Source organism: Pyrus communis, chromosome 12, assembly GCF_963583255.1.
Source record: "Pyrus communis chromosome 12, drPyrComm1.1, whole genome shotgun sequence".
Taxonomy (NCBI): Eukaryota; Viridiplantae; Streptophyta; class Magnoliopsida; order Rosales; family Rosaceae; genus Pyrus; species Pyrus communis.
In genome coordinates, this window is record NC_084814.1 from 16400850 (window position 1) to 16472938 (window position 72089).

Here is a 72089-nt window from a genome sequence, read left to right on the forward strand (position 1 = left end):
AAAGCCCAGTTCCTCGCAGATTAGGCCAAGAGACCCAAAAGCCTTCAGTTAGCTCAGCCTTGAAAAAGACCATTGTGGCTACTTCTAGGAATCCCGATACAAACCATCATGCACCTAGTTATACCAGGGTAGCCGGACTCATCCACGTCTGGATATTCGGAGTGTAAGTTTATCCTCCCATCTTGGAGATCAGACCTATGTGGGTGTCGGAGAATTAGTTTACCCTCTTGCACTGAAGATCATGGTTGGTCCCTCGAGAGATGCAATTTCTGTGATAAATTGTTGTAAGCATGCAACAGAGCCAAGTTATAGATTACTTCTGAATTCTTTATTGAAAAATGAGTGAAACAATCAAGAACTGAGCTGTAAGGTAACAACTGCATAACAAGTGGATAGTCCTTAACTTGTGAGGTGGTGCACCTCGAGCTACTTGAGTCTTTGGGCTTTGATGTAGCGAGAAGTCACACATGGTACTTCCTCAAATTGTAGGCATTCCATTGCTTTTTGATCTCTTTGTCGTTCATGGTGGCGAGGGTGTAATTTCTTTTGCCACCTACTTTGCTGATCTTGTACGGACCTTCCCTGATGGGATTCATCTTTTTGGAGCTTTCTTTGCGGGCAATGATGAAGGTTTTCCTTAGGACTAGATCTCCGGGCTGGAACTGTCGGATTTGGCCCTTTTGTTGTAACTAAAGAGGAGTTACTGCTAGTAGGCTATGATGCGGGTGATGTCGTGTTTCTCTTCTGCCAGATCTAAGTTTGTGGACATCTCCTTACTGTTCTGCTCAATGCTTGGCAGTTGAGTGCTGATACTTGGCACGATGACATTGGGAAGAATGATCATTTCTGAACTAAATGCCAAAGAGAAAGGAGTTTCACCGGTGGCTCATCGTTTGGTGGTGTGATACGTCCACAAACATCTGGGGAGTTCATCTGGCCATTTTCTTTTCTTGTTGAAGAGGGACTTCTTGAGGCAGTCGATGATCGTCTTATGGGATGTTTTAGCTTGCCTATTACCTTAAGGATATCGGTGTGGACATGTGTTGCTTGATGCTTCTTGATGCCATACTTTTGGAAGAACATCACCAAATCTTTGCCTACGAATTGCAGGGGTGTTGTCTGTGATGATGGATTGAGGGATGCCAAATCAGCAAATAATGTTCCTCTATATGAAGCGTTTTATGTTCATTTGTATCGTCGTAGTCATAGGCTCTGCTTCTACCCATTTGGTGAAGTAATCGGTTGTCACGATCGTCATGCCTTTGCCCCAAGTAGTGGGCAGCATTGGCTCTACTAAGTCGATTGTCCACTGCAAGAACAACCAAAGACTCATCTGCGAGTGTAATTTTCTAGCAGGCAATACTGGTACTGACTTGTAATGTTGGCAACGATCGTACTTTTGTACTAACTCCTTAGCGTCTTGGTGCATAGTAAGCTATTAGTAGCCTGCGTTTAGAGCCTTCTGTGCTAAAGATCGACCTCCGGAGTGATTTCCACAAATGCCTTCATGGATTGAGCTTAGAACCTTTTGGTCATCGGGAGACACTAGGCAACGAAGATGTGGTCTAATGTAGAATCTTCGGACGAGAATGTCGTTCCACATATAATAGCGTGTTGATTATATTTGGAGCTTTCTAGACTCCAATCTTTCCATGGGGAGTGTGCCATTGGCCAAGTAGTTTATAATGGATTCTTGCCAGTTTGGAGTTGTACTAACCTGTGACACCTCGATTGATGGCTCCGCCTCTATGCTTGGTTTGTCTAGATACTCCACCGGAATAAGGTGTTTGAGTTGGTGGTTGAGGGCAAAGCCTAGGCCTGCTAGTGCGTCCGCGTAAGCGTTGTGGAACTTGAGTGAGGGTGTAAATCTGAAACGCTTCAAGTAGTCTGGCTAGTGATTAGATAGGAATCAAAATGAATTGCGAGCTTTTTCATTGCCAAGTCTTTTACCATTTGAAGGCCTGCTAGTAGAGCCTCATACTCTACTTCGTTGTTGGATGTTTTGACACCTATAGTGATCACTTGTTCAGGCATCAAACCATCTGGGGTGACAAGGACCACACCTGTTCTCGAACCTTTGTAGTTGGATGCGTCGTCGACATGCAAATGCCAGAAGTCTTTATCGGGTGGAGCAGGCGTAGCTAGGGCATGTTTGGCTACCTCCGGGGCATCGTTGAACATCTCTGTTTTGACACATAGGCTAGGTGTGAAGGCGCAGTAGGGAGCCGTGGAGCTGGGGCCATGTTACACGCAGCAGGAGATGCTCAACTGCTGGTATTGGGCTACTCTAGAGTTGAATTATGGAGTAAGGGTCGGCTGGAGCCGTGTGACATGTAGTAAGAGGTGGTGTTCAATTGCCGGTACATGTTGCTCATATGTAGAATTTTTTGGGGTGACGAGGACAAAACTTGCTTCCGAGTATGTTGTTCTAGTATTCGTTTGCCCTTGGCGTGCCTTTCGGGCTGAGTTGTTGTGTTTGTCAAAAAACTTTGCATCCGCTAGTGTTTACGCCTTTATCATTGCGCGTCTGGATTGGGTGGAACAGTGCATTATGAGGATGATTGTGTACGCTTGAAGGTATAACTTGAGCTTTCGGGTTGCAACAACTATCGCCAAAGTTAGCTTATGAATTTATGGTAGCATCGAGGAGAGCTTTTGAACTGTGGAATATAGATAGTTAAGCATCTAGCTCTTTTCGTACGATGGTAGAGCTTATTGCTGCCTCATATACCGTCAAACATGCGAATAAGTCCTCCCCTGCTTCCAGTTTAGATAGTAGGGAGGTGATGTCGGGTACTTCTTCAAGTCCTTGAATGCGCATCGGCAAGCCTCGTCCCAAAGTGCATGCTTCTCTGCCAAAGCGAAAGAATTTGCCAGAGTTAAATCTTCTTTCATGATCAATTCTCCTAACAGTGGGTGGTCTGCTAGGAGTCATTTTGGAAGGTTGCGCTTACTATCGAGTCGTCGCATCCAACTATCTTTGCCTTCTCTGCTTTGAACATCTTCATAAGTGGTAGGACTTTTTCTTTATCAAGCAATATGATGAATATTCTTTGGTGAAAACCAAAGAAAATTCGTCAAAACTCTGGATAGATTATGGCGGCAGGGTGTAGAACCAATCTTGCACCTTGCCTTGTAAAGTGATGGAAAATATTTTGCACATAAAATCGTTGTTGTTTCGATAGAGGATCATTGTGTTTTGGTAGTGCTTCAAGTGTCTTTCCGAGTCTCCATCTCCTTTGAAGGATGTGAAATGTGGCATGCTAAACTTGCGTGGGGACTCTGCTTGTTCGATCTCGTCAATGAAGGGTGACTTGCTTATATTGGCTATGTCTCGTCATAGTGTTTCGTCGGTGACCTCGTTACGTTGGAAATCGTGCAATTGCTCAGTCAAGAGTCTTACTACTTCTTCCCGAATTTGCCTTTGTTAGGGTAGTGAAGCTCTCGGCTGCCCCCAATCGTGACTTGTTGGTCTACGCTGCTCTTCTACGTGCTTGGATAGTATATGCCGCGACTGCGGTACAGGTGGTTTATTCCTAGTAGGCGAGGGGATTCTTCGCTGGCTGCTGGTTGAGCTTAAGCCAGATTGAGTGACTACTTCTCTCAGTCCGTCGTGTTGCTTACTCCGATGTGATGTGGAAGATGCTTCTTACTAACTTAGTTGTGAATGAACATTTCTCTTGGAAGGCTGCTCATGTTGATTATTAAAGTATAACCCCAACCGTGAGTGTATGATTGTCTGTGGGCCTAGTCGAGAGTGCATGCTCATTCGCGCGCTAAGACAGGAGTATACGCTATCTCGGGGGCCCAATCAGGAGTGTACAATGCCCGAACACTTGGTTCGTCGTTGGTCGAGTGGCTACTTGCAGGGATACTGCTGGAGAGGTTCTTCATCTGCCCTTGTCCTACTTCGGGACACCTCGTCTTAGGCACTTTGCATCTCAGTGCGTTACAAGAGCTGATTCACCAAGGTCGTCTGTTGCACGAGAGCCCTTGTCAACTCTATGACTTGTCGAGACAAGTGTTATTTGTCATTTGGATTGGAAGAGCTTCAAAGAAATGCATCTCCTTGAGCAGTGGAAGTATGGTAGACTCCGGGCGCGAGATTTGAGTTGGGAAATGTCAAATCCGTCGATAAATGCGATGAAAATGCCCCCGGTTTGATCGTAGGCTCAGAAAGTTGAAGCCGGGATGGTTGAACTAATCTTCGACCGATTTGGGCCACTTGGAAGGCCGCAAAAGCAGGCTGGGCCACGGGAGTGGGTTGCTTGGCATGTAGTGCACGTGGGTGCGAGGATTGGGCTCAGCTTGGTGACGTATTGGGCTCGCGTTGGGTTTGGGCGGCATGGGTTGGCTCGACTAGGGCTTGGGCCCTTGAAGGTTAAAATGGCATGGCTTGGGTCGCGGCTTCAGAGCCATGGGTTTTGCCAAAGGTGGTTGTCGTGGTAACCACCACGGTGGTGCCTTGTGGGGGTGCTTCTCCATTCACCGCTATGTTGAACCTTGTAAATCGCCGCAGTCCTAATCTTTGAATGTTGGAATTTCCATTCATCAAGGTTTCCGAATCTCTTGACATTCTACTTTTCTTTTATGTTTTATCAAAGAATTTTTAGAAATAAAAATTCCAAGAATAAGAGCGTACGAAAAATCTACAAATAATCAAAGAAACAAAAAACCTTGGATACGAGAGTCTTTTACGAACATGTGACTCAACTCTCAATGAAATCACCAATTTGTGGATGCAAATTTCTTCCTCCTTGTTCTTGGACAAAATTGCACCTACAAAACAAATAATACCTTAGGTCAAGGCCAAGAGCCTCATGCGCCCATGATTAATTGGGGGGGGGTGCTTTGGCCGAAGAACCTTCGATGCCAAAGTTAGAATTTCAAGAGAAAAGTGTTTGAAGAATTTTGAGAATTTAGCAAGAGAATTGGAATTGAGTTTTGGAGAGAACGAGGGGGTTTATATAGGGGTGTGGCCGGCCAGCTTGGGAGGAGATGGACCGGCCACTTGGATGGTTTTGTGGGTGAAGTTCATGATTTATGTTTAATTAGCAAATTAATTGAATAATTAATCAATTAATATAATAAAAAAGGAATGATTTAGGGGTTATCTTGTAGAGAATATATGATGAGGGATGGATGAAATAGGTTATAAATAAATACCTATTTGGGCACTTTTGACTTGATTGAGGGATGATTGTCCATTGCTCGCGCGTAAGAATTCCGATGTGCTTGGAAGGTAATTTTGTCATTTTCACCCAAAAATCCACGTGTTGCCTCTTGATTATTTTTGGCTCCACATTATCGGAACAACAACATAAGATTAAACAGAAAGAAAAAAAAAATCAATGTCTTCATATGGAGAGACTTTAGGAATTTTAAAGGGATATACACATTGGCAACATAAATGTGAAGTTGTGAACAATGGCATATTGGCAAATTTAATTACTGGGTCAGTTATTAAAGCATCTTCAAAGAAGATATTAAAATTTAAGATGAATTGACATCAAAAGTCTCTCCAACCAAAGTGTTATTTGCTGATTGGATTTGAAGACTTTGTGATTTAGAGTCAAATTTGACATCAATGTCAAATTTATTTTTCATTGTGGGTCCCTTATTACATTAACATTTCAATCAATAAAAATTTTGTTTCAACATTTTTTTAATAACTACAACCATTTAAAGCTCTATTTAAATAATAAAATAACATTTGACAATTCGGTTGGAGAAGTAAAAAATTTGACATACAACTTCAGATTACCACATCAGTCATCAATTATAATTTAACTCTTATAATTTAACATTTCCTTTAGAAATAGTTTATTTGAATTTTGGGTTTCTTTTGGATGTCTGACTCTAAACATTGGTGGTTTTTGTCTAGGAATTAAAAACCGTAAAAGTTTATCTCTGAAGAACTCATAATATTATTGGTTTCTTTTCAATTGTGTATTCAAGCTTCTTAGCCATAAAATGATACTAGATTGGATCCAAGGCTTAAAATATTTGACAACGTATTAAAGTAAAATAAGAAAATGAGTTTTTTAATGTTTCATGGATTTTAAGTTAGTTTTGTTTTATTAAATTTTCAAATATTTTAAGTATTTAAATCTGTATTAATATAATTTTATGACTAACATGTATTTAGATCCTGAAAATGAAAACTTTAAAAAAACAGGACTGCCTTTTGTGATGTATACACTAGAACCGCCACAGTTCATGTACGATCGATATTTCTTGATGGATACGTCCCAACTCCTAAATAAATTATACAAATTTTATTACTAATCAAGTCCGTAGATATTCGTTCTTAGCTCCACCAGACCTTGGCCGGCCCACTTGGGCGATCATATTCCGCATGCCACCAAAATGGACTAATTCAAGCGTTCTAGTACGCCCGACTTTTCGCTCATTTTAATTTGGCTAATAAAAATATCTAGGTATGAGACGAACTTCTCTGCCATAACGGGCATATAATTTTAATGCGACAACAACCAAGTGGGATAAAGACTTGTTAGGGGACTCCAAGTTTTGTCCATATGAGAGAATAAAAACAAATGAATTCGCCTAATATCACTGTTTGATTCACATGGTAGACAAGAATCAAACTTATTGGGACCACTAGAATAGACTATTGGATCAATAGTTAGTTTTCAAGAAAAAGTAATGAAACGATTATAAATTACATTTCAACTGTAGAGTTGATAAAAATAAAATATCAATGATATATATCATTAAAAAAATATACGACATAACTACAAATTGAAAGCTTTCCACAAAAAAAAAAAAAAAAAAAAAAAAAAAAAAAACCACAAATTGAAAAAGCTACTCATTTTTTTAATAAATGATATTATCTACAATAGGAAAGATGGTGGGCTTAGCCTCATAATAGGCTAATAATAATGTGATTCAAGTTCACCTTTAGCCAAAGTCAAACATAAAACATCTCATTTACAAGTGAAGAGGAATATCACTAGACGATAGTACTAAGTGGCAAAAGCTACTCATTTAAGCAATTGTAATTTTTTTTTTTAATGAAAGGAATTAGATATTTGAAAACTAAACATTCTGGCGAATTTTTCTAATGGTTAGAATAGTCTGTAGGTAACTTAATATGTTTAAGTATTACATTTTAGGCTAAATTTTTTTCGTGGTCTTTGTGGCGACGCCACACTTTTAATGTGATTCTTGTGCTAAAAATGTTATTAATTAAACACTTGTAGTGAGCTCCGTTAGCATTTGAGTTCCAAAGTTAAATTCCCGTTAGTATTCCAATAAAAAAAATAACAGGATGTGTCACGTGGATATGTTAACCCAAATTCTTGTGCGCGTGAACCTTAGGATGGAAGTCCAAACTGGAAAACTGATCCCATCAAAGCTTTTATGGATATAATAAGGATTCTCAACTTTATATTTCAAATGCAATGCACACACATTTGAAGTTTGAAGCTTATGCAATTAACCTGTTAGACTATCTTCAAAGGAGATGTCACATTTTAAACCTAAAATTTAAATTTGACAGCTTATGTGGCATTTTGATATATTTTCATGTTTTGCTCTTCACCCGATATGTCAAATTAAACTATTATTTTATTACATTATTTTTTTTCCTTAATTTCTGTCTTATTTTATTACATTATGTTTTGCTCTCCTCCGCCGACTCGCCTTCTGATCCTCTTATGCGCAAGCTCAAGGATGCCATCCACCAGATCATCGTTCGCTGATCCGCACCCGATTGGCTCCCCTTTTTGCCCGGCGCCTCCTACTGGGTCCCTCCTCCACGGTTGAGATCACATGGCCTGGCTCAGCTGGTCGATAAGTTGGCCAAACCTTTGAGCGAGGAGGAGGCCATGTCTATGAGCACCGTTAGAGGATGGCCTTCTTCTGCTTATTTTATCAAAGGTTTGCTTTCCTTTTTTTGATTTTATTAATTGGGTTTTGTTCAAAATTGGGTTTTTATCCTTCAATCAATTGAGATTGGATTGACTTGTGTGTTGTGGTTGATTTAATTGGATCATCTAATTCGTTTCTGCATCTGGGTTTGTTTCTGAATTGTGTGATTTTATCTCTTTAGGTGAGATCGTGAGGTTGATTTCTGGGTTTGGTTCTGAGAAAAGGGTAGAAGAAGGCGAGGAGAATAGAGTGAGAGAGGAGATAAAAATAATAAAAAAAGATTTGAAGCTGCTGTCAAATTTGACAGCAATCCCCTTGCTGCCAATCCATGTCTTCGCCACATATGAATTGACATTTCAGTTGGAGAATATTATTGTGGTCTTTTTTTACTATTATAGCTTATGTAGACATTTTGACATCTCCTTTTGAGACGCTCTTACATGTTTGAAATAAAACTTAACGAGTAATATTCCATGTTGTGTAACATTTTAAAGGGAGCAAACTCACACCCATATACTCTATAAATATGCATAACATTTTACTACCGTTACCTCAAACACAACACTCTAATTTCCATATCCATCTCTAGAAGCAAATCACACCCTTCAAAGAAAAGGGATATTGTTCATTTTATATTTTCGAAGTAAAGAAATTAAAATGGCTGAGAAAGTAGGAGCTGAGAAGTACCAGGAACAGGAACCAGCAACTGGGCGCTCCGGAGGTGATCATGAAGCTTCAGCCACAACGCAATCCGAGGAACTCAAACGCCAGAAGAGAATTAAGATGTACAAATACATTGGCATTTTCATCGTCTTTCAAATTGTTGTCATCAGCGTTTTAGGTTTGACTGTGATGAAAGTGAAGTCCCCAAAAATCAGGTTGGGCAACATCTATGTCCTAAGTCTCAACTCCGTCCCGGCCGCACCTTCATTCGAGATGAGCTTCGAAACCCAAATCAGAGTCAGGAACTTAAACTGGGGTACCTATAAGTTTAATGACGGCATGGCCACGTTTATGTACGAAGGTGTGCCTGTTGGGCAAGTTGCTATTCCGAATAGCAAAGTCGGAATGCGGTCCACGAAAAAAATTGATGTTGTGGTGAGTGTGAATTCTGCAGCCTTGCCGAGCAACTCCGCTCTTGGAAATGAGCTGAGCAGTGGGCTACTGGTGTTGACCAGTCAAGCCAAGTTGAGTGGAAAGGTTACTTTGATGATGATCATGAAGAAAAACAAGTCTGCTGAAATGAGCTGCTCTATGGTGTTTAATTTGGCAGCAAAGTCTGTCCAAAATTTGGATTGTGACTGAGAGAATATGGCCGCTATACCATGAGCCAATTTTATTTTTATGTTTCCAGATGTGATTTAATTTTCACATACTTAATATTCACATATTCCATCATTACATCCTTGTTTGCAATTTGTTGAATTGTGTCTGCATTACTGGAGGAAGTTCTAAATTCAAACCTCACAAAAGACAATTGTTCGATAAAAACATATATGACACACCCCGACCGAGATCAGGGCATACTGGCCGTCATATGGAAGTGACATAACCGTGTGCATAGTGCGGAAGCTAAGAAATAATAATAAAAGTATGAATAAATACAAACTTAGCTATACACAAGGTAAATAATAAACATGTGCAAGCGTAAGTGTGAAAAACAAAGTTCAGAGCACGAAAGACCTAGTGCAGTCTGGAAGAAACAAACACTAAATAACACACCCAAAGGTGGTCCTACACTGGTGATAATCTATCAGATATGCCGAGAAATCCTCTGGGGAGCCACCAAAAGCACTATCCAAACTAGAACCTGGAGGGGCGCAAAACAGAAAGCGTGAGTGGGCAAAAACAAAGCTTTTCAAAATCATTTCAATAACAAAGTTCTAACCCCTCACCGCAAAACCTGTATACTTCCCAGAAAAATAGAATATACACATAATATAGAAAACATGCTCAGAAAATATGCCATGTCGTATGCCTCTAAATATAATGCAAGTACCCAGGTAATGTCGATCAAAGCCATGTAATCTGTCAGCCGGAGTCACCTAACGTGACCTGTACGGCTGAATCTAGAGCTCAAATCTCCAACTCACTAACTACACCTGCACACGAGTGAACCACCTAAAGTGGTCTGTACGACAGGACTGGGTGTAAATAAGTACGCTCAAGTGCTATGATCACGTGAAGACTGGCAAATAATCGCAGGTCACCTACGAGTCAGAACCACCTAAAGTGGTCTGTACGATAGGACTGTGCACCTAACTTGGATCCAAGATGAGTGTGTGGTGCGGGAGGTGAACATCACGTGAAGGACTGTGCCCAACTCTGGGCAAAAGCACTAACACCGGGGTGCAGGTTATGAGCTCTCTATGCATCTCATATCACTACTAAACACAAACATAAACCATAACTTACCTGGCACTTACCCGTGCGTCCGCAGCACCAAACATGCATATATATATATATATATATATATATATATATATATATATATATATATATGCAACTACTAATACATAACTAAATATGCAATTGCAATTCATGGCATTTAAAACATATAAACGTTTCATTTCATTTTCTGGGAAAATCATAAGTATATAGGTATATACGGAAAACCAAAAGCCCACTCACTGGTATGTAGAAGGGTCGTAACCCCCTTGCCTCGAGTGACTGCGCCCGTCCTCAAGATGGGTCTCACCACTTTCAAGCACTAAAACCCACGGAATATCGCCGGGAAAACTCCACCAAAACCGGCCAAACCTGCAACTCACGATCCCGACGTCCAAAACCTTCAAACGAACCACCTCGAGCGTCCTAAGGACCTCACCAAGCTTCCTACAAACTGAAATGGGAATGGTTGAACTCCTAAGGACCTCACAAACACAACTATGTAGTTTTCTTCCTCGATCCGTGATGTTTTCGAGCACAATGGGTCTTGTCTGTACGTATGGTGAAGAAAAGAGAGAAAGAGAGAGAGAGACATGGATATGGGATAGGGAAAGGATGAGGGTGAGTGTGGGTGTGTGTGTGGGGTCCAAAACAGCCAACCAAAACCCCCAAAATGACCACACAACGAAACAAACACACTAGGGGCAAAATTGTCATTTTACCCCTACGGTACGAAAAGTCCGGAACGGGCTGTCACAATATATATTTCTATTTAACACTAAAGAAATCAATAATAAATAAAAGAAAGTGAAATACCATAGCTATAGTTTAGTGGGAGTGCTTGAACTTAATTAGAATTTGACATTGGACAACAATTATGGACCTGGACTTTTTTTTCTTGTAGTTGGTCGTACTACTAGAGTTGATTATTCAGCTTTGAATATGACGTTTTATATGAGTTGCTTCAAAAGTGATCTAATGGCCCAGAACTTGTATGAAATGTATATATTATAATATATATTGCTAAGTTTTGCATCATATATTTTTATTTTTAGTTTGTACTCTTTTTAGTTTGCAACCATTTTTTTTAATTGTACCAATTTTCTTTTCAGTTTTAATTTGTGCCTATTTATTAATTTCTTTTTGTCCATATTTTCCAAACTTTTATTTGTACTCATTTTTTTTAACCATTCTTTGAACCAATAATTTATTAATAATGAACCCATTTGTCTTTAAAAATGTCCCACTTTGTTATATGTAAAATGTACCCTTTTTTTTTTAAGTACCATTTTTTAATGTAAAATGTACCCATTGTTTTCAGATATAAAATGTACCGATTACTTCATATAAAACATACCACCTTCTTTGTATAAAATGTACCAACTTTTTGTATGTAAAATGAACCGTGTAAAAATTACCATTTTTTTTTTATGTAAAATGTCATTAATATAAGTAATGACAAATCATGAGTTTTATTTAAGTATAATTTATCTTAATGATAAATCATGTCATGAAGATAAACTATACTTTTTTATATAAGTTTAATTTAATTTTTAATATTATCAATTCCACAAATTATGGATTTTATTTAAAATATCATTAATATAAGTAACTACAAAATATCAAATTTTAATTTAAAATTATAATAACCTACATAAAAATGCATCATTATATTAATTTCAAGGACTTCAATAAAAAAACTGAAAACTAACATAGTTTCGATAAAAAATATTAATAAATAGGTATCGCATCTAAAGTCACCCATTAAGTTATTAAGGGATCACTCTAACAAAGTAATAAGGAATGAGTGCTAGGTGAGTGAGATAAATAGGACATTTGGTATGCATACCCTGTCATTAAAATGGAAATTCAGAATTGGCAATTTGTGGAAATTTTGTTTATATCTGAAACACTTGCCACGTATCTATTTGTATTTAGTCTTGGGCTAGTTTGGCTTTTTAATAGTCTTGTTGAGATGTATACATTTGAATTTAATTTTTACTAATATAATTACTGTTTGATAAATCATAAGTAAAAAAAACGTGTTACTTGTTATGCCATTTTATGTATTATAATATAAGTATGCGATATGATTGATATGTCATATTTTAAAGTATATCAATTAAAAATACGTATTTATTTTATAATTTAATGAAATTGTAACATCATGTGCCTCTCCTCTGAAAACAAGATAAATATCTCTTTAGATCATGGCCCAAAATAGCAAAAAACAAGAAATAGTATCAAACAAAATAACTTGGCATTGACAAAAAAAAATCATAAAATATCTACGGATGAGTGATATTTTTATTAATATCTTTGTTTCTTTTGTAAAAGACCTATAAATACTCAAAATAAAACACATAAGACACCTTTCGATCAGATGGTATAAAATCAAGAATATACTTCCCCTACACTTTAATATCCGCAATGTTACATTTGCACCATACCCATTTTATTCTCAATATTTTGAGAAACATATTATCTTGATTGGCAATTACTTAGCCCCTAAACCCTCGGCCATGTTTGATTAGTCAGGTCTTCAACAACGTTCATTCTTCAAGTACCCAAATTACTTGTATTTGGGACAACAGTGTGAATTACATTTAAAAAAAACCCAAATAGTATATCAAACAAACCACGTTCTCACCTGGGATATTGGGGGATTTAGTCTTAATGCCAACGGAAAAATCGAAGCTTCTGTTGATATTTTTTTAGCAAAATAAAGGTTCCTCTTGATATTTAATTTGTCTCATCGGATGGCAAAACCCTAAAACGTCCTCACCGAAGTCATCGATCATCTAGAAGTCAAGAACCTTTGGCTTCGGACGCGTGTACTTGTTCTGGGAAAGCACTCCTGCACATAACTTATTAAAAATAGTCCAAACTCCAAACCCTATATATAATACACAACTCTTCCTCCATTTCCACCAACAACTTCCTCCATTTTTAAGTTTCATCCAAGGAAACAAACCCACAAAAACTTTCTACCCATTTTCATATAACAAAAGAAACAGATATTAATATGGCTGAGAAAACCAACCAGGGCTATCCCTTGGCACCAGCAAATGGTTACACAAGAAGTGATGCGGAGTCTTTGCAATCAGCTGATGAGCTGAAACGCAAGAAGAGAATCAAGTTGGCCATTTATATTGGTATTTTCATTGTGTTTCAGATCATGGTCATAACTGCGTTGAGTCTCACTGTTATGAAAGTTAAGACCCCAAAGGTCAGACTAGGCGACATCAATGTCCAAAGCCTCAACTCTATCCCAACAACACCTTCATTCGACACTAAATTCACAACCCAAATCAAAGTCAAGAACACAAATTTTGGTCCATACAAGTATGATGCTGCAATCATCACGTTTTTGTACCAAGGTGCGATTGTCGGGCAAGTTTCAATTCCTAAGAGCAAGGCTGGGATGCTTTCCACCAAAAACGTTGACGTCGAGGTGAGCTTGAGTTCAAGTGCATTGAGCAGTTCTAGTCTTGGCAATGAATTGAGCAGCGGGGTATTGACACTCAATAGTGCGGCTACATTGACTGGAAAGGTTGAATTGATGTTTATCATGAAGAAGAAGAAGTCTTCTACCATGGACTGCACCATTGCATTTGATCTGTCATCCAAGACGCTACAAAGTTTAAAATGCAAGTGAAAACAGACCAAGATTATTTCTTCGTACTCGTTTTAAATTTCCGTGCAAATTTATTTTTATATTTGTTGCTTTCTAATTAATTTTGTTGGTATATATATACTTCCTGACCGCAATTTTTGCATTGTGCCTCTTTTTATATACAGATTGGTAGTGTTGATTACTCTCCTTTTTTTTTCTTTCTTTTTTATTTTTATTTTTTGTGAAGATGCCATAATGAGATAAGATTCAAATGTCTAATAAATCTGAAGAGTGAAAATCAACAGATACTGCAACTTGTAGTCTGTGAATAAAATTAGACCTGACAATTTCTTACACGATACGTAAACGACATGAAAATAACGGGTTTTGAGTCGACACGATTACTAATAGGGTCGTTATCGTGTCACACGATAAGAACCTATTAATAACGGGTCCTTAACAGATTAACATGAGGGTGACACACGGGTAACCCGTTTTGACACGTTAAGAAAAACATTATTTTGATGATTTTAATTTTTTTTAAACTAATAAAAAAAACTTACTATAAAATATAATAGGCATAGTGTGGTGTGTGTGTGTGTCTATATGTATATCAAATATGTATTATTGTATTATTATATTTAAGTTTTATTTATTTATGTATTTATTTTTATAATAAACTATACGCAAAGAGAGGGAGATTAAAAAAAATTATAAAACACATAAAAATAAAAATATCAAAAGTAATTTAAAAATACCAAACACATTAAAAAAATTATAATAATTATTTGATAAGTGCAAAAAATGTGAAAAAATCGGCAAACGCTCGTGAGCGTATCCTCTACGCTTTGAGGATGGGTACATCGCCATTTCAATTTTTAGAATCATACAAGCCCTCATGAATAGTAAAATTATAATAATTAATGTATAAGTCTGAAAAATGTGAAAGCATATATAAATACTCGGGATTGCATCCTCAACCTCGAAATGTAACTCTTTTCATTTTGCATATCCTTGAACATTTGGTATTTTGTAGTAATATACTAATGTTTTTTTCATTAGGATCTTATTTTGGGGTCTATAATACTTGAAAGACAAATGTTTTCTTTTTATTATTTTTTTTATGTTTTGAAGTAAAGTTTATGTGACAATGTGATATGCATATACTAATTTAGTACTAGCATATGGGCACACACAAAGTGTGTGAGAAATTTTTTTATTTTTGTTTTTGAAATAGAAGGAGAGAGGAAGAGAGTGATAGAGAATGTGGGAGCCGGAAGTTTCTTTTTTTTTTTTTTTAATTAGAAATATGTTAGGATTACATATAGGTGAGGCTTTGAAAAAAAAAACAGCAAAATTTGGCTGTGGGAAATTACATTTCTGCCCCATATTTCTTATTCATGTTCTATTTTAATTAGAGGGTTAAACTGGAAATTTCATAGGGTTTTGGTTGACAATGAGTGTTTTATTAATTAGTAGAGATTCTGTTTTAATTAGAGGGTTAAAATGGTAATTTCATAGGATTTTGGTTGATCATGAGTGTTTTATTAATTAGTAGGGATATTAGTAAAGATTATGGTTTCCATTTCTTTAAGTCAATTATATTTTTCATTTTCATTATTTTTTAATTTAAAATATATTTTCTTTAACGGGTAAAGGGTCGGGTCATATTACCTAATAGTATTAATGGGTCAATTTCGGGTCGAGTCATATTAGCCTTTTGCTTTAACGGGTGTTGCACGACACAACATGTTAAGATATTGGGTATATCACGAAAACGACACGAACATGAGAAACACGACACAAATGTCATGTCTAAATAAAATTATGAAAAGAAGTTGATGAAGTGGTCAAATATTTTATTTGATGGATAATAGTGACCCCCTAATTTCCTCAAAGCGATGTTTGCTGATGGGCCAACTTTTGTTGACTATAACTAAACACATAAAATGAAATTATTACTTGGCAAATATTATGTCTCAAGAGTGGACAAGGCACAAGTTGTGCTCATGTAGCAGTTGAGTACAGAGGACGTTGTCTATTTTGTCCACCTCAAAATGCCTCCCATGTCATATATGTCTTTGTATGGATAATATAGTAATGTTCTCTTATCAAATATCTAGCATATATATAATGTTACATCAGTGGTGTAACTCCAACAAATTTAATGATTAAGATATTGTCACGTATTTAAGGAGCCATTTTAGCTCAACCTTTTAATAGATTTTTTTTTTTTTTTTTTTTTTTGAAGATAATCGCCAAAGATTTCCGTCTTGAACAAGGGCCACCAGATAGTCCCTGGCAACTAGGTAAGGAAGAGATTGTTTAAGGCCACCAATAGCCGAACATGGATTATGGGCTTTGGACTCAATCGAGGAGGAAACCACCAAAAAGTCTGATTGTAACCTCGCTATAGCTTCTTCTTTTTCTTTAACAATTACTATTTGTGGGGTCATGATTTTCAAGGGTCCGAATAAGACGGATCGGAATATGAATACCTCCGAAGTCCAATCATGGACTCAAAAGTTTATATGATGGAGTTGTACAGACGGACCATCTACACCACCATCATCCTGATCCAAATAAGTGGGCGAAGTCCGTCGACTTCACTGAGATTGACATTTTGATTCTGTAAGATAGGGAAACTTGATCATTTATGGAATTGTCCAGGTTTCCTTTATTCTTGGAGATTCCTACAATCTAGGGATTTGGAGTGCGCAACAACTAATCACACTCCTAAGAGAATGTAATATCTACTCCTAGATATCCTCTGTGATTTTACCTGTTAAATATGGATCATGTACCTAAGAAGACTCTCTCTCGATTGACGTAAATACACACATTTAGGGTTCATCTTGGGTACAAAAAATTGCATACTCTATTACCTTGCCTACTGCTTAAGTCTCATAAATTGCTTACTAATTTGACCATCAAAGAGCCTTTGGCCAACACCCTATCGGTGCGAAAGTTACTTTACGATTTGTTTATTGTTTTACTTGTAGTCGATCTGCATCTCCTATTCTCATAATGGTGCGCGAATTTGGTTCCAACAATTAGTGCTTTCATTGAGAGTGAACTTATATTCGCTCGGCCATATCACTCTACCACAAACATATCTACAGAAGAAAGTTTAGTTAACGCTGACATTAACACCATAACATAGAACAATCTACTTCCCGGCTACTTTACTAGTCCCGGTGCAAGCAATCAGGTCCCTGACGAAGAATCCGACCGTCGTGAACTCACTGATTAAGAAGAAAATTGGCACCCTACAAAGAAACCTACTCTCAACAATAATTGCATCTATGGAGGATATGAGGTGCCTAAAGACAAGAAATCTTGTAGCCCTAGACCTAGGAAGGGAATTCCAATCACCCTAAGGTGAAACATCCTCAAGCATCACCAATATCACTAAGGACCCTTCATCGAACTACACATGGTTTGATTCTTCAACAACATGAAAAGATATTTAGGCAATCCATTATGAATTCAACCACAATGAATTTCAACGCCTCTCATCTACATGTAGGCTAGGAGAAACATCTCCAAAGCATACCTAAATCAAGGCACCTTCGTCAAAGATAATCCTTGATGTAAACCATACATTGTATAATAAGTTGTATTATCTTATGACTGTTGTATGTTCGTTTGTTGTTTTCTCTTTTTTGTGGTATAAGGAATCCCCTAATATTCTAAATAACACACAGATTTCAAACTTCACACAATTGTTAGTCTAGAAATTTAAAATGTTTAGTGTCGAAGGAGTCTCTTATAGCCCACTTCATGGTGTTCTGATTAGCAGCTTAGAAGGCTCAAGTCGTTTAGGTGCGGTTACGCTACGCAGACCACGGACAAAAGAACATGGCCCCATGATCCAAAAGTTCCAATGGACCATCTGGCTTCTAGAAAGATTATGCAACCCCTAAGGGTTCGGGGTTATAACATTTAAACTTGGGCTCTACACCATTCGAGGGAATAATCGAAAGGGTGATCTGCAAATCATATGAGTAGTGGCTCTGAACTCCAACTCGACTAAGATTACTTCTATCACAGACCAAGGTATTATGCCAAGTATGTTTTGCGGTCATCTTGTGCCTAAGTAAGTCCATTTGAGGCATCTAGACTATGAAATCCTCAAGATGATTTATATTCCAGTGGAACTCCGATGCACAGACATGTCTTAGCCAAGTTAGTTAAGTGTAGTTCGATCATAAATGCTTAGTCTGACAAAAGGATTTCAAAGGTGTTTCTAACCCACATGCAAGTGACCAGGTCCCTAACAAACTTTTGTTTAAGATTTATTATGAATGGACACACAATTCGGGTTAAGAAGAAAGCACCTTCTTGGTGACATGTTGTGACTATTAAATCCTCAAACCCCGAAGAGGGCAAGATAAATGATCAAACAAACACAAAGTCTTGTTTAAAGGAAAAAGATCGGAACAACATTAAGAACGAAAACCATTCAGGACCAACTCGTCACTTTCTCATCCTTAATCCAATAAATATAGTAAATCAACTTCAAAGAAAAGCATTTTTCATAGGCCTTAAACCCAGTGTTAGATTAAGACAGTCCTCCAATTATCAAAGTGAAAATACTTATAAACACTATGTTTTGGGAGATAACATTTTTCCAAATCAATGTTATCGATGGGGGATAAGAGCTCTGTCTCGGGTTTATAGGCTTAATCGTGTTTCGCTTTGTTACCCATCACTCCAAAGTTGCTTTACTTCAAAAGATTGTTGAATTAAGCTAGATTCCACGAATATGAAAGCAAAGGATGAAAATTCTTAAGTACTCTACTTTAACATGCTTAAAAATCTGAATAGAATTAGTAAGTGAAAAAAGATATGTAGGGAAATACAATCAGATAAATGTAGATTCAAAAGAGCCAAAGTCCCATGACTAAGGAAAACGACAAGGTGTTCAATTTTGGAAGTGACAAGCCACCTTCTTGGAAAAAAAAAATTGTGTAATGATAAATGAAAGTAAAAAAACTACGACTACACATCATAAGTGGTTCCAACATCGACGACCTTACCCTTGTTCACGACAGACAAATCTTTGGAAGTAGCTTTGGAGTTGGAGGGAGAAATCACTTTAGGCCTTTCCTCGGAGTCGGCGCTAGATCCAGCACCCTCAAAAGCCTCAAACTCTATGATATCGTCTGACGAGCTCAGAGGAGCTGGGAAATTGGCTGTTTTGATCTCCGCCATCTTGTAATAAGAGTCTCAACTATTACAATAGTCTTATCCAACAAAATAGGTGACAACCCTTGATAATACTTCAGCTCGAAAACCTCTTCAAAAGTTACACGAATATCTGCTAACTCCACCTTATTCTTGTCTATGGCTAGTTGAAAAGCTTTAGTATGAGCATCCTCATTCAGCTCCATTACTCACTAGAATCATTCTAAGTCTGGCTGAAAGATGGCGCAATCTATGCCCCACACACTACGCTCCGCTTTACCTCTAGCCATCAACGCTTGTTTTAGCTCCACGCTAACTTGACCACTATTGCCTTAAGGTCGTCAGCCTAGTTTTCCTCACTGCACAGTTTGTCCATCAAATTGTCCTGCTTGACCTCCCATGAATGCTCCACCACCTACTTAACCGCCAACACCTTTTCTAGCTCTGCATTTTTCTTCTACAACAGTCTACCAACTTGGATTTTGCATCCATGTTTGTTCTTATAGGCAGCCTCCAACATGTAAACCTTCTCAACTTGACTTAGAAGTGCTGCCTCAATCCACACATTAGTCTGTTTAAGAAGTGAATGAGAATAAGGCAAGGATAGAAGAAACCAACACAAATTAAGTAAATAACGGAGCACTTACCACTTATCGACTCTAGTGACAATCCTTAATCAGGTTATCAAAGTGTGAACTTGCCTCTTTGAAGTCAAAATGAGTGATGGTTATAAGGATCAATGCTTAGGCATGTTCCACATTGTGAAGGCAATTAGAATTGGTTGAAAGTGCCTGCCAATTCTAGGCCGATCTGAGAATCAAATAAGGTTGAACTCCACTTATTGTTGAGGTGGAAAGCTAGATCATTAGACAAACGCCGAATGAGGTCATACCAAACTACCAACCAGCTCGTTTACTTGAATGGTTGTAGAAAGTGGGGTAGGGTGATGTTAAGAAATTATCATCTCACTTAAAGAAGTAATGAATACATAATGTTGTTGCTGCTCTTGGTGGTGTTGTTGTCTTTCCTACTGCTGATGTTCTTGTTGTTAATGTTCATGATACTGCTGCTCTTGCTGTTGTTCTGCTGCCTAGTAGATCAAGCCCTCGATAATGTTGATGAAGTTTTTGCCTTAGCTAGATAACTCTCTCTTCTTCTTCCCTGGTCCCTGTAGTGCTGAGACCTATTATTGATCCGCCTTAAGAAGCTTTAGCTCGAAAGAAGTAGAAGCTCAATCCATTTCATCAATTTTTTCTTGTGGGGTGGAAAAACTCCTTTCACTTGTAGACTTCTTCTTAAGTGTCGTGTCCTTACTCGACTTCTTTGCGGCGTCATCAAACAGTTCATTATTCTTTTTCTATGATCTAGGCAACTCTGGAACTTCGATCGAGTAGATTCCCTTCTTAGTATCTTTCACTTCAATCTAGAGCGGCTTCTTCTAGGCACCTCTGGAACTCCGATCGAGCGGACTCCTTTTTTAGTGTCTTTCACTTCGATCTAGAACGGATTATTATTCTTCTTCTTCTTTTTCTTCTTCTTTGATCTAGGCAACTTTAGAACTCCAATTGAGTATATTACCTTCTTAGCATCTTTCACTTTGACCTAGAGCGGCATAGGGACATGATAGTTACAACGTTTGACAATAACATCCCTACTATGCTTCCTAACCAGTTTAGGAGCAATAAGGCACTTCTAGTGGCGATGTGCTATAGGAATAACATTGAAGGATTTGTCAATCAACTCCAATCAACACAACTCGATGCTCCCCACGTCATTACCACACTGAAGATCGAAAATTGGAGTGTTCTGGACCAAAACCCCTTAGATGTGACATTTCCAGTTGTCATAGACCTCTAGGAGATCCTTGTAAGAGTCTTTGTCGTGCCTGGGAAAATATGTGATATACATCCCCATGCAAACTGGGTCAATATTGGAAGAAGTAATGCGTCACTGAACTCTTCCACAAGGTGCACAACATGCAAAATTCCTAGATCCTAAGGTCTGCTCCATACCATCCATTATGTAATTCAAAGCATGTGATGATAGAGAAGGAGGATGAGTGACGTTGTACAGAACAACGTTGTAGCTTACCAGGATCTCTTTGAAAAGAGCAAATAGCGGAAATTTTAATCCTAAGTTTAGGTAACAGGGATGGATTTTGGTACACGGGGGCTCGAGATCTGAATATTCAAGCAAAGATGCTTGAATATTATGGCCGACTTCTAACCAGACCTCGCAGTCATTCAACAAATCTTTGCCCTGCCACACGAAAACTTCTCGTTCCCCCTTACTACGCACCCTGACCAACAGAGGCATAGTTGGCAGCATGGTAGGAAGGACAACGGAAGAAGACATTCTTGAATTGAAGAAGTTGAGAAAAGAATTTGGAGATGGAAGTTTTAGACAAACGAAGGCAAAGTCTCTGTGGAAATTTCAAAAGAAGAGTTGAAGGCTTTAATGCTTTGAAGTGTGAAGAACATAAAGAAGAAATTTGAAGAAATTTATAGAAGATATTTCAGAGTCATCTTACTGTTGAATTCGGATCATCAATAGGTAATCAAATCACTTAATATGTTTAAGTATTAAACTTTAGGCTAAATTTTTTTCGTGGTCTGTGGTGACGTCGTACTTCTAATATGACCCTCATCATGAAAATTTTATTAGTTAAACCCTCGTAGTGAGGCCGATTACCAATTTGTGAGGCAACAACTTTGGGACAATGGTCCTCTCCTCCAAACAAATTGTTTTCACATTCAAATCTTCAACTAGCTTGGAAGAGAGGACCTAGCCTCTAGGTAATTTTGTAGGCAACAAAGAAGCAAGCATCACTAAATCAAATGTTATGGCCTTCTTAGTTTAATTAAAAGGACGAATTTAACCCCACACGTGAGGTTTATGTACTTTGTTTAACGGAAGACTAACGAAAATTTAGGTTGGATCTCAATTGCTAACAACACACATTATTCTAAAAATCCCCACCTTAGTGCCGCATAGCCACCTAGACACTAGGCGGCTACCAGACATTTGAAAATTAAGAAATGATTCATAGACTTGCTTCGGCGCTCGCTTAGCCCATTCAAACGCATTTAGGCACTCGCCTAAGTTGCAACTCTCACTTAGACAAAAATAGATAACTTTCATTTTGTTTTTTTTTTTTTTCAATAAACTGTAAGACATTTTATATACTTAAATCTGCCTAGGCACTAGGTCCTGACCCGCCGCCCAACTAGCGCCTACCATCTTTTAGAACTTCGACGATGCATACTACGAAAATTTAGTTAACAACTTTTTCACTACAAGAGTCGCATAGAAAGTGCAGTGTCACAACATGAAATAAATAAATAAATAAATAAAAGGTCTAAATTTTAAACTTTGACTATTTGTAACATTTGGCTAATACTAGGGAGACTAGATTTTTAAATCAAATTTTGTAAACCAAATGATGTGGTTGTTGACGATTGAATTATTACTTAAGTGTTGATTAAGGTGCTTATTTCCTAGTAGTGACACATTATTAGAAATTAAAAACGAACAGTTACATTTGCATCTTCTGCTAAAATATTAAAGAGAAACTCAAGACCTAATTCATCCCAGCCAAATCTCTTGCCATGCTTGACGACGTACGCTGCTATTGAATGGGCTGCACGATTGCATTGACGAGGGGTAAAGCAAAACCTTACCAACTGAAATAAGCTAGTCATTTGCCAAATGTTTTATATATAAATCTCGAGATTCACATCAACCGGGGTCTTCTTGTTTAGCATCTTGATCAAGCCTTTGGAATCCAATTCCACCACCAGTCTAGTACTAACCTCCTCATCCTCCCTCTCCACCATCGTCTCTAGGCCCTGTCTAATCACCTCCATCTCCACCATGGTGGCGTCCCCAAACTGTTCACCTCCTACCCCTCCTGCGAGCTTTGGGATACCCGCAAAGTCCCTAAGTACCCACCCCACCCCTCTCTCCCCTGTGTCCTTCCATGCTGCATCACAGTTCAATTTTAACTCCCCATAATCCGACTTCTGCTACTTAACTACTCCTTCCCCCATCTCTCACCCCTTCCTCATACTCCACCCCCTCACCCGTACCCTCACCGATTTCTTCCCCAAAGCCCAACCCAACCCCATATCTCCTACCTCTCCTATCTGCCCCACCTTCCCCCACCGTAACATCCATAACATTCCTATATTCCTCCACATGCCACTGCCATAAATCCACCGCAACCTGTGGTAACGTCCGCACCCCCTTAAAAACCATTTCATTCCTAGACTTCCAAATTCGCCAGAAGCCAAAGGCCACCTGTTGCACGATCAAATCAGCATCTACTTCTTTCTCCAAACGCTTTACAATATGCTATCATCCCTCCAGAAAATCATTCACCCCCATAGCTGCCTTATTTATTTGCAATGATGTCCCAAACCAAAAGATACGACTAAACTCACAATCGAAGAAAATATGAGCCTCAGTTTCATCACTTGCTCCACATAGTTCACATCTATTCACTATTCGGATCTTCCTATGTTCCAAATTATGTCTAACCACCAAAGCCTTCCTACCAGCCTTCCACATAAAGAACCAGAGTTTCTGTGGAATAGCAAGGGTCCAAATTTTCTTCCACGTCCCTCATAATAAACCCAAAGAACTCGCCATCCCACTCCCTTTCTTTCCAAACTCACCATTTTTCAACGTTTCCATTGCAACATGATAACCCGACCGTTCCGTATACACCCCGCTCTTCGTATAATGCCAAATTCTTTTATCCTCACACCCATGTCGACTAACCCGTATAGATTGAATCAACTCAACATCCTCCGGTGCCACTTCCATCGCAAGCACTTCCAAATTCCACCTCTGACTATCCGCTGTGATCAACTCACACACCCTTGTATTAGGATCCATATTCCTTAACACCGGTTTAAACGAATGAGGCTTAGGCACCCATGGCTCAGCCACTCGAACCTTCTCTCCATTCCCCACCCTTCATCTAACCCCACGGTGCAAAATTTGTCTCCCCAAAAGGATACCTTTCCACCCCAGGATGATTTCTTCTGCTGACCTGCCTCCAGAAAATATGAATTAGGAAAATATTTGTCCCAAAACACCATACTAAGCATTGAATCCGGCTTGCACAACACCCTCCAACTAATTTTAGCAAGCATAGCCAAATAAAACCCAATAAGGTCTCGAAAGCCCAAACCTTCAACCTTCTTACTCTCGGTCATCTTATCCCATGCCACCCAATGACATCCCTGGTTTTCGCTTGACTTCTCCACCAAAACTAAGCAATAATTCGCTCCATCTCCTTACACGTGGTCACTGGCAATTTAAGACATGACTTAGCATGATTCGGCATCGCCATTGCCACCGATTTAATCAACATTTCCTTCCCTGCCAGTGACAAAAATTGCTTCGCCCACCTATCTATGCGACTTTCAATGCCACGTTGTACAGATTCAAAAACCGCCTTCTTCGAATGTCCAAAATCTGCCTGGATCCCCAAATATTTGCCAAAGCCGTCTCTTGCTTGGATATTCATTCTCGACACAATACGCTTTTAATTCTTCTTTAAACAACCCTTCCCAAAGAAAATAGAACTTTTCTCCAAGTTAATGATTTGACCGGATTCTTGACCATACTTCTCCAATATCCTTATTACGTTCCCTGCCTCCGTCTCATCCGCTTTGCAAAACACCACCGAATCATCCGCGAAAAACAAATGAGAGATGGCATTTGCTCCAGGCGCCACCCACACCCCACTAATCTACCCTTCCATTTCATTTTTCCAAATATAAGTTGATAGAGCTTCTGCACATATGAGAAAAAGGAAAGGTGATAACGGGTCACCCTGCCTCAACCCCCTCTCCGGTCGGAAGTACCCTGATAGAACACCATTCACCATCACATTATATGACACCGTAGAGATGCATTCACATATCCATGTACAAAATAGTGGATGAAAACCCAAGTTTCTCGTAACCTCAATCAGGAAAGGAGGTACCCTGATGGAACACCATTCACCATCACACTATGTGACACCGTAGAGATGCATTTACGTATCCATGTACAAAATAGTGGATGAAAACCTAAGTTTCTCATCACCTCAATCAGGAAACTCCATTCCACTCGATCATACGCTTTTGCCATATCTAATTTGACCGCCATTCGACCCTCCTTGCCCTCCACACCCTGTTTTAAAGAATGCAATATTTCATGAACAACCAAAATGTTATCATGAATTTGCCCCCCCCGGTACAAATGCCGATTGATTGCCACTAATAACCCGGTCCATCACATTCTTCAATCTTTTTGTCAGAACTTTAGCAATTATCTTATACACAACATTACATAAAGAGATCGGCCTAAGTTATGTCATCCTTCACGGAGCCTTCACCTTCGGAATTAAAACAATATGGGTATGATTAACCTTCTGTAACAACCTCCCCGAGTGGTGAAAAGCCTGCACCATCCGGATAATATCCTCCCCCACCACCTCCCAATGATCCTGAAAGAACCCAGCCGTAAAATCGTCAGGACCCAGAGATTTAGTAGCTGGAATCTGGTACACATCATCTCTAATTTCATCCACAGAAAATGGCCTAATAAGTTCTGCATTCTGCCTTTCATCAACCTTTCTTCCCACACAAAACGTTTTGGATCAGTTCATTTACAATTGTCCAATAAGTACACTAGTCGTATTGGGTTGTGGGATGCATTAGTGAAGACATAAATTGTCAATCAATGGACTACAAAATGACAATTTATATGAATTATACGAATGCCTTTTTGTAGCAACAACGTACACTTATTGGATTGTATGTAATTAAGTTAATTACAATATAAGTACATTATTAATGGGTCTTTGTACCGTCTCTAAAATTCTAGCAAAATTACCTTAATACAGCACCATGAGTAGTTTGGTTTCCAATTTCTTGTACATGAACCTTAGGATGGAAGTCCAAACTGGACGACTGACCCCATCGAAGCTTCTATGGATATAATAAGGATTCTCAACTTTATATTTCAATTGCAATGCTCACGCCACCATCAAGAAGTCGTAAGGGTACACCAGTCGCGTTTGGCGTGTATGAAATAAAATTTAAAAAGTAATATATCCCCTTACATGTGTAACATGCAGGAAGCAAACTCACACCCATAATACTTTATAAATATGCATAACATTTTACTACCGTAGCCACAAACACAACTCTCTATTTCCCAACCCATCTCTAGAAGTAAAATACAACTTTCCAAGAAAAGGGAGAAATATTGTTCATTTTCTATTTTTCTAAGTAAAGAAATTAAAATGGCTGAGAAAGTAGTAGCTGAGAAGTACCACCAATTGGAACCAGCAACTGGGCACTCCGGAGATGATCATGAAGCTTCAGCCACGACGCAATCCGAGGAGCTCAAACGCCAGAAGAGAATTAAGATGTACAAATACATTGGCATTTTCATCGTCTTTCAAATCGTAGTGATGAGCGTTTTTGGTATGACTGTGATGAAAGTTAAGTCCCCAAAAATCAGGTTGGGCAACATCTACGTCCAAAGTCTCAACTCCGACCCGGCAGCACCTTCATTCGACATGAGCTTCATAACCCAAATCAGAGTCAGGAACTTAAACTGGGGTACCTATAAGTTTAATGCCGGCATGGCCACGTTTATGTACCAAGGTGTGCCCGTTGGGCAAGTTGTTATTCCGAATAGCAAAGTCGGAATGCGGTCCACGAAAAAAATTGATGTTGTGGTGAGTGTGAATTCTGCAGCATTGCCGAGCAACTCCGCTCTTGGAAGTGAGCTGAGCAATGGGCTGCTGATGTTGAGCAGTCAAGCCAAGCTGAGTGGAAAGGTTACGTTGATGATGATCATGAAGAAAAACAAATCTGCTGAAATGAGCTGCTCTATGGTGTTTAATTTGGCAGCCAAGTCTGTCCAAAATTTGGATTGTAACTGAGAGAATATGGGCGCTATACCATGAGCCAACTTTATTTTTATGTTTCGAGACTTGATTTAGTTTTTACTTACTTAATATTCACAAATTCCGCCATTACTTCTTGTTTGAATTTTTTTAATTGTGTATGCATTACCTTGCAATTTTTTTCAATTGTGTCCACATTATTTAAGGAAGTCCTAAATTCAAAACTCGCAAAATAAATAAAAGAAAGTGAAATAACATAGCTACAGTTTAGTGGGAGTGCTTGACCTTAATTAGAATTTGACATTGGGAAACCATAATGGACCTGGACTTTTTTGTTCTTGTAGTTGGTGCTACGAACTGGAGTTGATTATTCAGCTTTGAATATGACTTTTTATGGAGTTGCTTCAAAAGTGAAACTAAAGTGGCCAAAGCTTAAGGGGTAGAAATTAAGTTAATAATATGAGATAAGTTAATATTAAAGGGCTAGAAGTTAATAATCATGACCTTCTTGTTTTCTTTTTCTCCTATGATGAAAGTGATGGCATGTCAAAGAAAAAAAATGAAAGTGATTAATTTAGGTGTCAATAATGCCAAAAATGTTTTTATCACAAATGGTTTATGAGATTGATCGAGCTCATCATTTTGATCATTCACTTAGAGGAAAACTTGTTGAAAATGAATTCCACATTTATGCAAGTACAAACTTTGCATGAGCTTAGAAGTAAATTAAGTTGCTCCTTATGTTGCCAATTGTTTTATGGTGCAACTCCAACTTTTTTCTTAGTATCATTGTAGATTGTCTCACGTGTGAAGCCCAATAGCTAGACCTGACATTTGTGTCGTGTTTTCTATGTTCGTGTCATTTTAGTAATATACTCAATATCTTAATGGGTTATATTGTGTAACACTTGTTAAAATGAGTCGAAATCGACCCTTTAATATTAACGGGTAATACGACCCAACCAGTGACCCGTAAATAAAATATATTTTTAATCAATAAATAATAAAATGAAAAACATGATTGTCATTTACGTTTACACTCCATTCTTCTTACCGAATTTCTCTTTTTTCAGATTTTCTGGTTTTGAAAACATTATCTTTTAGCAGATGCAGAAAGATAAATTGTTCGGATTGTTAATATCATGTTCAAATTATTACGGTTAACGAAAATATTGCTTGGAGTTTATAAAGTCTCTAGAAAGTATACAACATCGACTCGTATTTCAGTTAACCATAAACATCAAAACGTGATATCAACAATCTGAACCGTTTATTTTTCTCCATCTGCTAAAAGATAATGTTTTCAAAAAAGAAGATTTGAAAAACGGAATCCGATTAGAAGAATAGAGCTTAAAAGAAAATCGACGGTTTAATATAAATCAAGGTTTTATGGATTATGGTGTCGAAAATTCGAAGTTAAGCCATTCACGAAAGTAGTAAAGCTTGTGATCACAACTAATTGTACCTTTTTTTTAATATTTTTCACGTGTCTACATTGATTATTCTTAATTTTGCACTCAAAAAAAAAAAAAAAAAAATCCATGAGAGTTTGGAGGCTTTTAAAAATCTAAACAATAATGTAACCATTGTATAAGTGTAGAGGATGTAATCACAAGCGTTTATATATATATATATATATATATATATATTCACATTTTTCAACTTGTACTTTAGTTATTATGAATTTAATTTATTTGAACTCCCCCTAAAATGCTATTCGAGAGGGTTTTGTAGGGTTTTAAAAATCGACGTTGTACCCATCATCAAAGCATAGAGGATGCAAGCACGATTTTTCACTTGTAAATAAATTATTATGAATTTTTTAATCAACATATTTTTAACTTGCTTTATAATTTTAATGTGCATCGGAATTTTAAATCTCACTTATATGAGAATAAGTACTATAGCTATTGTAGTAACTAGTAAGGTTTTTTTTAATAGTTTAAAGTTATCAAACAAACTTTTTTCTTAACCGGTTACCTGCATGTAAACCCGTTAAGAATTTATTAATAGATGACCTGATAACAACTTGATTGGTTATTATGTTGACCTGAAACTCGTTAATTTGTGTCGTTTTCGTGTCGTGTTAACGAGTCATATAAAAAATTGTCAGGTCTAACAACAGCAACACGTGCTACACGCTATCTCATTTGTGTTATCTAAGTATTAAGCTCAAAAATTCGTCATACATGGAAAGGTATGTTGAGAAACATATTATTCTCAATATCCCCAATTTTACATTTGCACCATACCCATTTTATTCTCAATATCTTGATAAACATATTAACTCGATTGATTATTACATAAGCCCCCTAAACCCTCGGCCATGTTTGATTAGTCAAGTCTTCAACAACGTTCACTCTTCAAGTACAGAATATTTCTTGCTTGTATTTGGGGACAGTCAATTAAATTTAAAAAAGAAGCCCCAAATAGTATATATCACAAACCATGTTCTCACCCGTGAATGGGGGATTTAGTCTTAATGCCAACGGAAAAATCGAAGCTTCGGTTGATATTTTTTAAGCAAAATGACGGTTCCTCTTGATATTTAATTTGTTCCATCTGAAAGCAAAACCCTAAAAGGTCCTCACCAAAGTCATCGATCATCTAGAAGTCAAGAACCTTTGTCTTTGGACGCGTTTGGTGTCCGCAATAAAATATTAAAAGAATTTACAATTCCTTCCCCGAACTTACTTGTTCTGGTAAAGCACTCCACCACATAACTTATTAAAAATAGTCTAAACTCCAAAACCTATATATAATACACATCTCTTCCTCCATTTCCACAAACAACTTCCTCCTGTTTTAAGTTTGATCCAAGGAAACAAACCCCCCAAAAAAAAACAACCACAAAAACCTTCTTCCATTTTCATATCACAAAAGTAAAGGATAATATGGCTGAGAAAACCAACCAGGGCTATCCCTTGGCACCAGCAAATGGTTACACAAGAAGTGATGCGGAGTCTTTGCAATCAGCTGATGAGCTGAAACGCAAGAAGAGAATCAAGTTGGCCATTTATATTGGTATTTTCATTGTGTTTCAGATCATGGTCATAACCGCGTTGAGTCTCACTATTATGAAAGTTAAGACCCCAAAGGTTAGGCTAGGCAACATCAACGTCCAAAACCTCAACTCTGTCCCAGCGACACCTTCATTCGACACTAAATTCACAACTCAAATCAAAGTCAAGAACACAAATTTTGGTCCATACAAGTATGATGCTGCAATTATCACGTTTTTGTACCAAGGCGCGACTGTTGGGCAAGTTTCTATTCCCAAAGGCAAGGCTGGAATGCTTTCCACCAAAAACGTTGACGTCGAGGTGAGCTTGAGTTCAAGTGCATTGAGCAGTTCCAGTCTTAGCAGTGAATTAAGCAGCGGAGTATTGACACTCAACAGCGCGGCTACGTTGACTGGAAAGGTTGAATTGATGTTTATCATGAAGAAGAAGAAGTCTTCCACCATGGACTGCGCCATTGCATTTGATCTGTCATCCAAAACGCTCCAAAGTTTAAAATGCAAGTGAAAACAGACCAAGATTACTTCCTTGTACACGTTTTTATTTTCTGCAAATTTATTTTTATATTTGTTGCTTTCTTATGAATTTTGTTGGTATATATATACTTCTTGACCGCAATTTTTGAATTGCGCTTTTTCGTTATATACAGATTGGTAGTGTTGATTACTCTCTTTTTTTAATTTCCTTCTATTTTTGGGAATTTGATGCCATAATTAGATAAGATTCAAATATCCAATAAATTTGAAGAGCCAAGACCAACAGATACTGCAACTTGCAGACTGAATAAAAGTATGAAACGGAGTTGGATGAAATGGTCAAAATATTTTATTCGAGGGATGATAGTGACCCCGTAAGTTCCTCAAAGTGATGTTTGCTTACAGGCCAACTTTAGTTGACTATAATTAAACACATAAAATGAAATTATTACCTGTCAAATATTATATCTTAGTAGAGGACAAGGCACAAGTTGTGCTCATGTAGCAGTTGAGTACATATGATGATGTCTATTTTGCCCAACTCAAAATGCCTCCCATGTAATATATTTCTTTGTTTGGCAATAAAATTCTACTCTTCTTCCATGAAAATTTGGAAACCTAAGAAGCAAGAAGATAAGATGCCTCATGTGGGATGCTGAACAATAAATATCCGTTCCAGCCAATGTATTCTATTAGTATATGTGAAACATGTGGGCGCTGCTGGAAAATAAATAATGAGCTTCCTATTTTTATGGTTTGCTTATAAATTGGATAATAGGCGAAGCCAATCATCTGTATTTTGTTTCGTTCATAAAAATAAAATAAAGCAATCTAATCGATTCTTGTCAAAAAAAAAAAAAAAAAAAAAGTTAGTCTATGATACCTTAATAAAATATAATGTTACATCCGTAGTGTAACTCTAACAAATTTAATGATTAACATGTTGTCACATATTTAAGAACCCTTTTGGCTCAACCTTTTAATAAATTTCTTTGGAAGATCATTGCCAAAGATTTCTGTCTTGAACAAGGGCCACCAAATAGTCCCCGGCAACAAGGTAAGAAAGAGATTGTTTAAGGTAACCAATGAGCCAAATATGGATCATGGGCTTTGGACTCAACATAGAAGGAGACGGCAGCGATCCAATTAATTAGAAGAGATTTCCACCTTGAAAAAGGGCCACCCTCACCATCAAAAAGTTTGACCATAACCTCGTTATAGCTTTTTTTACAATTATTATTTGTTGGATCATGATTCTCCATGGTCGGAGTAAGATGGATCGGAGTACAGATGCCTCAGTAGTCCGGTTATGGACTCAACAGCTTCTATCACAGAGATGTACAGACGGGCCATAGATTTCACCATCATTCGAATAAGTGGGCAAAGTCCGTCAACTTCACTAAGATTGACATTCTTGTTCTACACGATAATGAAACCTGATTCGATATGGAATAAGTCAGGTTTCCTATATTCTTGGAGATTCCTATAATCTAGGGATTTGGCGTGCACCGCAAGTAATCATACTTCTAAGGCGATGCAATATCTACTCATAGATATCTCTTGGATTCTCCCAGTAATATACAGATCATGTACCCTAAAAGACTCTCTCTCAATTGGCATAAATACACCCATTAGGGTCCATTTCGGGTAACACAATAATTGCATACTCTATTCTCTTGCCTACAACTTGAGTCTCATAAATTACTTACTAACTTAACTGTCGAAAGCCTTTGGCCGACACCCCACCAGTGGGGCGCAAATTTAATTCCAACAATTAGTGTTTTTATTAAGAGTGAACTTATATTTGCCGGACCAGATCACTCTACCACAAGCATATATGCATAAGAAACTTTAGTTAACACTGACGTTAATACCATAACAGAGAACAATCCACTTCCCAACGACTCTACTACTCCCGACACAAGCAATTAAGTCCCTGATTGCTCAACCACCCCATGGAACAACGATGCTCCTGCTTCTCGAACCTTTCCCACAATGAATCAAATATAGGAAACCTTACAAAAGATCAGTGCCTCAGTTTGCGAGCTACAGAAGACCAACATAGCATCTCGAGAGGAAAACAATGCAAACTTTATGGACATCAAAAGCCAGATGAAGGCCTTGGAGAATTTCAGCGGGTCTACCCTGCAAACCCAGACTCCGGTCTTCGTTTATGTGAAATTAAGTAACATAACTCTAGTAGGACAGCCAATCGCATCGATCTCCATTTCGACCCAGCATAAGTCACTAATCTTAATGCAAGCATGGAGCAATTCGACATCCAAATGGTTATTCACGCCTTTGCAAGTAGGATCTGAGTCCAACGCAACTTTGATACTTGGGACATTGCACAAGCGCCTCGCATGGAGCCTCAGCACCTGAGCTTCGACGATCCTGAATCTTCAGGAGAACAAGAGCTGGGCCGACCACTGAACTGTGACAACCTTAAGAACCGCTTCAGGAACCCAAGTGTGAGTAGCTTCGGGATAATGAAAGGTGCCTACTATTAAAATAGAAATAATAAAATATTGAATCAGTAATTTACAAAAGTGGGATGCTGACCATTAATTTGGTTTTTGTCGAACTAAAAGACTGTTGGTCACTATAATTTAATAATCGAGACTAAACATGGGTCAATCGTGGAAGCAAGAAATATTGACATTCATGTCATATTTGTTTTGGATGGCTTCGGGCCAAGTAATTGAGAAAATGGAGCCCAAAATTTGGGCTTAGCCGTGGCCGCCCCAACTTAGTTGGGTGCGGTTAAAAAATAAAAAATAAAAAAAAATAAATAAAGCAGAGCAACCTAGACAATTTGAGTGTTGTCCATGTAACCCAATGTGAGCTGGGTGAGCTGCATGCTGCAGAAAAACAAATTCGGCCCTGGGCAGGCCAAGATAGTCAGCTCAGCAAAGCTGCTAAATAAAAAAATTGGGCCCTGGGCAGGCCAAGATAGTCAGCTCAGCAAAGCAAGTGCCCTGCAAAGCTGGGGTGGGTCGAGGAAGTGCAAGCCTAGTGTATAGCAAGCTGAGGGCTTGGCAGGATAAAGTCCAGACTTGGCCAGTGCGAAGCATTCCCAAAACATGGGCTGCTGAACCAAGACATCAAACGGTGTCGTTTTGGTTGGCAGTGCTAGAGCTTTCAGGCTCAGCTCAGTGCAGGCACAGCGCTTCTTAAGGTGGCGCAGCTTGGCTTCAGGTTTAGGTTTTCAAAATTCTAGTTCGTGCTACTATTTTCTTGTTTTTCTCTAACTCACATAATTCAATATGGCAAAATAACATAATATAATATAATTTGCATAATCAGAATATGAAAACATTGATTGCGTGGGCATGAACATGCTTATATATATTGAAAAATATATGCAATATACAATACATATAATAGTAAGATGCATATGGTGAATGTTTTTATGCTAATAGGGGCTTATAAAATATCAATTTTTTGTTTTAAAAGAGTTTGATTTGCTGGAAACGAAATAAGCCCTTTGAATGCTAGTTGTAGAAAAATTTCCTTCACGAACCTCTAGTTCCTTCAGCAAGCGTGTGTTGATAACGTGTTGTAGGCCTATTTACCTGAAGAATGATAAAGGGAGAGAGAGTGGGAGAGTGTAGCGGCAAGAGAGATGAGAGAATAGGTGAGAGGTGTGTATCTCACTCCATTGTACCTGTATTTATAGTAGTAAGTTTATGGGGACAATATTTGCCTTTCAAGTAATACATCTGAAATAGAACACTATCTAAAAAATTCCAATAGAATTTACACAATTATATTCATAATGAAATTAGTATCACAATGTTTTTTTTTATCTTTCATCTCAACTTAAAAAAAAAAAAAAAAAAAAAAAAAAGTGTGACCACTAGACTAATCGAACGCAATCACATTTCTTTGGACACATTCCTAACACAATCATGGCGTGTTTATGTAAGGGAAGTGGGACAAGAGGAATGGGAATTGCACATCTCCCAAGTTATTCAAGTGTTTACCAACATGCGATCCACTTCACTTGATTTGAGTTGTCCACGTGTTAGATTTGAAAATTTACCATACATGAGGGGACATGTTGTGATTATGAGTGCCACACCAGGGAAAATAAGGGACATAACATGCGCTTATAAAAAGTTCTACTACTCCGTAGAGTGCCTATTAATTTTATAATGGAACCTCAACTTTTTTCAAATTGTTGCATAAAAATTATAAAGAATCTATATATTCAGACAAAAAAATATAAGGTAAATTATATTAAATATTAGTTGTGCATAGGTTTTAAGAAAAATACCATATTTAAGAAAAATATTAAGTCTAACTAAATAGTTTAATATGAACAATACTTAGGTACTGACCGTAAGTATCCAAATTTACTCATGTCCTATGTGGCTCAATAGCCTTATACCGCCTTGTCATTTGAAATTTTATCCCAACACATTGCCCAAACACCCAACTCTATCTTTAAACCCGTTACCAAACATATATCTTTTTCCTCATTGGATCACCTTGTCTTCCTTCTTCTCCATAAGTAGGCGAAGATCTTCATATCCACCACCGTGACCCCGGCGATTCTGCCATCATATTAAAGATCCAAGCCTTAGCCTTCATCAATCTTGTCTTCTTGCACCACTCTGACGTCTGGTCATTCACCATTGAGAAACCCCACTTTGTAATCCTCGTCGGCGCAAAAGTTGGCAACATATTCACACTAACAACACAGACCTCCTGTTTTGATCGTCGTCAGTCTCATTGTGAGAGCGGAATCAATGGTTGGAGGAGAGACTAAGGATGTGAGCTGGGGCGAACTAGAAAGTTACTTTACCGGGGGAACAATTTACTGACAAATGTAAGTCTCTATCTTTGTTGCATCTCACCAATAGAGCGTGCAAAGCCAAAAATAATTTTTCAGCTTTTTTGTTAGCCATTTGGTCGAGTACTTGGCGAATCCGGCTGTACCACTGTGTGCTTAGACCTGGTTTGGTACTGAGGTGATTCTGAAAAAAGCTGCTATCAAAAAAAGCTGGGAGCTGTTTTTGTGTTTGGTAAACACTCAGCTTTAGCTTTTTTTCATAGTTTTGGATGAAAAAAAGCCAAAAACAAGAAGCTGCAAAACCTAGCTTTGAAAAACCGGCTTTTTTTCACATCTGTTTTACATAAAAGTTTACAAACACTCTAATATTGCTTTTTTTTTTTTTCAAAAGCACTTTTACAAAAAAAGTTTACCAAACACTCTGCTGCTTTATTTCACAGCTGCTTATTCTCATAGCATAGTAGAAGCAGTTTTGTTTCAAAGCACAGCAATACCAAACCAGCCCTTAGTATACATCTTCACCCTTTGGGCCATTTAGTGCTCTTTTGATTATGTTTTTAGGTTAATATTGTTATAGTGTGAATCAAACATAAAGCTAACTCATAAATGTCTATAGTTGTGAGCTCAAATTTATAAAACGATTAGAAGGAAGAAGTGTTAATGAGCCTTTTATTATTTTTTTTTTAATAACATCTTTAATTTTTTTCTCAAGAGCAGTGTCGTTTCGCTAAAAAGATATAAGTTTTTCCCATGTCTTCTTCTTCGTGAGCTGCCATAACCAAACTTTGATGTTCGCCTCCTCCTCCTGATGGTCTTTGAAGAGGATCGAATGATATTGTTGCACTGGAGAGATCACCTATCATGTTGATAAATGTGCTCATTTCTTATTGGTGACACATCATTTGGTTTACAAATTTTGTCTACAAATTTAGTCTCTCTAGCATTACTAAAACTTTTATGAAGAGAAGGGGGCTTGTCAACCCCCTTTCCTCAAAATACCTAGTATGTCCCCATTTTTTATTGTTTTTCGTTAGATAATTTCATAACAAAATTTAAAAGAAATGCTAAGAAGACTTTCAAAACTGGGATTCTCCAGGATATCCCTACCACCTCATTTTTTTAGCACAATACTTTGTTAGTAACAAATTTGACATTACACTGTGAGGTAACAAAGAGTTCATGGAGAGTCCCACTTTAAGAGAGTTTCCTTAACATTTCTCCAAAATTTAAATACCAAGCATGCCCCTTACTTATAAACACATTTTCTCTCCTAAATTTGTCTCCAACTTCTCTCTCTTCCCTATATTTTTTGTAATTTCCATTCTTTATATTACACAAAGATAGTTTTTATTAAATTAAATCCCAAAGCCCGGTTATATACATCCAAAATGGTCATCTTCACACATTTTTTAACCCCTGTATTTATATATCAATACTACAAATTAATATATACATCCAAAATAGTCATCTTTACACATTTTTCAGCCCTTCTATTTATATATTAATACTACAAATTAATAAAACCTTGTTTGTCAGTAAAAAATTAATAAAATTACTGTTATACCCTTTTATACAAAAAATGAAAGAAAATATTTTTTAAAATGTGGGTATTAAAATACTTTCGCACAAACAAATTTTGCTGTTTTTTCCTGAACCTCACGTTCATGTCGCCTTATCAATACCCAAAACTCTCTCTCTCTCTCTCTCTCTCTCTCTCTCTCCTAGGACTATTTTTTTCAACTTTCTATAGGTTTCCTAATTCACTAATTTTTTTCTACATAAAAATTAAAATCACACAGTGTGTTCTCTCTCTCCCTCTCTCTCTCTTGCACCCACGACTATTTTTTTTTTTTCTACTTTGTCTAAGTTTCCCAATTCACTATTTTTTTCTACATAAAAATTAAAATCACACAGAGTGTGTGTACTGCATTAGTTATCTTTTAGAGTAGTCACAAGTTTTAAAGGGGGGCCAATCACCAGAAAAAAATTTAAGGTTGATTACCCATCTTGTCCTTAAGCTTTTTTTTTTTTTTTTAAATTTTATAAGTGAGATTTCATAAATTTGAATCTCGGGGATGGTGAGTTTGAGCTTAATTATTCTCTTACCTCTTAGTATAGATACATCATTGTAAAAAAAAAGAAAAAAAAAAATCGGTTACAGCCCGGCAAGCCTAGCCCAGGCCAAGTGCGGGTAGGGCAACCATTCGGGGCCCAAAAAAATTAGGGGCACCAAAGTTATTAGGGTGTTATATTTATATATATTTTTATAAGAGTATAAATTTATAAAATTTGGTTTAGTGACAAAGAAATTTAACTAGAACTGGTGGTTTTGTTGTTTAAATTGAATGATAAGGTCTTAGGTTCAAAACATCATGTGTGCTTATTTACATTCCAATTTTTACAAATTTCTTTTCATAACAGTATAAATTTATAAAATTTGGCTAAATGATCAAGAAGTTTAATTAGAAGCAATGGTTTTTGTTGTTTAAAATTAATGAGATTTCTAAGTTCGAAATGCTATGTGCATGTTTATTTTTTCAATTTTTACAAATTTTTGTTTGGTTGTTAACTTATTTACTAGCTAGTAGCTATGTGGGTTGCTATTTTTAAATATCCGTTTCAATTCAAGTCTAATCTTCAGCAAAAAGTAATGTGTAGACTAAATTTGCATATTATGTGTCATCAAAATGTTTAATTTAGTGTTCATTCATTACTTATACATATCCTTAAAAACTTAAAAACATTAATATTTTTTTAATCTTATATTGACGAGGTTAGTAAATAAGAAAAAATAACTCATGATTTATACAAAAACACTTTAAAAGTTCAGATGGAAAATAAAACTCATAATCTATCTACTTGAAAGCCCGAAATTTTTTAGTTTCCTTCTCTTGATACAAAATAAATTAATTATTCCATGTTTTTAAATTATTAAGTTTGAAGTGTTTTTCTAAATATAATTTTATTAATGTCTTACGTGTGAAAACAAATATTTTTTTTTATATGAAATGAGGGCATATTTTTTTACGTCACCTCGGACCTCAAAAATCTCTAAACTTGCCCTTCAACCCGAGATTGACTTTGAGAGTTTAGGGTTAGATATTAGAATGTCACTAGGAGGAGCTTAGAGCTTAGGGTGTAGATCTCGAGTTTTGTGCAAAAGTCAAAATCCGTGAACTGGACTTACAACCTAGGCAATTAGCATAATGAAATTTTTTATTTTTTTATTACGAATGTGTGTTAGTCACAATTTATTCAAAATGTTAGTGACTTATTTAGCTTGGCGTTGGTTATGACAACCCGTTCCTAATTTTATGATTTTATTCATTTTAAAATAGTGAATTGACGAAAATGCCTTTAATGGTGAGATTGTTGACCTCGTTGACCATCTTTTTTGTGACACGTACAAGCCACTATTTTACATATTCTCAAAGTACTTGATGATGCGATCACGCAGGTGCAAGCGAAATCGAAATCGGAGTTACAATGGAGGTATTACGAAACTACGAATTCGAAAAGTACTTTTGTAAAAAAAATTACTAATTATTTTTTTATATTTTTCATAAATATTATATTACTAGTGTAATAATATTTTATTATTATATAATTATTTTAGTATTATTTGGAGGATATTTTAATATTTTAATAATTTATTTTTGGCCCGTGGGGCCCACACATCACAGTGTCTCTTCTCTCTCCCTGTCACGTGTCCCTCTTCCCTCACTCTCTGGAACTCTTGCTGTCACTTCCTCGCTCTAACTCTCTCAACACTCTCCTCTCTTAGCTCTCTCTTTCCCCACCCTGTCAACACAGACACACCATACCATCACTACACCGTTGCCACTCCAGTGAGACGGCCACCGTCACGCCAAGCTGGAGACACCTTTCCACTGTCTCACAACCCTCTTAGCTCTCTTTTTCTTTGCAAACGCATAGGTACAACACCGCCATGACCACCCACCATCGTCTCCAATGAGAATTCACAATTTTCCAAACAAGGTAGGCCTCAAGAATCCCTTTCTCATGTCATTTCTTGTCATTTATGAAATATCTTGAAGATATATGTATGTGTTTGTAGGATTTAAGGACTGAAATCACGTGGGGTTTCTTTCCCCAGTTTCCGGCGAAGGATCGTGGGGTTGCATGCGTTTCTCCAACCACAGTTGTGAACCAAAATGGTATAAAATCTCCATCCTCCGAGCTTTATTTTGGCACTTAAATGGTGAAGTTTAGTTGAGAATGGAGCTCGATCGAAGTTCTGGAGAACAAGCCCAGTTCCGGCTTCCTTCTTGCTGGGTTCAATGGGCGCAACCCGCGAGTCCATTGGGTCAGCTCGACCCGTTATATAAAAAAAAAATTAAAAAAAAGGCGCTTAAGGGCTAATTTCAATGCCCCAAGTCCGTTTTTGACATCCATTTAGTGAAATTCTGAAGATTTCACGTAGTTGACCGGTTTGGTATCTCAGTTGACTTTTTAGGGTTGATCGTTGATTTTTTACAAAATTTGCCCGAAACCCTTATTAAAGTATTTCAACGCGCTGATTCTGAATCCACCATTCGTTTCTCCAAATTCAAACGCTTTGATTGAGTTTTACTAATAGGTCTCTATTATGCTTAAGTACGATTAGCATCAGCGATTTGTATTTACTCGTTTGAACGGCTGTGACCTCGCAAGTACTTGTGAGTGGGTCTCATCTTTTATATAGTATATATATGTTTGTTTAGTTTCCAACTACATATTAATAAAGAATTTTTCTACGTGATTTCCATAATTCATTTAATGTTTAGAAGGAAGGTCATAATGTTAAGAATTATGAAATTATTCTGAATCCTGCAAGATGCACACTTATGCATTCTATTATGGGATACCTTAATTATATTGGTCGCCATGAATAGTGTTATGTTGACTAGAGTTATCGATTTACCGTTGCATGATCATATTTATCTATATGCTCATCGTATGCACCACTAGTGTTAGTACTCGCCTGGGTCAGGGCCAGCCTTTAACGTGTATGTTCACATCGCACCATACACTCACTTTAGATCCATTGTAGGGGCCAATCCTATCCTAAATTGCTATTGGGAATTAGGACTCGTATATGCTGTGCATATCACCAGTCTTCACGTGATTGTAGTACTAGAGCATACATCATTATTAACCTTACGTTATTATATATGTATTTTTGACGTAATGCTATAATATATATATATATATATATATATATATATATATATATATATTGACTCTATGTTTTCATAAAAGTAGTATATTATAATATAGTGTTGTTGGAGAAAAAGTTTGGGTTTAAAGGCATGAAAGAGGAATCATTGTAATCTGATCGCAACGGAATTGCATTCTCTTTTACACAACTGTTCTAGCTTGATTTTTTTTTTCCTTATATATATATATTTTTTTTTTTCTTCCTATCTTTAAGTATTTTATGCATAGAAAGTTATTTCAAATTTCGGGGATGAAATTTTTTTAAGGTGGGTAGATTATGACAACATGTCCCTAATTTTACGATTTTATACATTTTAAAATAGTGAATTGACAAAAATGCCCGTAGTGTCAAGATTGTTGACCTTGTTGACTGTCTTTTCATGATGCGTACAACCACTATTTTACCGTATTCTCGAAGCACTCGATGTTAAGAATGTGTAGGTGCAAGCAGAATTGAAATCGGAGTTACGATGGAGGTATTACAGAACTACGAATCCAAAAAGTACTTTTGTAAAAAAAAAAAAAAAAAAAAAAATTACTATTTTGTTGTGGCCTATATTTAACTGACAAGAAGAGGGGGCCGGCGGTACAGAGGAAATAGATATAGAGAGAGATGTGTTTGTAGGGTTATGTAGATGATGTGTTATTTCTCCTACGCAATGCCTTTATTTATAGTAATAAGGGAGAGAAGAAATCCTTCTCCTCCAAGAAATACAAGTCCTAATAGGGAAGAATAATTAGAATCAAATTTAATCTAGGTTTAAACAATCACACTTAAATAAGAAGTTTATAACACTCCCCGTTGAGTGTGTAAATACTCAAGTAGATTCGGCATCATGTAAGGTTGAGGACGTCGACTCATCGGCATTGATTCTAGGAACACAATATTCTCAAATAAGGTAGGAACTTACATAAGGAACTAAGTCTCACAAAAAAAACCCTAAGGTTATGGTAAAACCCGAGTGGGGACAAAATCCATAGTCTAAGGAAAAATGCATGAGTAATGCAAAATCAAATGAAACGTTTATAGGACGTCATCAAGGATATGATCAACCCAAGGTAGGTGCCTCGTCAAAACCTTGTTAGGTAGCAAAAACCCAGTGGCATCAAGGGGGTGTGGCATCACTCAAGAATCCGTAGGGATAGAACAAGCCCAGATCTGTAGTACCCTTAAGGTAATAGAAAATGTCTCTAACACCAATCTAGTGCCTGCATGTTGGTGCATTACTGTATCTTTCCAAAAAAATTAACAGCGAAGGAGATGTCAGGTCAAGTGCATTGAGCTAAGTATAATAAAGTGCCTAACACACTTAGATAAGGAACTTCAGGCCCCAAAATCTCTTTATCATCCTCATTTGGATGGAAGGGATCTCGTTTTGCATCTAGCGATCGAACGACCATAGAAGTACTTGAAGGCTTCGCTTTATCTTCGTTAAAATGATGCAGCACCTTCTGGTGTAGTTCGATTGATGTACTAAGATTCCATCTGATTGGTGCTTTAACTCGAGACCGAGACAATATCAAGTCTTTCCTACATCTTTCATCTCAAATTCCGACATCAGGTGCGCGGCAATTCTTGCGAGCTCTTCAGGATTTCCGATGAGGTTCATATCGTCGACATAAACTGCAACTATCGCAAAACCAGAATGTGACTACTTAATAAACACACAAGGGTATAGTTCGTCGTTCACATGTCCCTGACTAGTGAAATACTCACTTAGACGGTTATACCACATTCTTCTGGATTGATTTAAATTGTAGAGTGAACGCCTCAACTAAATTGAGAGTGTGTTTTGGGGTTTGGAAATATTTGATCCAATCAATGTAAGTCCTTCGAGAACTTTCATATAAATTTTTGTATCAAGATCCCTACAGAGATATGCAGTTGCTACGTCCATCAGCTGCATACTCAGTTTCTCGGAAACTACCAAACTGATAAGGTAGCAAAAAGTAATCACATTTATAAAAGGTGAATAATTTCATTATAGTCAATCTTGAGGTGTTGTGAGAATCCTTGTACAACAAGACGAGTTTTATAACACACAATTTGATTCTTCTCATTACGCTTCCGAACGAAAATCTACTTGTAGCCAATGAGCTTTACACGTGGAAGAGTAAGAGTTACAGGTCTAAACACCTTACGTTTCGCAAGCGAATTGAGTTCGCCTTGGATTGCTTGTTTCCAGTTTGACCAATCAGTTCTACGTCGACATTCATCAATGGAACGGGGTTTAATGTCATCACTCAACATGATCTCAATAGCTACTACATATGCTAATGCATCGTCAATGATCATATCATTTCTATATCAAACATCATCCAAGCTAGCATAATAGACCGAAATCTCACGATTCTAGGAAGGTGGATTCGTCTCTTCAAAGACTCTTCCATAATCTAGAATTTCCTCATGAGTTAGATAGAATGAGTAGGCGATAGTCAGATTCACAGTAGGCTATTCAGGGGCCCGTGCCATGGGTTTCTTCTTCTAGGGGTGTGAATCCTTTGAACCAAGTGGTCTGCCACACTTGTGTGTAGGGGCAAATGATTGGCTAGCCGCTATGTACGTAGATCGGCCGAATTGGCATCCTAAGCCTCTAGGAGGGAAGTACATCATATATTTGGTACATCTATCTTTTTAGGCACATCGCAGATGGAATATCTAATATTGTCACTCGCGCTAGATCAATGAAAACAGCTGGCATGCTCTGAGCTACGCTTCAAAGATCTAATATGCGTTGTACTTGAATTTTAGACTGAGTAGTGCGGGGATCTAAATGAGACAAAGTGGGAGTCGTCCACGATAATTCGCGTTGTTTTTAAGGAACAGTGACGTTCTTATCTTCCTCTAACGACTGAAAGATTGTCTCATAGAAATGACAATCTGCGAAATGAATAGTAAACAGATCGCCTATCAAAGGTTCTAAGTAATGAATAATTGAAGGAGAATCACATTTGGCATAGATTCACATCCTTCGCTGATGCCCTATTTTTGTAGGAAAGGGTGGTGAAATGGGCAAGTAGACCGCACAACCAAAAATGCACAAATGCAATATGTCAGGTTCATATCTGGTAACCAACTGAATCACTCTATATGGTTAGGATCCAATAGTCCTTAGGCTGACCAACATGACTGCATGCAATATTGCAAGGCCCAAGTAGCGATTAGGAGCTTGGTATGTATGACCAACGATCGAGCAATCATTTGTAAGTGCTTAATGAATACCTCTGCTAGGGCGTTCTTGGTGTGAACATAGGGTACTGGATGTTCAACTTCAACCTAAAACGACATGCAATAGTCATCAAAAGTTTTAGATGTGAATTCTCCAACATTATCCAATCGAATAGATTTGATCGGATAATTAGGATGATGAGCCCTGAGCTTAATAACCTAAGCCAACAGTTTGAAGAGAAAACAACCACACGTGTGACCAACGTATAAAAGTGTCAACCAACACCATAAAATATCTAAATGGTCTTCATGGAAGGTGAATCGGTCCACAAATGTCCCCCTAAATCCTTTGTAGAAAAATAGGAGGATTCGAACAAATCTTGTCATAAGAAGGTGTAATTATAAGTTTTTCCAGGGAGCAGGTTTGACATGTGATTCCTTGAATCAAACCTAAACTTCGGATTAGTGGATGCTCGTGTGATGATTTGAGGATATGCCGCATTGCTGTTCGTCCAGGGTGTTCCAAACGATCACGCCAAAGTTTAATTTCGTGCGTAGTCCCAAGGGTAGGGCAGGCCACATAGTGGCTTTCTATAGGGCATATGGTCGTAGTATGCAGACCACTCGAGATACGCTCCATCTTCTTTAGAATAGCTTCTGGCTATATTCGTAAGAAATGCTTCACAGAAATTCAACTCCGTTTTCTACATAGGTTTCAACGTGGTAATTATTATCTCTATTATGATGGAAACTCAACAACGTTCTTCCGAAATGTGGAGAATATAGTACCACATTAATGGTCAAAATTGTACCATTGGACAACATTATACGTGTCTTACTGTATCTTTCAATCAGGCTGGATGGTCCTGGGAGGGTTGTCAGATGTGTATTCTTAGGTATGAAGTTATTGAAATACATGCGTTCACGCAAAACGATGTGCGTGGTTGTTAAAAAACTAATTCAAATCAATCACATGCATGAAGTACATACCTAGAAATAAAAATCAATTTAAATCAATCACATGCCTGAAAGTTCTTAAAACAAATATCCATTCAAAATAATTGAAGTATTCAAGGATGGTAATTAAAAAACTTAATATCCAAAAACAAATCACTAACAAATAATCCAAATATAAAAGAAAATTGTTTAAACTAAGCCAAAAAACAAGGCTGTTCGGTCACTAGGTGGAATTCGGACCCATTATTCTAAAATTTAACTAGAAATAGTTCATGTCTAAGATTCTAATCTTCCATAAGGATAACAACCTCTTGAAAGTCAAAAACCTCTATCTTGGTACTCTCTGGTTCATCCACTTGCTTAAAGTTTGATTCAAATTTCTTACGACAATAATGATATTTAGATACAACCTTCTGGGGAGCACGGCAAACACGGGACCAATGGTCATTTGAACCGCAATGGTAGCACATGTCTGCATCCATGGTTTCAGGTGTTTTGCCCTTATTCTTGAAGTTTGGGGCCTTAGGAACGAGGTTAGGGTGCTTTTGGGCTTAGTTTCTTCCTTTAGGTCGGCCTTGGCTCTATTGACCTTGACGGGTTGACTTCTAGCCGCCACGCATATTTTGGCATTTTGGGTTTTGGTTTGTGCTATAATGTGCTTCAAGCACAGTAGTCGCCCTAGTAAGTCGAGCTTAATGATTTTTCATCAACAACTGATTCTGCTTTTCAGCGATAAGTAAAACAGAGATCAAATTTGAAAACTTAGTGAACTTTTGAGCCACATATTGTTGCTGCAGGACAATATTAGTAGCAAAGAAGGTCGAATAGGTCTTCTCCAGGAGATCCTCTTCGGTCAAGGTCTCATTACAGAACTTGAGAAGTGATCGAATTCGACAAACTTTAGAATTATATTCATTCATAGACTTAAAGTCTTGGAAGCGCAAATGCTGCTAGTCATGTCTTGCTTCAGGCAAGAAGATGTCCTTTTGGTGATCAAAGCAATCAGCCAAAGCGACCCAAAGTGCTCGTGCATCATGAATGTGTCTTCAGATGAAGATCATGGCAATGGCTTTCTTAGCTTCGCCAATTGGGTTGTCCATCTCATCTTCAATGACGGGACACAAATTCTTTGCGGTGAGGTGGAGCTTCACATCTTAGACCCACTTGAGGTAATTTCTTCCAGATACGTCCAAAGCAATGAAGTTAAGTTTGTTCAAATTCGACATGTTCTTATCACAAAATAAATGGACAAGATGTGGTGAGTGTAATGGAGAAAAAAATCAATCCATTCATATATGAGTAGAACATTTAGGTTCTAATAGACATCTTTTGGTTTAAATTTACATGAAAAAACATCGGTTTTTCATGGTTGATGTTTTTAAGGAAAACTTCAGGCTTTCAAACAAGGCATGTTTCTAGAAACTTTAGGTTTCGAAAGAGTTATGAGCGTTCATATGTTCCTGCAGACAAACATAACTATATATACAGAAATATGCAACAAGGAAATATGCAAATAGAATGTCAGGTCTATTATAATAATTGAATTAATTATTTGGACTTTAGGCCAAATTAAAGTGTGGATGAAAAATTATAAAACCCAAATTGTCTAAAAAAAAACAATTAAACTCGGGACCCAAAAATATGGACCAAAGCCCATAGGTGGGCTGAGTAGATTTGAACTGTGCGGCCCAAGCCCCATTAAAACTGGGTTGGGATAATGGGTAATGGGCCCAAGAAAAGAAGCCTAAAAATGAGTTATGACCTGGTGCATTGCGGACACATGTACTCGAGGGTGACGCAATCATGTGCGTTGTGGTATATGGTAGCACCACAGCTAGCGGAGTTGTGATCAGGTGTGTCACGGTCCAAGTGCATCAACTTACCAGCTACGGGCTAGAATCTGATGCGGTTCTACGCACGAGGACACCATAACCCTATGGGTAGGTGTTGTGTTGGGCTAAGCTAAAGCAATGGACCGCTGCAGATGAGCCCAAAAAAAAAAAATTCACAATTTTGTATAGTTGAGTCAAGGTGATTAGGTTAGCCCAAGTGGCCATGGGTGTCCAAAGAACATCCCAGCTGTTGCTGGGTTTATTCACAGGGGATGATGACCGGCATCGTCGCTTCAAGTTGCCATGTTTTAGGACAAAGCCCTCAGGGGCGAGTTCGTGAGTCAATGGAGATCATGAATAAGAACGGAGATAGAGAAATCTCAACGTTTTAACCAAAACCCTAGAAATTCAAATCGAACAATTGAAAAAAATTCCAACGAGAATCAATAGAATCTCGATCAAACGTTGTTGGGGACGAGCTGGAAGTCGTCAAGACGTTGACCCGTGGGTAGGGCTGGTTCGGTATGAGATACCGAACCAAAATCCTTGTCCCGATTTCCAAACTGAAATTTTCGAGATTCTTAATTTCAAGACCGATCCTAAACCAAATTTTCAGGAATCCCGAAATAGTTTCGGGATTTCGAGACAAATCGGGAATCCCGAAATAATTTTGGGTTTTTGGGCATTTGGGTTATAATAGTGGGTCTGTGCACTGTCCAGTGTGGAGAATAAGCTGAATAGCCAATCTGCATAACTTGCCTGTAGAAATAAAATCAAAAGAAAAGGACGTGTATGCCATAAACTTTAAGGTAAGAGAATGATAATTGCAATTTCAATTCATTAAGGGAACGGACTTGAGTTCATTAAGGTAAGCATTAAGCATACATGTAATTGAGAACAAATTAGAGCATTAAGCATGGTGTGATTAGACTTGGGTTTAGGCTTGCAAATGGTCGAATAAAAGATGCAAATGTCGATTAGGCAAGTTCGACAAGAAGAGTCTTTCACAGCATTGATAGAAGTTCTAACTGAAAAAAAAAAAAGATCTCTCTATTACATTGAAAAGGACGTGTATGCCACTAGGAAAAATTGCTTATGATATGCCTATTGACCTACATGGTGATGGCATGAGAAACAGAAACAAGTGCAATTTCAGCCTAGCTTAATTGCTTAGCTATATTTCTTAAATGAAGCATTGCTTCCTGGGAATTCTTCAAGTCAAGGTTTGTGTTCCAGCTACATGCATTAATATCCATCACAGATCACACTAAGACAATTATATTTTTTTTTCCCAAAAGAAAACCAGTAAACAAGTGCAATTTCACACTAATCCACTACTGCATACAATGTCACATCCTAGCCCGGTCCCCCACCACTTCTCAGGCTCGACTCAACCGTAGCACGATATTGTCCGCTTTGGGCCCCGACCACACCCTCACGGTTTTGTTTTTGGGAATTCACACGAGAACTTCCTAGTGGGTCACCCATCTTGGGAATGCTCTTCCCCGAACTTGCTTAACTTCGGAGTTCCGATGGAACCCGAAGCTAGTGAGCTCCCAAAATGCCTCGTGCTAGGTAGAGATGGGAATATACACATATAAGGCTTACAGGATCCACTCCGCTGGAGGATGTAAGATGTTACAATCCACCCCCCTTAGGGGCCCGATGTCCTCGTCAGCACACTTCCGGTAAAGGATTGGCTCTGATACCAAATTGTCACATCACGACCCGGGCCCCCACCACCTCCTGGGCTCAGCTCCACCGTAGCACGATATTGTCCACTTTGGGCCCCAACCACGCCTTCACGGTTTTTTTTTTGGGAACTCACACGATAACTTCCCAGTGGGTCACCCATCGTGGGAATGCTCTTGCTCGAACTCACTTATCTTCGAAGTTCCGATGTAACCCGAAGCCAGTGAGCTCCCAAAAGGCCTCGTGCTAGGTAGAGATGGGAATATACATATATGGCTTACAGGATCCACTCCCCTAAGCGATGTGGGATGTTACATACAGTCCCAGAACGACTGGGATACACCCATAAATTTCAAATTCATAAACCCTAACACTTAAAAAACTCAGATTCAGTTTGGAATATCAAATGGGTTTTTACCATCTTCCAATTCAGAGCCAAAAATCAAGTTTACATTAGCAAAAATAGAGAAATACCAACAAATAAAAATTTGAAGAAGGAGAAGACAGAGATATGTTGACGCCTCACCTTACGTTAGTATGGCTTCCGCAGACGATCCAAAATTGAATAGCATTTCGCTCTTCTGAAACCAATAAGGGAAGATTTAAGATTGTTGTGAAAAGAAGTAAACTCCGCAAACAAAATTAATTCCAAAACGTAAATTAAATTTCAAAAGGAAGACAGAAATTAGATGTCAAAACACTAAATTAATTACCTAATTTGGGGTGAGTGTGAGACTCGGTGCTGGATCGAAAGTTTTGTCTATGAGAGAAAATCGCCCGAGAGAAAGATCGCGAGAAAGAGCGGTGACATGGCGGCGGTGTGTGGTTAAGGAAGGCTAGAGAGTCAGAGATGATAGTATGGTGGGCCGGTGGCTAGCCGGAATTTGACATAGAAAGATGAGATGAGGGCTTGGTGAGGGAAGCTCAAGCTGCGCTTCAAGTTCGAGTTCGATGGAATCAATGGAACTGAAATGGGATGAGATCCGACCTAAAAACAAATGAACGACACGGATTAAATCCAAAACAATGAACGGTTGAAATAATTCTCGTATAATTAAAAAATAATATATATATATAATATTTATTTTCCGTTCGGTATGGGAATACCGAAAAATGGAGATGCAAAACCGAATCCTATACCGAAAATTTCGGGAATTTTGGTTTGGGATTGGTATTTTTTCGGTTTGGTTTGGGATTTTTGGGATTTTTTTCCAGCCCTACCTGTGGGATTTTCGAGGTTATTGGGTTTGAACTTGGAGCCTATGGCTCTGATGGTGCTAGTGGCTCAATGCTGCGCGGCTTACAGTGGGGTAGTGATGGGATGGGTTTCATGAAAACCCTAGTTTTAAATTTTTTTTTTTCCAGATTATAAATTTATTTCAATTTCATGCATATTCAACATATAATTCAATGCATGAGCATATATATGATGCAATTCATGGAAATATCAATTCACATAATTCAACAATTATGGATATAATGCATACACAATTTATGTAGAATCTAAAATTCGAAAAACATAAAGTTGGGTCATGCATTATGGTGAATGTTCATACTATCAAGGTTGCAAAAATATCGAGATAAAAACCGTTATTTTGAAAGAACTTGATTACATGGTGATATTGATGAATTGGTTTGATGCATAATACTTCCACGTTAGATTCCTAAGAGCAATAGTAGGAGTGTGCCGATAATGTGTTGTGGCCTATATTTAACTGACAAGGAAAGGGGGGTCGGCGGCATAGAGAAAATATATAGAGAGTGATGTGTTTTTAGGGTTGTGTAGAGGATGTGTTATTCCCTTTACGCAGTGCCTTTATTTATATTAATAAGGGAGATAAGAAATCCTTCTCCTCCAAGGAATACAAGTCCTAATAGGGAAGAATAACTAGAATCAAATCTAATATAGGATTTACACAATCACACTTAAATAAGAGGTTTATAACATATTTATTTATTTTTTTTATATTTTTCATAAATATTATATTACTATTGTAATAATATTTTATTATTATATAATTATTTTAGTATTATTTGGTGGATATTTTAATAGTTTATTTTTGACCCATGGGGCCCACACATCACAAAGTCTCCAACCTCTCCTTGTCGCGTGTCCCTCTTCCCTAACTATATGGAACTCTCGCCATCACTCCCCTGCTTTAACTCTCTCAGCACTCTCCTTCTCTTAGCTCTCTCTCCCCTCCCCGTCAACATAGACACACCATACCACAACCACATCATCACCACTCCGATGAGACGGCCACCGTTATGGCCATGCTCGAAGACACCCTTCCATTATCTCACAACTCTCTTAGCTCTCTTTCTCTGCAAACGCAGAGGTACAACACCGTCATGACCTCCCACCATCGTCTTTGGCAAGATTTCATGATTTTTCGACCAAGGTAGGCCTTAGGAATCCCTCTTTCTTGTCATTTCTCGTCGTATGTGAAAGATCTTGAAGATATGGGTCTATGTTTATAGGATCTAAGGGCTGAAACAACACGGGGTTTCTTTCCCCAGTTTCCGGCGAAGGACCGCGAGGTTGAAAGCGTTTCTCCGGCCATTTGTCGGCCATGGCCGTGAACGAAAATGGTATAAATCAAATCTCCATACATGGTGAAGTTTAGTTGAGAATGGAGCTCCATCAGAACTCTAGAGAACAAGCTACAGTCACAAGTTCATTGGGTTAGCTTGACCCGCTATATAAAAAAAACGGGGCTTAAGCCCAAACCTTTGGCCCAACCTAGCCCAAAGGCCAAACCTTTGGAATATTTCTCGCATTGACATTTTTGAATTTTCTCGAATGCCCTCATGGGCTAATTTCAATGTCCCAAGTCCATTTTTTACATCCATTTAGTGAACTTCTGAAGATTTAACATAATTTTCTCAAAAGCTCTCCAGACTTCACTTTCTTCCTTATCAATGCATATTTGGTGTTCAAGTGCTTAGTTTCAGAAGACCTTTTATTATTCTTAGAATAAAATATAGCAGCTTTATTATCACACCAAATTTGAACAGGCTTTGTTATGGAATCCATAATCTTGAGACTACTGATAAAATTTCTCAGCCATATAGCTTGTGATGTACCTTCATAACAAGCTACAAACTCAACTTGAATGGTAGAAGTGGCAATAGTATCTTGTTTCACACTCTTCCATGACACTGCCCCATTTGCCAGTGTGAATATATATCCTAAAGTTGACTTAAGTGAATCAAGGCAGCCTGCAAAATCTGAGTCATTATAGCCTATTAGTTCGAGTCCTGAACCCTTCTTGTATACTAGCAAATACTTTTTTGTTCTCTGCAGGTATCTTAAAACTTTCTTGGCAGCTGTCCAATGTGCATTACCATGATTAGACTGAAACCTTCCCAGCATGCTAATGGCATATGCAATATCAGGTCTGGTACATACATGTGCATACATAAGACTCCCAACTAGAGAAGTATAAGGCTTGCCATCCATTTCTTTTCTCTCAAAATCAATCTTGGGGCACTGATCTTTACTAAGCTTCTCTCATTTTGTCATTGGAACATCACAACCATTTGAGTCTTCCATATTGAATCTTTTAAGTACTTTTTCAATATATGCTTTCTGTGATAAACCAAGTAGCCCTTTACTTCGATCCCTTGTGATCTAAATCCCAAGAGCAAAAGTGGCCTCTCCCATATCTTTCATCCTACGGTGTTTTGACAGAAATCTTTTGGTGTCACTCAGCAATGATGCATTATTACATGCTAGTTGTATGTCATCTACATAAAGAATGAGAAAAATAAAACATGTAATGAAACAACCTAACCAAACTTCAAATACCACTGTCTCGAGGCCCGTTTTAATCCATAAATGGACTTGTTAAGTTTACATACCAAACTTTTTCTCCCTTCTTGAATGAAACCCTCTGTTGCTTCATATAGATCTCTTCTTCAAGATTTCTATTCAAGAATACAGTCTTAACATCCATTTGATGCATAAATAAGTCTAAGTGAGCCACTGGTGCCATGATCACTCTAAAAGAGTCTTTTGTAGAGACTGGAGAGAATGTTTCATTATAATCAACTTCTTCTTGTTGAGTATAACCCTTTGCTACAAGTCTAGCTTTGTATCTTTCAATATCACCCTTTGAGTCTCTCTTGGTCATGTAAACCATTTGCAACCTATTGGTTTACATCCTTGTGGAAGCTCAACTAACTCCCACACTTTGTTTTTATTCATGGAATCCAATTCTAATTGCATAGCTTCTTGCCAATGTGTATTATTTGGACTCTCAATTGCTATCTTAAAGTTTAATGGATCTTCTTCTTGAATATTAAACTCAGCTTCTTGCAAATACACAAAGAAGTCATCTGAGATTGTAGGCTTTCTTGCACGAGTGAATCTTCTAGTTTCCACTTGCACAGTTTCAATGTGCACTTCTTGGACATTTAGTGTGTTATTCAATTGCACAGGTTCTTCTGCAACCATTTCTTCTTCTTGAGCAACCTATATTGGTTCTTCAATTTGTTCACTTGCATTATGCACTGGAATTGGCACAACAACTTCATCTGTCACAACATCACCTAGGTTTTCATCTTGCAATGCTATGGTCTCTTCATTCCAATCAAGATTCTCTTCCCATTGATCATCATTAACTTCTTCAATAAACTTGGCTCTCCTAGTTTCAATAAACCTCGAGGTGTGATTAAGGCAATAAAACCTATAACCCTTAGTTTTTTCTAGATACCTTACAAAAAAGTATGAGATTATTCTATAGTTTAGCTTATTCTCCATTGGATTGCATGCTTTTGCTTCTGCTGTGCATCCCCAAATCTCTAGTGATTTAGCACTGGTTTTCTGTTGGTCCACAATTTGAGTGGTGTCTTGGGAACAGACTTGCTAGGGACCCTATGCAGCAAGCAATTGGCAGTTTTGATTGCTTCTCCCCCAAGAAAAGTAGGTAGCTTCGAACTACTCATCAAGCTTCTCACCATTTCAATCAAGGTTATATTTCTTCTTTCACTAACCCCATTTTGCTCAAGGGTTCAAGGATTGGTGTATTGAGCAACAATTCCATGCTCTTGCAGAAACAATGCAAAGAGACCAGGCTTTCTACCAGACTCACTAAATTCTCCATAGCACACTTATATTAGACCCTACTACCTTGATTTTGTAGTCCAATTGATTCTCTATTTCTGCTTTATAAATTTTGAAAGCAGCAAAGGCACTAGATTTCTCAGTCAACAAGTATACATACCCAAACCTAGAAAAGTCATTTGTAAATGTGATGAAATACTTGTAGCCATCATGTGTTTATGTTGGGAAAGAACCATAAATGTATGTGTGGATTAGTTCCAACGGCTTTGTACTTCTAATTGAACTTTTCTTTTTCTTGTTTATTAATTTTCCCTTAATGCAGTTGGTACAAATTTCGAAATCACTATAATTTAGTGATGGTAGGATTTGTTCTCTTGCAATCTCTGCATTCTCTCTCTAGAAATATGTCCTAATCTTTTGTGCCATAACTTGGACTAGGCGTTGTTTGTCAATGTTTGTTTGTACCCTACTGTGTTAACCACACTTATTGGTATATTGCAGTTAAGCTTGAACATATCACCAGTCAACATTCCATCACCAATTAGCTCAGAACTTCGAAATATTGAAAAACCAATCTCATTAATATCAAATTTGAACTTTGATTTAACAAGCCTACTAACTGAAACTAAATTCCTTCTCATGGATGGTATATAAACAACATCAATCAAATCTAGCAAAAAACCAGAAAATAATTAAAGCCTAACTACTCCAATGAACTCTACTGCAACTCTAGCTCCATTGCACATGAACATTGACACTCCATCCTTGTTTGGCAACCTCTTATTAATGTACCCCTGTAATGAATTTGTTACATGAATTGCAGCACCAGTATCAAGCCACCAAGTATCATAAGATATCAACCAAATTTGATTCAAAACAAACTGAAATTTTATACATCATACCTTTGTTTTTCTTACTTTCTTTGTTTTCCTTCCATCGTATATACCTAGTGCATTCCTTCTTCTGATATCCCACCTTTTTGCAGAAGAAACATTTTATTCCAACACCTCTATGCACTGTCAAATGGTTATTGCCCCTATTGATTCTTCCTGCACCCCTTTTATTGTTTTTATATGGAGAATTGTCTCTCTCATTAGGAGAATTTGCAGGGTTAACATTCTGCATTGCATTGACTTGTTTCTTCCCTTTTTCTTGTTGAATATTTTTCTCTTTATGCACACAGATGGCAATTAGCTCATTCAAGTCCCATTTTTCCTTTTGAGCTATGTAAGTACTCTTCAGTTGAGAGTACTCAGGGGGTAAGGAATTTAGAGCGAGATGAACTAGAAAAGGATCATCTATCTTAATGTTAAGTGCATTAAGTTTTGCAACTGCATCAACCATTGAGAGAATGTGCTCTCTCACATCACCACCAAGGTACTTAGTGGTTATAAGGGTATTCATGAGTGTTCTAGTTTCAGCTTTCTCGGATTCCTTGAACTTGGCTTCTATAAAGTCAAGACATGCCTTAGCATTATCTGATTTAGTGATTGCCCCTCAAACCAAGTCAAACATTGACCTTTTGATTACTAGCAGCGCCATTCTGTTAGCCTTAACCCATTATTTATATTCATTCTTCTTGTCTGCAATTGCATCATTTGCAGGCTTGGCTGGCTCATTCTCTCTTAGAGCTAAATCGAAATCCATGAGCCCTAGAGTTATTTTAGCCCTAGAGTTATTTCAATATCTTGCCTCCACTTCTTATAGTTGGTTCCATTGAGTGGTTGAATTGAATTCAGGAGCTAATTATTGAAAAAAATTTCAAACGAAAATAAGCATTCAAGACACTATATTCTGGATAACTAAAACAACTCAACCTTTGTTTGGTTTTTCAAGTTTCATCAGTATCAGTGCAAAATATATAAGTTGCATAAGTAATGGTACAACATGAAAGCTGTCCACCTTTGTTTGGCAATTAACTTTCACAGCTCATGCATCTTATATGTTCCCACTAAGCTATCAGTAACCGAACCAATATCGATTAGTCACACCTTTATTTAGGGATATAACCTTATTGTTATGGCTACTGATACAAGTTGATCAATCAGACCTTGAATTTTTAGCAGTTCTTGAATGACTGAAACGAATTTGTTGTGTTTCATTCACCCAATTACATCTCAAAAAACATTGATCATGTTATAACTTTCAGCATGCTATGAACCTTAAAACTTTCGATCATTGACATGCTCAACGAACAAGACTCTGAAGCAAACAATTTTTGAGTTTAATTAGGCCAAAAATTAGTTCTTACACCAGTTATGCATGGTAGATAGTTTTAGGGTTTCTGTGAATATATGTATAGCACTAGAAGTAATCATGGCACTTGTTTGCAGTTACTTAGTTCCATAGTCAGTCGAGGTTCTTATAAATATACAGGTGTAGCCTCTCTCAAAACTTTATATATATATATATATATGCATGCAAGCATTAAATATAGCAGCGGAAAAGAAATAGGATCAAAACTTGAAGAAACATCAGTTCATTCATATTGCATGCATGATTTCATGTATGTTAGTTCTCTATGGATTTTAATCACACAAACTTTAGCTTTGATACCAACTGTTAGACTTAATACATTCATGCAACATTAAAACACCATAATACTAACCTTGTGAAGACATTCTTCTGAGCACAACGAGCACTGAGGCTGCAGCAAGCACACTAGAACACCTTGAACTAGAGGAAGGTCTTATGCACACTCATCACGACTGTATTACTTGAACCTATGGGGAGTTCTCTGAGTTTATGTTTCAGTGGTGTATGTAGGGACTTTCCCTTGGTATTTATAATACTATAACCATAGTGCACATTCTCATAATCACGCACTAGATTTCCTTATTGTACAAGGATACAACCTACCAAATCTCAATCCAATTAGGATAGTATCAAGAGCCCTTATTCTCCAATTATAACCGAGTTATATACTTTTCTTGGAGTCCAAGTTATAGCTTATAACTAAACCCTAATCGTACCTACAATCCACATCAATCCTTATTAACTATATTGACCTATTAGTCGTTGAATTAGAGTCCAACATCCAACAAGACCTTGCATTTGCTTATAAGTAGTTGGGCTGCTCCCCATAATGCAATTAGTTTTATAATAGAACCTCAACTTCTTCATAGTATCAGAGCCACGTTGTCCACCTTTTATCCTCTGAATTCTTCTTCTTTTATGATAGAACCTCTAAAAACTTGGAAAGAATCAATTGATTCAGTTTTATATGTTCTTTATATTTTGTCAAAAATATAAAATAAATTAATTGTTTGTTTGCCTGTCCAAGAGAGGATTTGGTAAGCAACAACGTGCGATTTGAAGGACATAATCAATTGTGGGTTCTTACATCAGTATGTACGTCTCATTGAAATTTTTCAGGCATGCATGTTTGTAGTCATTTTTTATTGGAGGCAGATTGTCTGCCCTCTTGTTTGGGTGCCCTTTCCATCATTTTCTATTTTGTGCGGTCACGTTTAAACTACTTCAACATTTTATATTGATTTTTTTTTATAGAGATAATAAGACAAAAAACAATAGAAATATAAAATATTGACGTGGCTTAACCATGACCGCACAAATAAGATGGGATAAGAATGACCATCCAAACAGGAGGGTAGACAATCTGCCTCCTTTTTTTATTCAAGTATGATTGAATAGTTAAAGACCTATTTGGACCAGAAGAAGTCAATCGCAACTCTATCAGATGACATTCTGACTAAAACTTTGTGCTCTGGAAGATCAAATAAGTGATGAAACAAAAAATGTGGCTTCCCAGATTTTTTTATTGAATTCGTCAATAAAGCACAGCGGGGTTGCCCTGCAAATTCAACTTGTGCACTATTATTTCACACAAATTAAAATTAAAAAATCTCTGTTTCTGGACCTATTGTGAATGCTGTTTATTATATAACTAAAGTTAAATGACTTTTCTGGTCCTTACAGTTTGGATAAAATTTCATTAATACAACCCTAAAATTTTAATATTCGTACTTTTAGCTATGTGCTTTTCTAATTTCTCCTATTCAAGGACAATGACTAAAGTTTGTCAACTACTTTGATGAAATTAGCAAATGAGTGATATCTTTAAGGATAAATTAAGAGAGTTTGAGGTCCTGCTAGCTACAATTTTACGTTCGAGTATTATGCAATAAATAACCATTGCAAGATTAATTTGATCTTTAAGTCTAAGATCTAAAACGATGATTTTTTATACCACTTAGTAGTATGTACAATGAAAAAAAAATTAGAAACTTTGATCACCATCTCATTTTTATTGAATAGTTTGATGACCATCTCATTGTTAGTTTTTACTTTTTAGTTTTTTTTTTAAAGGTGAAATATGATGGAGAAAAGAGGGATGGCCAAAGGTATATGGAAGTGTACACAAGGGAAAACTGAAAGCTCCTTTTAATAGGTTTTCTTTTCCAGTTTTTCTTATATTTTCTTTCAATTCTCTTTCCACAAACTCCCTACATTTCATATACTCTTCTTCATTCCTCACACCTTCGCACAGAGTCCCTCTATTTTTATGAATTAAAATATAAAACAAAACCGAAAACCGACATGATATCAAATGCCCCTATTTTTACTGAACTTTTTACAAGCGTAAAGCACTTCGCATGTGCCCCCGAACGTGCTAAATTTGTTGATAAAAATATCGTATTGTTAGGTAAAAAAAAACATCACTCTAAAATTATCTCTGTCTTAAAACAATCAGTAAACTACAGAACTAAACTAGAGAAAAATGAAAATGCAGGACTCGAGTGAAACCTCACCTAAAATACAAGGACTAAAGCTATAAAATAAAATCCCACAATCAAGAGCGGACACGGATGTAGGCCATGACTGACCAATTCTTATCCTCTAAGCTTCGAAATATTAAACACGACCACCCCACTCACTCCCCCACTCCACACTATAAAAACCCCATCATTAAACAAAACTCTTAAACCAAACTTAGCACACCTTTACATTTTTGTACAATATTTTCCTAAAGCCCCAAAACGATGGCAGATCAAGAGAGCCAAATCTGGCCACTAGCACCATCCAGATTACACCGCAGAAGCGATGAAGAAAACCCTACTTTCAAAGCCATACGCAGAGAAAGAAGCAACAAATGTTTCGTCTACGTCTTTGCAGGCATCGTCCTCCAAAGCATAATTATCCTTGTCTTTGCTTTGGTTGTTTTTCGTGTCAAATCCCCCGGTTTCAATCTCAGCTCCGTCCAGATCAAAACTCTCAAGTCCACCGGTTCTCCGGCGGCTTCGTTCAACGCAACATTATCTGCTCAGATGGCCATAAAGAACAAAAACTTCGGGGAGTACAAGTTCGAGGGCAGCAGCGCGAGCTTGTGGTATGGAGAGTTCAAAGTCGGCGAAGCTAAATTTGCGAAGGGTAGCGTGAAAGCGAGAGGGATACGGAAGGTGAACGTGAGTATTGAAGTGAGGTCAAATAGGCTGCCTAAGGACGTTCAAAATGGTGGTTTAGGGAGTGAGATTAATTCTGGATTTTTGAACATCAGCAGCTATGCAAAGATTAGTGGGAGAGTGCATTTGATGAAGATTATGAAGAAGAGGAAGACTATTGATATGAATTGCACCATGGTTCTTGTTTTGAAGAATAAGACAATTAAGGATTTAGTATGCAGATGATGATTATTTTGGTGGTGTTTTTGTTAATGATATTGGTATAGTTTGTAGTTTGGGATTTAGTTTCTAGGAATTGATCCAATCATTTTGTTTGTCGAGATTGGGTTCTAGGAATTCAATCATTTGTTAATTTGCTTGCTTGTATTTATTCCAATTTTGTATGTTGGTAATATACATGACTTCATCTTTCATAGAAATTTTGTATCATTATTTTGTCCTATATTTTTTTTTTTGGTTGAAAATTTTTGTTCGCATATTTCAATTGGTATTGATTTTAACACAGACAATGATTCTTTATCCTCCTCTTTCCTCCCCTCCTATTTGAACGTTCAAGATTTCATCTTGTTTTTTCATCTTTGGAGAGAAAGAAGAAAAGAAAAACTGTGAGAGCTGGGGAGGGAGAGGAGGGGAGGGGAGGGGAGGAAGAGAATCTTCATCCCTTTAACACTCATCTTTTAGTCTTATTGCCTCCGTTGTGTAAGTATGACTAAAAAATTAGTAACAAATGACTCGTTTAAAAATATTTCCAAGCACATTCAAAGCAGAAAATTTTCTATTCATTTCAATTTCAGATTTGAGATTTCTTTATGACCAAGTTTTTCTCTTTGTTCTGTCCACTCGATCACAGCTGTGTTTCACCAAAAAAATGGGTGATATAAATGCTAACATATATTGCCATTTGGAAGCTTTCTAGCAAGATTAATCAATAACATTGCTCAGGGAATACATTGAATACATGCTAGAAAACTTTTTTTTTCTCTTTTGGCCTGGATTGATTCACAACATACACGTCTTGGATTAAAAAAGATGAAAGTGAATCGATTCATCAAATGTCACTACCCAACGGCATGCTTCTGCGTAGAGAAATGAGAAATTTTGTACTTAATTATATTTTTATTGGCACCAAAAGCATCACCCAAAAGTCCAAATCCCTGTTTTCCATAATTAAAGGTTAATTTAGGAGGTGGTTATCATTATTATAATATGCTTTAGTAAATATTAGATTGAAATTGGAGGTGTCCGTTGAGGGCATAGATTCTGTGTCTCCAGGCTGTTAAACTTATAACTTTTTCTTTTCATTTGGTTTATCTCCTAGATGGATAAGGATTCTTTCCGGATCTTTTTTGTAGAGATCTTATAAATTCTCATATTTTAATCATTCATCGTATATCGTGTGATCAGTTTTCATCAAGTATTATTTATATTTAATTTTAAATAAAAAAAATCAAATGATTGTTGATCACATGATATACGATAAATGCTAAATTATGAAGATTCCTAGAATTTTTATAATTTTAATCAGAATGGAATCCCAGATTACCGTTCCATGTTGATCTGCATCTTTTTAGAATTTTTATAATTTGAATCAGAATGGAATCCCAGATTACCGTTCCATGTTGATCTGCATCTTTTTATGACAACGTGGACCATGTTTCATGGTCGGTTTTGGCTGCTAGCTGTAACGTCTGTTTCAATCCTCTTCCTTCTTGTTTGATCTCGATTGACCTCCTGCTAGTCTTTACACATGCAAAGAACTCCATGTAAATTGACCGATATTGGGACGAAGTGTACTGATTTGGGCTGTGTCAATGAGTTAAGTTTATGTGGCAGGGAAAAAAAAAAAAAAGAGTTAAGTTTATGAGAATGTTAGAGAGACCAAATTTTTAAAACCGAATGATATGGCAGTAGATTATTGGATTACTAATTAAGGGTCAATTAACGTATTTATTTCTTATTGGTAACATATCATTTGGTTTACAGATTTGATTTAAAAATTTGACATCTGTAACATTATCCAAAGTTTATATATCACAGACTACCTCTCCTCCTCTTCCTTCCTGTTGATTAGATGCCTTACCAATCTTCTTCATGTAAGGTCTCTTCTAATTAGTTAAGGTTGACGATTCGGGATAAAGGGTTATCTTTACGTCGTGTTCCTTCATGTTTGTGTCGAATAAGTAGTTAACCGTACTCATTTAGGGCATGCTTGGGGTTGTTTTTGGAAGAGCAAGAAGTGTTTTTTTTTTTTTACAATAAAAAACTCTAATTGCGTTTGAGAAAAAAATATTACATGTTTATCGATCTTAAAATGTTATGCGAAAAAACACCCATCAAATGATTTTGCAAGAAGCATTTAAACACGTTTACAAATCTGTAATCAAAATTAAAATGCAGAATTGAATTCTGATTATGTGATATACATTTGTTTACTAAACTAAGGGGAATTAAAAAAAAAAAAAAAGATGGGACCCACACAAATAAGGAATTCAATTCCTCATTTTGAAGGAATTGGACTCCTTGATTGGAGGTGGTATTCCAATTCCGAAGGTGTGGAGGAATCGGAATTCATTTATCTTAACCATTGTGCCCTTCAAATTTTACTATAATTTCATTTTTGCCGGCCACCACCGTCCACTGCCTAGCAAATGACATCTTTTGCGGGGTTATTTTTCTTGAATTTCTTGTTTCTTTAATAAATATATAAATTAAAAAAAACAATTAATTAATACTATTAATATAGTTACTAATTAAGGTTTTATTATGTTCAAAAAAATATCAGTAATAATACAATTAATTTGATAAAAATTATCAATTGATTAGCATATAAATATGTTACTTAGAACAAGGGTATTTTGGTAATTATATTCATCTCTATTCCAATTTAAATGAATTAGTAAACAATTTATATGAACTCAATTTCATTCTTAAATAATTCCACAACATTTAATAAACAATTTTAACAAAAATTTGATTCTGAATCCTCAATCATAACTTAAAAATTAAAATGGAAATCAAATCAAAACTTAATAAGCCAACAACAATGTCAACATAATCCTAATAGTTATAAGTTCACAAACTCAAAAGTCTATCTCATATAATTGTCTAAATCCAGTTGTAGCAATTAATGCATAAACAAAAAACTCAAAACTCAAAACTCAAAAGTATACTTTGATTATAAGATCCCCTTATTATAATCCGAAAGAAAATAAAAATAACTTGATGTTTTGATAATGCAACGCCCCTGAAGTAGCAACAACCAATGCATATGAAATCATCCATGAATCAATTCTTCGAAGCACTTGGAATTGATGTTCCTGCTTGAGATGTGGAACCATCAACTATTTCAGTTCAAATGTTACATAAAAAAAAATGTATGATTAGAATAAGAAATAATATTGAATAATAAATTTAAAACATCAATAAACATTGGATTTAAGTACTATAATTAGAATTAAAAAGAATATACCAATACTGACATTTTTTAGTTCTTCACATGTCTTGTACAATTCACGCTCTTCCTTTGTTGGCTCTTTGTAGAAGTTGAATCCGCCTAACCTAAGCCAATCACTAGTGCACACTAATGCCTCTTCCATTTTTGGAGTCAATGAAGTTGTAAAAGGATCGAATACCCTCTTGCCAAGGCTAAATGCACTCTCACTTGCCATAGTTGAAGATGGGATGGCAAATACGTATTTGGCCATCTTTGAAAGGAAGGGATATTTAGATTGGCTACGTTTCCACCAATCTAATATGTTGAACTTAGGGTTCTTGATACTTTCAAAAGGATTAGATAGGTACTGATTTACTTCATTGGTTATCTCTAAAAGATGTTGCTTTTGCCATTCTTGGATAAGATTCCATGGGGGCGTTTGTTTGACCGGATTAGGGGGGACTGGACTAGACTAGACTGTAGTCCCTTGTTTAGTCTAGACAAGGATTAGGTTTAATGGGACTAAAGGGAACTCACCCGACTAAACGTTTCGCTAAACGTTCTTAAAGAGACCTCTCGATTTCAAGCGGACTGCTAGTCCCGTTTTCTCCCCCGCCGCTGATCCCTCATCGTCTCCCTTCTCCTTCGCCCTCTCCCTTCTAATTCACACCTTCTCTCACTCCCTTGGGCCTTCACTATCCCACCCAAAAGCCTATACCCAGACCTCAAACAAAAACTGAAAAACAATCCACTGATTCCCTTCCTTTCTTCTTCGTTCAATTCACTCTTTTTCTCAGCAAAATCATCATGGTTCCAACCACTAAACAACCATCACCAGAAGCTCGCCGTCAATCTCCATGTTCGTGCGAGACCTAAACGTAATTCGGCATCGAAAGCGTACCAAATGCCCAAGTACCAGTTGGGGTTTTCGTCAATGGTGGGGAAGAAACTAAGAAACTTGTGAAATTTAGTATTTGAATTTTGTGATCTATGAGAAACTTGTAAAATTTTGGCCTTCTGTTTTGTGATTCATGAGAAGCAGAGGTGGGGTTTAACAGGAAAAGAGGTAGAAGGAGAAGGAAGAGAGGTTTGATGGGATGGAGAGGTGGGGTGAAAAATGGTTACAGAGATTGTAGAAGTAAGAAGACGATGATTCTAAAAATAAAAAAAAGGAAAAAGATAAAGTAATACTAAAATATTAATATATAATAAAATATTAATTATATATATATATATATATATTAATTTAATATAAAATAATATAATATTGCAGTCCTGCTTCTTAGTCCGACATTGCACAAAACACTTCACTAAATCAGTCCATCTTAGTCTAGTCTAAGTCAGTCTAACTTAGTCCCTGAAGCTAGTCCAATCCGAAATAGTCCGGTGCAACAAACGCACCCTGTAGGAAATGTGATTGAGCATCATCACCATCAATCTCAGCATCATCATCAGCATCCTTACGCTCAATATCGTTTAAAGAATGACTCCAAACATTATTAGCTTCTCCCTTATACTCCTTATACAGTCCGTACAAGGAAATCTTTATAAACTTGGCCCTGTTCATAAGATCCCATCTAATATTTTTAAAGCCAACTTAATTCCTTGGAGCTTGAATCGAGGGTCTAGTGTAGTAGCCACGTACATAAGCTTGTTCACTTGGTCATAACTTCATCAATACTTCTCAAATTTTTTCTTCACCGAATAAGCCATCTTTTGCATTGTATGATCTCTAGCATCCTTCATGTTTTTTGTCAATCTCAACTTGATTTGAACTTATTTCCAAGAAGTTGTAGCCTTGGTGGCACTGAATTCTAATGTTGTCATAAAACTTCTTCAAAAATGAGTGAATGAACGTGCGTCCTTCCAGTTATCATCACTTAGAGGCCCCACCCTTTATGTCTTTGCATATCCCATCTTCTCTTCTCAATAAGCAACAAATAAAGCATTTTCATCTGCCATCCTCTTAAACATATTTCAATACTTGTAAGCACAATCAAGCATCTTATAGGTGGAATTCCACCTTCTAGCTACATCCAAATGAACAGTTGCCTTCTTATCTAACCTCTCTAAGATAGCTCCCTAAACTTGTATAACCTTGCTGCACTTGAGTGTACATTTCACACAATTCCTTATCCCTTCCATTAAGCTGGCAAGATCTTTCATTCCATCCTTAACAATCAAATTAAGAATATGGCAGACACACCTTATGTGCAAGTATTTCTCTTCCAACAGTAAGGTCTTAGTCTTTTCTTCATGTGTTCAACCGCCACATTATTAGATGTAGCATTGTCAACCAGAATGCTAAACAGCTTCTCAATACCCCAATCATTCAAACACTCATCCAAATGCCTCCCAATGTCATCACCATTATGACATGTGATTTTTTTTAATGCTATGATCCTTTAATGTAGTTTCCCTTCATTGCCCAAGAAGTGGGCAGTGACAACCATGTAATTTATGTTTTGGATCGAGGTCCAAGTATTGATTGTCATACTTATTCTTTGATCATCCATCACACTCTTGATATCAACTTTCTCGATTAAGAACAACTCCCACACACCCGTAGCAACCTTCTTCCTATTAGGCACATTGAAACGAGATTGAAGCTTAAAGCTATACTTCAAACACCCTTCATCCTCAGCTGTCATGAATGGCATCTCATCTCTAATAACTAACTCAACGAGAACATTGTCACACCTTTTCTGATTCAAAAAGTGGTAACCCAAAGTCCCACCAACCAATGCATCATTTGTCAATATAGATTGACCTTTCTTAGCACCTTTCATATAATAAGGTGAATTCTTACTTGTTGTCTAAGATGGTTCTTACAAGACGAGGTACCATTTTTATTTGGATGTACAGGAACATGGGCTTTGCAAATGTTGCTATTAAAGTTGCTGCACAATAAAAACAGGAACAATATTACCAGAGAATGAAGAACGTAAAATGAAAATTTGTCATGGTTGAGTCGCGGACAATGTCGCTTTCTTTAAGACATTTCACGGCTCTACCCAATATGTGCAAGCAGTTAGAATAACAATACGTCGTCCCCAGGATAAAACAGCCCAGAATCCCTGTCTAGACCTTCCTTTGCACTGAGGAAGATCCAAAAACACTCACCCTCTAGTTGCTTAGAATACTCAGTGTTATTAGCTAGGTTTTTTTTTCTTATCTCTCGACTAAAGAGAGGTCCTCAAATTTATATAGGAAAACCAAAGTTTAATGTTGAAGAGGTTAAGGGAAAGGAGGCCTAAGAATCAGGCCAAAAAATCTGGAAGTGATCACCTAGTTGAGGAAGACTAGGTCATTTCCTTTATCTTTAAAACCAAAATCTGTTTGATAAAATACAAGTGGTCAACCATAAAAATAGGAGAGCTAGTTTCTAAATAAAACGATAACTAGGGTTTTAAAATAAACACAAAGTTTCAAAAATCCCCCACTTGTTTATTTTTTATTTTTTTAAAAAAATTGTTCATTAAGCAATCAAGTTATAGAGTTATGCTTAATCACATGTGTTAATCAACTTGAACCAGTACATAGTGTCATTGCCTCAGAACAACAAGAGTAACACTTGGTTTTGAACTTTACCTCTGACGACAAAGCACATGCAACTCTTCTAGGGTGAAGTTCGAAGCCAACACGTATCGGCCTTGTGCTTATATCCCGGTTTAATGACAATGTTAAGAAGTTTGCCCCTGAACTTCTCAATTGGCAACTTCACCTTCATCATACATAGGGGAAACTATCAAGGACATTCCTACAGCTAGATGTCTCACTCAAAAAGAATATAGTTCTCATTAAGAGTATCATAAACGCATCCTTCCAATTGCTATAGGATGTCATGCTTATGTAAATGATTAAAATGACATTACTCAGTATCATAGCATGATTCCATATCACTTCATAACTTATTATTACCTTTTAAACCAATTTCTTGGGATCTCCAGTCCATTGGTTAGGTTACCATCACAAATGACTCAACTATCCAAGGGCATTAACCCCATTACTTTGGAGGTTTTCAAAACTTTCTCACAAGCTAATCCTTTCATCAAAGGATCAGCAATATTATCCTCGGACCTTACATGATCCACTCGAACAGCCTCATTAAAGAGAAACCCTCTGATTGTGCTATGTTTTTTTACGTATTTGACGTCTCTTACCATTGTAATATCGATTCTTAATCTCTGAAATAGCCGCAGTGCAATCACAATGAATGAGAACTGCTGGTATAGGTTTTTCCCATAATGAAGTGTCGGAGAGTAAATCTCTAAGCCACCCTGCCTCTTCACTAACAGTTGCTAATGCAATCATTTCTGATTCCATTGTAGACTGTGCTAATATTGCCCGTTTCTTAGACTTCCATGACACTATAGGTCATGTTATCTTAAAGACATAGCCACTCGTGACTTTGGAGTCTTCTAACAGTGTGTTCCAATCAGCATTGCTATAACTTTCAAGGGTAGCGGGAAACCTCTCATAATTTAAACCATGATTAATGGTCTTCTTGAAATATCTCATCAACAGCCCTCCAATGCTCATCATTAGGACTGCTTGTAAATCTGTACAACACTCCCACGGCATAGGCTATGTCTGGTTTAGTGCAATCAGTAGCATAACGAAGGCTACCAATAATGCTCGCATACTCAGGTTGTTTAACACTATTGCCAGTGTTCTTGAACAATTTCACACTAGAGTCATAGGGAGTGCATGCTAGTTTACAATCAAAGTAGTTGTACTTCTTTAGAACCTTCTCAATGTAGTGAGATTGGTCTAAAGAGAAACCTTTCATAGATTTAGTAATCTTGATCCCAAGGATTACATTTGCCTCACCTAAGTCTTTCATATCAAAGTTATCACAAAGCATAGTTTTAACTTCATTCACAACATGCAAATTGGATCCAAATATCAACAAATCATCAATATACAGACATATCAATGTGCATATATTATTTTCAGACCTTTAATAGATACATTTATCACTTTCATTAATTTTAAAAGCTTTAGAGATAAGTAACCCATCAAACTTAGCATGCCATTGCTTTGGTGCTTATTTTAAACCATAAAGAGACTTGTCTAACTTACATACTTTATGTTCTTGTTTAGGTATTACAAAACCTTCAGGTTGTTCCATATATATCTCTTCTTCTAAGTCACCATTTAAGAAAGCAGTTTTAACATCCATTTGATGCACAACAAGATCATTAATGGCAACTAAAGCAAACAAAACTCGAATTGAAGTTATTGTGGTGACTAGTGAATAAGTGTCAAAGAAATCAACATTTTCTCTTTGTCTAAAACCTTTAGCTACTAACCTAGCTTTAAACTTCTCCACTGTACTATCGGGGTTTATCTCTCTCTTTAGCACCCATTTGCAACTGATAGCCTTGCACTTTAGAGGAAGATCTACTAGGTGCCAAGTTTTATTGGATTCGAGAAAATCCATTTCATCATTTATGGCTTCTTGCCATAAGTCTGCATCCAACGAGGTTAATGCTTCTTTAAGAATGCTTGGATCTTCTTCTAAAGTATAAGCATGAAAGTCTGAACCAAAGTCCTTGGCTACTTTGATTCTCTTACTTTTCCTTGGCTCGAGATCATTTTTGGCCGAATCCATTATAGCATTTCCAATAACTCTAGGTGCATCCATAAACAGTACTAGAGCCCCTACTATTTCTTAATTGAAAGGAAACTTATCTTCAAAGAAATTAGCATCGTTAGATTCAATAACAACATGGTTTTTCAAATCATAAAACCTATATGCTTTGCTATTGTATGCATAACCAATGAACACACATTCAAAAGCTCTACTAGCTAGCTTTAATCTTTTGGGGTTAGGTTTTCTTACGTAGGCCAAACAGCCCCAAGTTCTCAGGTAAGAAACATTTGGTTTCTTATTTTTCCAGATTTCATAAGGTGGAATTTTGGTTTTCAAAAAGGGAACCCTATTGAGTACATAACAAATAGTTAAAAGTATTTCACCCCACCAATATGAAGCACTCCCCGAGTTAAGTAAAACAGCCACAGTCAGTTCACTAAGTGTTCTATTTTTTCTCTCAGCTTTGCCATTCATTTCTGGGGAATAAGGAGCAGTGGTTTCATGTATAATTCCTAGTTTCTTACAAAATTCAGTGAAAGGTCCAGATTCATACTCTTGTCCTCAATCACTTCGCAACTTTTTAATTTTTCGGTTGAATTAGTTTTCTACTTCACTTATGAAACATTTAAACATGTCTAGGGCTTCACTTTTATGTTTCATTAAGTAGACAAAAATGTAGTTTGAATGATCATCTATGAAAGTTATGAAGTACAGTTTTCCATTTCGAGTTACTACATCATCACATTCACAAATATCAAAATGTATCAGGTCTAGTAATTCAGTCTCTCTAAGAACTGACCTATGTGGAGCTTTAGTTATCTTAGCTTGACTGCAGAACTCACATTTCTCAAAATTATTAAGTGAAAGTTCTGGTAGTAAACCTAAGTTACTCATTTATTTTACTAGCCTTTTGTTTACGTGACAAAGTCTTGCATGCCAAACATTAAATGAACACAACATGTAAGCAAAAGAAACAATTTTATTCATCACATCAACATTCAATTTGAACATCCCATCAGTGGCATACCCCTTTCCCACAAAAACACCATTCTTTGTGAAAGTATACATATCAGCCCCAATAGTTTGAGTAAATACAACGTTGTTAATTAGATAACCTGAAACCAGGTTCTTCCTTATTTCTGGAACATGCAGTATATCTTTCAAAATGACAGTCTTCCCTAAGGTGAATTTTAGCTCTACTTCAACAGTTCCAACAACATTCGTTGAGTGAAAGTCACTCAACAAAACCCTTCTATCCTCAACTTCAAAATAGGACTTGAAAAGTCTGTGATCATGGCAAACATGGCATGAAGCTCGAATGTCCACCCACCACCCCTCGGATCCGTCAACTATGTTGACCTCTGATATTATAGCAATGAGTTGATCCTCAATCAGATTAGCTTGAGGAGTAATCCAACGTTTATTACGACAGTTCCTAGCCAAGTGCCCAGGTTTGTCACAGTTGTAACACAAAAATCAGCAGCTTCATCTTGTGAGAGGGTACCTTCATATTATGACTTCGCTGAGGATTCTGGAAATTTGGAGGGTTTTTGTTGTTGCTGCAATTCTTGGTGGAATTCTTCATATTCTTACCCGTAGGTTTGAGCACTACTGCTGCATGAGTCCTCAAATGAGTCTTCTTAAAATTGTTATTGTTTGAAACAACCAGCACTTCCCTCCTTTATATCTTGTTTCTTAGTTTCTTTCTCGATTCGAAGGCGAGTGATTAGGTTTTCCAGTGAGAATTCCTTTGTCTTATGCCTTAAATCCTTCTTGAATTCCTTCAAACTTGGTGGGAGCTTGCGTATGATCATAACAACTTAGAACTATTCATCCAGATTCATGCCCTCAGTGATGATCTCATGAGCAATCTTCTGCAATTCGTGTGATTGCACTTCCACTGATTTGTCATCCATCATTTGAAACTTCATGTAGCGGTTGACTGCAAATTTCTTTGCTCCTGCTTCTTCAGTGTCGTACTTCTTCTGGAGAGCATCCCGTAGTTCTTTAGCTGTCTTACAAGAAGAGTAGTAATCATATAGGTCATCACATAATCCATTCAAGACATAATTATTGTAGAGAAAGTCATTGTCAATACAGGATTGAAACAATTTGAACTATTCAGCAATGGGTTGATCAAGAAGTGATGGCATTTCAGACGTGCAGTGGGTGGCAAGTTTCTTGGTGGTTAGGAAAAATAACATCTTTTGCCTCCAACGTTTGAAGTGGAGTCATTCAAACTTGATAGGTTTGTTCAGATCATTAGTGAAAGTGCTGTTTTCATTCTCCATTGCAGAAATTGAATGTCTTAAAATTGTTAGAGTTACTGCACGATAAAAACAGGAACAATATTACTAGAGAATGAAGAACGTAAAATGAAAATTTGTCTTAGGTTGAGTCGCGAACAATGTCGCTTTCTTTAAGACGTTTCGCGGCTTTACCCAATGTGTGCAAGCAGTTCGAATAACACCACATCGTCTCCAGGATAAAACAACCCAGAATCCCTCTATCTAGACCTTCCTTTGCACTGAGGAAGATCCGAAAACACTCACCCTCTAGTTGCTCAGAATACACAGTGTTATTAGCTAGGTTTTTTTCTTATCTCTTGACTAAAGAGAAGTCCTCAAATTTATATAGAAAAACTAATTTTAACGTTGAAGATGTTAAAGGAAAGGTGGCCTAAGAATCAAGCCAAAAAATCTGGAAGTGATCACCTAGTTGAGGAAGACTAGGTCTTTTCCTTTATCTTCAAAACCAAAATCTGTTTGATAAAATACAAGTGGTCAACCATAACAATAGGAGAGCTAGTTTCGGAATAAAATGATAACTAGGGTTTTAAAATAAACACAACGTTTCAATAGTTGCAAATGGCAATCTTAGCTAGTTTCTAAATAAAATGATTACAGGGAGGTGTGCATTGAAAAAAATATATATATTGAGAGATCAAGGCTGCTAGAAGTCATGCAAGAGTAAGGGGGGAAAAAAAACCTAAAAATTCCTTTATTTTTTAAACCCTCAAAATGAGGAGTGAAGCATTTACAAAATACCTAAAATTATACCATACCATTATGAACTAACCAGTATAGTTCAATCGATAAATCAGTTTATGGCAAAATTTCCCACCCCTATTGAAAGAGGCCAATCCTTTATACCCGAGTAAACCCGAATGGGTACCAATTATTGAAAACATTAAAGTCTCGAGTAGCCCCGAAACCCAAATAAAAAATGGTAACTGGCGTGGAGTTGCCTTGAGTGCAGCCCCTTAAATATGGATCCCGCATGAAGAGGTGTGTTGTCCCACGTTGAGAAACTCATGAAGTGAAATTTTTCTTGTATTGAATGGTTCCACTACTAATTGTATTGAAATTTTATGTGATAAAACCTCACACCTGTTGGATTCATACAACTAATTAAAGTCAGAAACAATATTGATGATTATTAGTAATAGACCATTGTATTGCCCCTGAACTAAAAACCCTAAAATCTCGAGTTGGGACACATGAATCAAATCCCTAAAACCTAAATAAAAAAAGGGTTACTAACGTGGAATTGCCTCCATTTGTGGCCACTAAAGATGGGTTCCACTTGGGGGAATGTTAAAACATATATACGTCCTTGTATTAAATGCTTTTACTATTAGTTGTATCCAGGTAATATTTTGTGATAAAATCACACTTATTGAATTTGTGTATGAAATTAATTAGAGACAATATCGAATTGAATTTGTACATGAAATTAATTAGAGACAATATCGATGTTGATTAGTAGTGGATCACTTGATCATCTTTGAAACTTGAACTTGACAAAAATCATTGTTGCTTCTTATATTACATTTACAAAGATTTTACCTTTGTGTATATCAAAAGAGAAAAAACAAGAATAGCACTGATGATTGCATTTAAATGGCTTGCCATACCATACCAACACAACCATAATAAAGATAAAAGACTTTTTTCAGTAAGAACAATGGCACCCATTGCCTTTAGGCAAGGGCAATGGCTTCTCAATCATTCAAAAGAGAATAGAAATGCCCCTAGCAGTCCAAAAGAAGGAGGACAAGTGATGGTGCACACGAAGCCCGACCTAAAGCCCGTTTAATTTTTGCCTACATGGGTGTTTGCTGGCTTGGCCTGGCTTGACGTATGTCGCATTCTTTTTTCCTCTTTTTTTTTTCTGTGTCTAACGTTTGCAATTCATGCGCAAAAAGGAAGAGTGAGCTAAGACCATCTCCAACCGAAAGAGGATCAGAGGGCTCGTTTTAACCCTATAGCCCTTTAATAAATTAATATTTTAATGAACAATGCAAGGCCATATTTCTTATCATCTCCAACCGAGGGGCTAGAAGGTCATAGGCCAAACATAGCCCTGTGACAAAAAACCATCTCCAACCGAGGGGCCAA

At 37.1% G+C, this 72089-nt stretch overlaps 6 protein-coding genes across 6 annotated transcripts; 5 read left to right on the forward strand and 1 right to left on the reverse strand.

The window, feature by feature from the left end:
- The first annotated feature begins 8427 nt into the window (after positions 1–8427).
- LOC137710398 (late embryogenesis abundant protein At1g64065-like) lies at positions 8428–9296 on the forward strand. Its single transcript, XM_068449402.1, has one exon. It carries the CDS (start codon positions 8551–8553, stop codon positions 9196–9198), a length of 648 nt encoding a protein of 215 aa, XP_068305503.1. The 5' UTR covers positions 8428–8550; the 3' UTR covers positions 9199–9296.
- Positions 9297–13092: 3796 nt separating this feature from the next.
- LOC137709710 (late embryogenesis abundant protein At1g64065-like) lies at positions 13093–14060 on the forward strand. Its single transcript, XM_068448691.1, has one exon. The coding sequence runs from the start codon at positions 13307–13309 to the stop codon at positions 13937–13939; it is 633 nt and encodes a 210-aa protein (XP_068304792.1). The 5' UTR covers positions 13093–13306; the 3' UTR covers positions 13940–14060.
- Positions 14061–26262: 12202 nt separating this feature from the next.
- Positions 26263–27131, forward strand: LOC137709739 (late embryogenesis abundant protein At1g64065-like). Its single transcript, XM_068448719.1, has one exon. It carries the CDS (start codon positions 26391–26393, stop codon positions 27036–27038), a length of 648 nt encoding a protein of 215 aa, XP_068304820.1. The 5' UTR covers positions 26263–26390; the 3' UTR covers positions 27039–27131.
- Positions 27132–29777: 2646 nt separating this feature from the next.
- Positions 29778–30702, forward strand: LOC137711723 (late embryogenesis abundant protein At1g64065-like). Its single transcript, XM_068450981.1, has one exon. It carries the CDS (start codon positions 29897–29899, stop codon positions 30527–30529), a length of 633 nt encoding a protein of 210 aa, XP_068307082.1. The 5' UTR covers positions 29778–29896; the 3' UTR covers positions 30530–30702.
- Positions 30703–51038: 20336 nt separating this feature from the next.
- Positions 51039–51629, reverse strand: LOC137710083 (secreted RxLR effector protein 161-like). Its single transcript, XM_068449038.1, has one exon. It carries the CDS (start codon positions 51627–51629, stop codon positions 51039–51041), a length of 591 nt encoding a protein of 196 aa, XP_068305139.1.
- Positions 51630–58197: 6568 nt separating this feature from the next.
- On the forward strand, positions 58198–59067 carry LOC137711729 (late embryogenesis abundant protein At1g64065-like). Its single transcript, XM_068450985.1, has one exon. The coding sequence runs from the start codon at positions 58238–58240 to the stop codon at positions 58880–58882; it is 645 nt and encodes a 214-aa protein (XP_068307086.1). The 5' UTR covers positions 58198–58237; the 3' UTR covers positions 58883–59067.
- The last annotated feature ends 13022 nt before the right edge of the window (positions 59068–72089 follow it).

Coding starts and splice junctions, on each gene's coding strand:
- LOC137710398 (XM_068449402.1), top strand. CDS start 8,551: ATGGCTGAGAAAGTAGGAGCTGAGAAGTACCAGGAACAGGAACCAGCA.
- LOC137709710 (XM_068448691.1), top strand. CDS start 13,307: ATGGCTGAGAAAACCAACCAGGGCTATCCCTTGGCACCAGCAAATGGT.
- LOC137709739 (XM_068448719.1), top strand. CDS start 26,391: ATGGCTGAGAAAGTAGTAGCTGAGAAGTACCACCAATTGGAACCAGCA.
- LOC137711723 (XM_068450981.1), top strand. CDS start 29,897: ATGGCTGAGAAAACCAACCAGGGCTATCCCTTGGCACCAGCAAATGGT.
- LOC137710083 (XM_068449038.1), bottom strand. CDS start 51,629: ATGGATGGCAAGCCTTATACTTCTCTAGTTGGGAGTCTTATGTATGCA.
- LOC137711729 (XM_068450985.1), top strand. CDS start 58,238: ATGGCAGATCAAGAGAGCCAAATCTGGCCACTAGCACCATCCAGATTA.